Source organism: Microcebus murinus, chromosome 2 (assembly GCF_040939455.1).
Source record: "Microcebus murinus isolate Inina chromosome 2, M.murinus_Inina_mat1.0, whole genome shotgun sequence".
Classification (NCBI taxonomy): domain Eukaryota; kingdom Metazoa; phylum Chordata; class Mammalia; order Primates; family Cheirogaleidae; genus Microcebus; species Microcebus murinus.
In genome coordinates this window covers 115,546,832-115,618,920 of record NC_134105.1, presented here as the reverse complement: position 1 = coordinate 115,618,920, position 72,089 = coordinate 115,546,832, and the positions used below count along the sequence as shown (strand labels likewise).

At 44.4% G+C, this 72,089-nt stretch overlaps 1 protein-coding gene across 1 annotated transcript; it reads left to right on the top strand.

Annotated features, from left to right (window-relative positions):
• The first annotated feature begins 21,160 nt into the window (after window positions 1-21,160).
• On the top strand, window positions 21,161-51,751 carry DPT (dermatopontin). Its single transcript, XM_012783892.3, has 4 exons — window positions 21,161-21,530; window positions 34,658-34,783; window positions 46,587-46,694; window positions 50,670-51,751. The coding sequence occupies exons 1-4, from the start codon at window positions 21,226-21,228 to the stop codon at window positions 50,734-50,736; spliced, it is 606 nt and encodes a 201-aa protein (XP_012639346.1). The 5' UTR covers window positions 21,161-21,225; the 3' UTR covers window positions 50,737-51,751.
• The last annotated feature ends 20,338 nt before the right edge of the window (window positions 51,752-72,089 follow it).

Genomic DNA, 72,089 nt, shown 5'->3' with positions numbered 1-72,089 from the left:
CTCCGAAAGTGTCCAGAAAGCCAAGCTGCTTCCCTGGGGGATGAGGGGTGACGAGGGCAGCCCCAGCTGGTTTGGAATAACCAGCACAAGCCAGACCTGCCTTTATTGCTCTGCAGGAAGGAAGAGGGGCTGGGTTCTGGTTCACTGGCTGGTAAAAGGCAGTTTCCACCAGGCGAGCTTAGAAGAAAGAGGCAGTAAGTACGGGAACTGCTGGAGGTGAGCTACCCGCCCAGGGCACTGGAGAGCCAACCCTATGTTGCCCAGAAAGCAGCAATGAGCAGGTTGGTTTCGTAGAGTACCCCGGGTCCTGGGAAGGGGTGGGAGAGAAGTAGCATACGTCTCCAGGTCACTTGCAGGCCTCAGATTTGCCTTATGTCACCCACACCTTGGAGCAGAGCATGAAGGCAGCACCACCCCCTGCCAGATTACCTCCTGCCAAGCAGCAGGCTGTCGTGGGCACAGCTCTGGGATGAGTGGGAGCTCCCCGACTCCAGACTACATGGAGCCTACCTGGCACCAGGGCCTCAGTATTTATATTCCTCAGGGGCCTTTAGCTCTCCTTTCATTTGCAGTTAATGTGGCTAACGGTTTCTCACTTGCCAGTGACCTTGACCGAGTGCCCTCTCACTGCAGAGCGCAAGCTGCATAGTGCAGGGCTTGAGAGCCCTGACTTGGAAGCACGCAGTGAGGGATGGAAAGCCGTTCCACTGTATACTAACTGAATGACTTCGAACTCCCAGAATTTCAATTTGCAAAATGGGAGTGATGTTAACACACACCTGATGCAAATGAACGAACGCATGGTGAAGTGCTACTCCAACGCCTGATGCTTGTTGGATGCTCGATAAATGTCATCAATATAATTAGTAGTAGTAATCGTTGTGTTATCAGCATGGCTGCACTGAAAAGCAAAGGGAATATAACAGAATGAAATGCACAGATTCCATAACTAGGAAGAGACATGGGATGCAGAATTTTGGAGAATGACCTTAAAGGCATTTATTCTGGACAGATGGTCATACTGTTTCTGATAAAAGTCAGCTCTAAGGGGGCCTCAGCTTTAGAACTGCATTTTAATGAGAAGGATTTTAAACTTAGTTATCATATGGCTCAGGGGTGTTGGTGATAATTTCATTCATTCCACAAATATTTTTTACTGCCTACCATGTGCAAAAGTTTTCAAAATAATATAACTGACACATTCAGGGTAGTGTGGTACATATAATTTCTCACCCACCGATTGGAATTATTCGAGGCGAGTCTGAAGAAGGCAAAGTGTGTGTGCCCTGTGCATTTGCCACCTGTCCTCTGGCATCTCCTGCTCTGGGCCCCGTCCCCACCTACTCCCCACCTCCGCCACATCTCAGCAGTGTCTTTAGTTGCTTCCTGGGCTTTCCCCTCTTCCTGATGCAAATCAAAGCTCATCTCCTCGCCCACCCTGTCTTTGGTTTACTCAATGCCCCAGTCTCAGGTGGCTGTGAGAAATTGAACTGGGAGGCCCTCTTTCATGCCATATCATTGAGTCATAATCTCATTAAAGTGTTGCCCATTCCGGAGCTATTTACGCTATAAAGTGGGGCAGCTGGGGACTCAGCACCTTGGCTCAAGGAACTAAATCTAACAGGATTTCAGACGCTGCAGTAGGAAGATGAGGTAATACAGATATTTCTGCTTCCTCCTCTGACATTTTCCCAAAAGATGGGGAGAAGGAAGAGAAGAATGGGCAGGGAGAACAATGGGCCAGATATGCAATCAGACTTTGGAAATACATAAATAAATAAGACAGCTTAAATAGGTTTTAAGCAAAAAATAATAATAATAATAAGGTGATTTGGAGAGTGCTAACATACCCAATACTTTTCACTCGGAGAGGAGATATTAGCCATGTTGTGATTCTGACAGTATCTTGACATTTCCCCCCTCTTGAAATTCCCGGTGCTTGCTGCCTCTCACCTCCCACTGACTTGCCTCCTGTTTGACCTGTTGGAGCAATCCTAAGAGGGCTCCGGTTCACTAAGTAGATGTTTTTTAAAAGGGAATTTGTGCCTCTGTTAAGTGCTTCATGCCTTAGTTTGCTTTCCTGACATTCCGAAACAGTCACATCAGGTCGAATTGTACCAATTTCACAGGTGAATATTAATTAATACTAATATTTATTATTAGTAGTATTAATTAGTATTTATTAGTATAATTAGTTATTAGTTATTACTAACTATTATTAACTAATTAGTTATTAGTTAATTAGCTATTATTAACTAATTAGTTATTATAAATAACTATTTATTAGTATAATTAGTATTTATTATTAGTATTAATAATACTAATATTTATTATATTATTAATACTAATATTTCACAGGTGAATATTAGTTCTTATCAAAATGTGATTATTTTGTTTGTTCATATTCACAGTTTGCAATCAAATATATTTTCCTGGGGAAATATCTTTGAAATCATAGCGTAAGTAGGAAGTTTAATCAATTAGGGAAATTTAGTTTTATTTACAAATATACAGAAAGGAATCTGAGGCTTATAATTCAAAATCATTTGATTAATAAAAGTTTAGGATACTATATGAATTAAAAGTGAAGGTATATCAGATTTTTCACTTTTAACCAGATGTTCTCTGGAATGTTGAATTTAAAATTGGTCTATCTGAAAGCAAAAGTAGTGCCTTGTGCTTTATCCCATTCTTGGTATTCGTTCCTCGTCATACAGTATCATGAAAGTGTTCTTTAGGGCAGGGACCCATGGTCTGTGGATAGAGTCAAGATGTTCATAAAGTGCCTGAAAATGAATGTTAAAAGTCAAATGTGTGTACTTTTTTCTGGAGAGAAAGTTTACAGTTTTCGTCAGATTCTCGCAGTTGTCTGTGATCTTCCAACTGTTAAGAACCATTGTCTTGGAGATAAGTTATACCAACCATCCCGTTGTACCAACTGGGACACCGTCTACCCTCTCCCCAGTTGGAATGGTTAAGCAACTTGCCCGGCATTCTTCCAAAATAGGGGCAGATCCTTGGCACGGGCAGAAATCTGTGGACTTTTAAGAATATAAGAATTTGAACTATCTCCACCAACACCAATACCCCCTGGATCTTTCAGGCAAATAATAGATACTACATTTAGTTTTTTAAAAAATATTGTTTTTAACATAGCTTGTAAAGGGCCCTTTAGCATGGAGGAGGAGGATTTGGAACTGTATCGGGGAAGCATTGCATTTCTGAGGTTTGCCATCACCCGATTTGGCTCTGATTTAGGACCAGGCAGCACAGGTGCTTGGATCAATACTCCCTCCCTCCTTCTCGCCCACATTTCATCCTGCTTGGTGCCTGTGGCAAGGATTTGGTCTCCTTTGCTGAAGCCCAGGAGCTGGGGAGGTACTATCTGCATTTGCTTCCTGGAAAGTACGCCAATCTCTAGCCCCGATACCTGAAACCTCATACCACGGTCATATCCAGCCGTCTGTCAGGTGTGAGGCATGTGCACAACAGTGTGTTGGACAACAACAGAGAAGGTAGAATTTCACCAATAATAGGGAAGTGGTGCAAGTAGAGGGCTGCGGAGGTGTGATTGCCTGGCCCTCCTGCCCACCTCTGTCCCTGTCTGTCAATGGGAGGCTAGTCTGCACATGCACCCACAAGTTGTAGAGTCCGTAAGAATTAGTTGTGACTGATCCGCTCATTAATATTTATTTTACATAGGCAATGTGTCAACTGCTTTGTCCTTAGCTGGGGTGATACTCAATAAGGTTGGATTTGAAAGGTTAAGTGATCTGTTAGCATTTGAATGATCTTAATTCCTTTTTCTGGCAAATCTGGGGAAAATGGCTCAATTCACTCATGCTTTCCAACAACTTGTTTAATATTGTTAACCCTAGTAGTTTGAGTCAGGCCTTTCTTTCTAACACATAAATATTTTTTCTCAATGATTTTCCTTATAAAATGAAAATTTTACTTGCATCTTGCATGATTCAATCTCTTCTTCTCACTCACAATTTCCTGATCATCTATGTCAGGGTGACTGTTAAACGTCATTTACTTCTTGCTGTTTTTCCTGTTGTTTAGTGGACGTCGTGCCCCTCTTCCTATTTATCATGTCCAGTAGGAGATTTTTTATTTTAATTCATCATTTCAGGTCAATTCAACACTGGCTTTTGAGCCTTTACCCCCCCCTTAGTGTGAGGACCTCATGGCTGAAATGAAGAGTTTTTGTCCTCAAGGAGCACAGGATTTTATATGGAAGCTTCACATAATCCACTAATTTTAACACATGGCAGCGTGACAATTTCACGTTGGAAAGAAATACACTGCAGATAATGTGCTATGGCAGCCCAGAGAGCAGTTGCAACCTCAGAGAGGAGGATGCATCGGGTTGAGCCCGTATTGCCTGTAACAGTGAAGAGGTATCGTTTACTGCTACCAAGGACTGCGCTCAGCCTCTCGTGTGCATTTTCTTGTTCCATACTCACAAGAAGCTTGCGAAGCAGACACTGTTATTATCCCTACTTTGCAATTGGGCAAACACAGGCTTAGAGTTCGAATGACTTCAACTGTCAAAGGCGGTTCTTACAGCCTCCCGAACCCCTCCCCTCACCACTCCACCATGCATAGGCTTCTTTGGCTGGGTTTGCCAACAGGCAGAGGGTGGGAAGTTTTCCAGCTGCACTTCCATGTTTGCTGGACAATCGGGGGAAATGGAGTCTGTGATGGCAGGACTGTGGAAGCCTACAAAATAGGATAGGAATGGTTCTCAACTACCAAGAGGGAGCTTCCTATGCATAATTATCACTTAATCCTCATAAAAAATCTTGAAAACTGGATGTTATTACCCCAATTTTTACAACGGAGGAGACTCAGAGAGGCTAAGTTTGCTTGCTCGAGGCATCAAAGGATGTTAAAAAACAGAGATTTGATAGAAAGTCCTGAGGATTTCTCTCCCACCTCTCAAATCCATTAAAGAGGGAAAAGGAGATTCCGCAAACCCAGCCAGAGACTTACGAGGTTTTTATCCATAACTATACCTTTGCTTCCTTCCTTTCTCCAACCCAGGACCATCGTGCAAATTAAAAATTTTTGAAAAATCTTAGATCGCTTCCATCAAACTGCCTTCCTATTGTCAGTTGGAATATTAGCCATCGGATCGCAAGTGGGCCAAGAGATAGAAATGAGAGTAGAATAATTCTCACCATGACTTCCCAGGATGAGTAGTACTTTCCACATTTGACAAATAAAAGACCTTAGCCAAAGTCAGATAGCGATTAAGGGGCAGAAGGAATGAGAGGATCATTGGGTAATATTGACAGGGCTTACCGATACATAAGACACACTGTCTTCAGATATTTGCCCCAGCTTTCTCTGGACCATTCTTCTAAAGGATTCAGAATCAAAATCTGTAGATGAGTCTCCTTTCTCAGAATTTAGATTCAGGGTTTTCTACTCCTTGTAGGATTTGAGGAGCTTTGTATTCAACTTGCCATACACGCTAACAAGTGCCCCTTTACCAATCTCTAATGAAGTATCCTCAGAACAACCCCATCTTTACCCCTACTCTACTTTAAAGGCCATTTTAGCTGATGAGGATCATTTTTACAAAACGGTAGGAGAATTCCCATGATTCCATGGCCCTGGGGAGACTCTACAAAAATGTGCTTCCATCTTTCTCCCCCCAAAGTGAAAATTGCGTGTTTCCTAGCTGGCCATAGTGTATAAATGCCCATGCATCTGCTGGGTGGCCTGACAGGGCTGGTAATTTATAGAGCAGCTCTCTATAATGACAAGTGCTCAGAAGAAGCAACTGACGACCACGAATGTCAAAGTGTTACTCAGAGGTGAAGTGCTGTCATTAAACTATGTGGATGGTCTAAAACATCTCAGGGTTTAAAATTCTATAATAGCAACAATGAATATTTATTGAGCATCTATTACGGCCAGATACCCTGCTAGAAATGAGATTTAAGAATGAATAGCATAACATCTCTACTTCCAATGACCTTACAAACTAGAAGAAGCTTCTAGGAAATAAAACAGGCAAAAAAAAAAAATTGGGGGAAGTGGCGTAATATAAATACTTGACACAGGAGGACCTAGGAGGACACAATGCAGCTGGGAGGGGCAGGCAAGGCTTCCCAGGGGAGGCACCATCCAAGCTGAAGTCTGCGGGGTGAACTGGGGTGAGGCCAGTGCAGGGGGAACAGGGCATAGAGAGTGTGTTCTGTGCTGTGGGAAGATCAGGCAAAGGCCAGGAAGTAAGAATGATCATGGTATTTTTAGGGACCTAAAAGTAATTTGTGTGGCTGAATCACACAGCCCCGGGGAAGAAGCAGGGGAGCACCATGATAGCACAGCTCCTAATCTTCCTCAGTAACTGATCCTTTTCTGCAACCAGTAATTTAATGGTGTCTTCGAGGTTTCAGAGATGGAAGCTTTGTTAATGCTAACGGAATGTTAGAGACGGAAAGGGCCTTTCATCTAATCCAATCCTCTTACTTAACAAATGGGGAGACTGGAGCTCAGAGAGGTTTGGTGACTTACCCAGGATGCCCAGCAGCTTTACTAAGTACTTTTGCTTTAATAAATGCACAAGTATGTTACCTTCCTGGATGGGAAGAACACATACTGTCAATGAGAGTACTTTTTCCAGAACCAGGTATAGCATTCCTATAACACAAGGTAAAGTGGCAATGGCATTACTTATAAACGGTCAAACAAGCCATTCCAGAAATCAGTGACACTTAGTATTTGAGTTATTCAGGGTACTTGTGTAGTGCACAGTCCATTCTAGACAGAATGGTAGAATGGAAGAGATATAAAACATTCCCCTTAACACATGAGGTGCTTGCATATGTTACAGTCTACTTTTCATGAGTATGACTATATTGTAAGAATAGGCTTTCAGAGGAAATGCTCTTATCCTTAATATCGTTCATCAATTTGACAGGTGGCCAGCAAGCTAATTTAAAGGTAAGCCTTGAGATGAAAGGAAATCAGCAAAGCACTGCCAGCTATCCCCGACTCAGAGCCTCCCATCCTAGCCCCTAGAAATACTTAACTGCGTTAGTTAGCTCTTCTTCCTCCCGACTGCGATAGTAATTAATGCTTACATAATGTCTTCTAGCCCGGGAGCTCTAAGGGATTTACTAACATTACAGTGCTCGGTTTGCTTGATTTCTTTCTGATTAGCCCTGGGAAAATGTCAGTTCTCGTTGCTCGGGAAAATTACTGCCCCTCTCAGTTTAAGGCCCCCACAGCCTGATTCATCGTTCTCAGGCCAAGAGAGGGAGCTGCCTACTCCGGAGGGGCAAACTGAGACAGGAGCAAGGCAGGGACTCTGTGGGGCACCTAGGACGCTGTGCGGCCGAGATGGCAGTGTTTGCAGAAGGCTCTGACTACCCAGGTCAACACTGTGAAAGTGCCCCAAGTTTAAGCAGCCTCATGCACCAGCCTGCCTGCTGTCTCTGTATACTTTAAGTATTGTAGTTTGCAATCGTGAGCTTCCTATAAGCCAACTTTGAAGTTTCATGGGTGTCACACTAAGGATCGTGTGTGCGTGCACATGCATTTGTACGTTTAGCTCCTAGTTAACAGGACAAGTCCGTGGACAAAGGGTGCACAGTACGGGATACCTCCTTTCAGAACTATGCAGTCTCACTTGTGGGATGTCCAAACCGAGAAAATAGATTACTTCTATAGGAAAATTAGCATTTTATACTCCACTCCCTTAGCACTTTTCCATCATTTGGATAAGCATCTAGTTTTGGAGCTAAACTCAGACTGCCTCATAACTATAGGGAAGGGGGATGAGATGGTAAATTTCGAAGGGAGAATTCCTGGGTTCAAATCCCAGGTACTCCGCTACCTGGCTGTGTGACCTCGGGTAGTTAGTTAACCTTTTGCTATCAAACAGTTTTCTCATTTCTAAAGTGTGTATGATCCCATCTCAAAGGGGTGTCGTGGAGGTTGAATGTGATAATGAACATAAAGAGCTCAGTACGGGTCCAGCACTTACCCCGCAGACAGCATCTTCTGCTGTATCCATAAGGGGGCTGCTGCTCCTCCAGTTGCTCACAGAGTTAAGCCAAGTAACTCTTGGCCTTTGTAAAAAGGAGCAGGATTTTTTTTCTCTGTTACGGTAATCAGGATTTTTTTTTTTTAAAAAAAAAGACTTATAAACTGAGGCTTGGCAAAAATAATGTTTATTCTCTCAGGCCCATTTCCACTAATAACTGCCCCCCTACACAAACACACACACACACACACACACACACACACACACACACTGCTTTTGTATTGCTTTATCTTCTCCTGATCTCTTTCAAGCAAGATATTTATATGATTATTATAATAGATTGCTCCTAAAGGATTAGGGTTTAATGGAGAACTCTTATTAGCGTTTGGTATCAAAACCAAAATCTCCTTATGCTACATAACAGTTAGCATTATTTGCCAGTTACTATGTGCCTGAGACTTTTACATATGTTGACTTAATTTAATTTCTCACAACAATCATATGAGGTAGAAACTGTTAATTCTCCTATTTTTCAGAGGGGGAAACAGAGGCATTAATTAATTTGCTTGGGTTATACCACCCTGTCTTCCCAGGGGCCGCTGACGGTCGGAGCCTATGCAAGGACTAAAGCGTGAGGCTGCATTTGGGAGGTGCAAACCCAGGAGAAAGTGAGGTGAGGACAGAGGACAGAGCACACAGGGTGGCTGGGAATCTGACTCTCTGGAATGCAAAGAGAAAGCGTGCCTCCGAGCAGGGCATGGAGGGAAGAAAAGAGACATTTATCGGCCCACTTCTCTCCAGCTCTCATTCCCGTTTGGTCGAGGTTCCCTCTTCTCCTCCCCAGGGGCTCACTGCCCCTCACTGCCAGGCTCGCTGTGTGGCCCTCAGCTCAGCAGCTGCTCAGGAAGGCGACTCTGTGATGCCCCATCCATGTGAAAATGCTGGGGGGCAACTCGGTGCTGGTGGGGTGCTGTCACAGACAGAAGGAAGGTGGTTGAGAGCAACTGGCTGGCAAGGACTCTGCGGGATACACTCAGGTGTAACTAGGATGATGTATCACCCCAATGCTAGAACCCCTTCAAACCTGACCATTAGTTTTGTAGGGATGTTGTAACAAATCACCACAAACCCGGTGGTCTGAAACAACATAAATTTACTTTCTCGCCATTCTGGAGACTAGAAGTCCAAAACCAAGATGTCCTCAGGCCCACGCTTGCTCCAAAGGCTCTGGGCAAGAATGTTTCCTTGCCTCTTCCTGGCTCCTGGAAATCCTCGGAGTTGGCTCATGGATGCATCCCTCCAGTCTCTGCCTCCCTCTTCATTGCATCCTCTCCTCCGTGTCCTCTCCTCTTATGAAGGGGACCAGTCATTGGCCCACGAGCCCACCCTAAATCCCGGATGATTTCCTCTTGAGGATTCTTAACTCATTACATCTGCAAAGATCTTTATTCCAAATAAGGTCACATTCTGAGTTTCTGGGTGAACAGAAATTTTGTGAGGACACTTTTTAACCCACCACACCAGGCCTTAGAAAGCCATCAGTGCTATTGGCTATAGTGAAATAAACAGATTAAGTGTGCCCTAGCTTGAGAGAGAACAATGACAATTTGGTGCCTCTGTGAGACATCAGGTCAAAAGTCTTAAAATCAAAGTATCTCAGGATGTATTAATAATTGATAAAGTCAATAGCCACTAAGGATTGTGAATTATATAGTGCACTTACTTTGGGATGTCCAACTGAAATGAGCTGTCTGATCTAGCCATTCTGTCACAAAAATAGAAACATTGATGTGGAAGCCATCTAAGTAGGTTACAGACATCTGTATATACACATACACACACATATGTAAATACAGAATGATAGAGGAAGAATATAAGTTTTATGTGACACTGCTTATGATATTATTATATCTTTATATTATATATTTATATTATACATATGTTGCTGAAAAGACCGGAAGTTCTTTGCATTTCTGTGCAATTGGAGGCTTTTCTTTTGATTGAAGCTATCGGTTGCTTTGGTTTACAAAGCATGACACTTTTTGCAGTTTTGCCTCTTTACTCCATGAATTATATTTTTTTTCCCTAAAGCCATCTCATTTGACATGTTGCCACACAGTGTGCTATTTGTTATTGCTCTTTTTCTCTGTAATGTCACCAGCCAGAAGGCCACATCACTTCAAGTCTTGCTTCAGTGACTAATGAAAGCATTTTTTAGGGGAAAGGGTATAAATTGAGAAAGGAGAAGTGGAGAGTGCCTTAACTTCACTGATGTGGGTCTGGTTCAACTTATCCAAGCAAGAAAACCATTAATTCAGCATCAGCACGCCAGTCCCTGAGTTGGGCTCTGGGGATACAGTGGTAAGCCCAGTGGGTGTGCCCCTGTTTTCCGAGGGCCTGTCGTCTAGCTTACCAGACAGCAGCTGCTCTCATATGCTGGGATCATCTGCCAATCAATAATAAGTCATAAAAACCATACTCTCTGAGCTACTTCTTGCTCTGAATTTCATGTCTTGGGAGGCATCAGATAAACAGAATTCACCTCTTGCTCCTGAAGATAGGTATTAATGGGGTCATCTGGTCCAGTCTCCTAGTTACAGTCAACAGACATCTGACGGATATTTATTAAATGTCCACAATGTACCAGACACAGTACTATACCCTGAAGAAGCAATAGCATGCACGAGACTGGGCCTCCTGGAACTTACAGAGTATTGTGGGGAGTCAGATGGTATCAAATAATTACGCAAATAAATGTCGAACTGCAGTTGTGCTAAGGACTGTGAAGGAGGTCTGTGCAGCACTGTGAGAGTGTCAGATGGGGGATTTCCTGAGTCATGGAGGTCAGGAAGACTTCCCTGGGACCAAGACTGAAGCTGAGATCTAGCCCAGAAGGGTTTCAGGGGCAGGGAGGCGGGAAGAGTATTTCCAGGCAGAAGCATCGGCAAGTTCATTGTGGACTCCTGTTTTCCAGGTCTTCTCTCCAGACCTACATCTGTCTGTGAATGGGGACCAAAAATCTGCATTTTATTTTTTCGAACTTCCTGAGTGACTCTGATGCAACCCTGAGAAATTGCTCATTTTGAGAGCACAAGCTCTGTATTCTAACAGACTTCCAAACAGACCCTCTCCACCAGCTGGGTGACCCTGGGCAAGTTTCTCTCTAAGTATCAGTTTGACCTCATTTATAAAATTGGGATGACGTGTCTTTCAAGGAATATGAGGATGTCATTCAATATAATGAGCATAAAAGAGTGTGCCACAGTGAGACGCACTGATGTGAGCATGCAGATTGGTGACATCCCACTTCCCTTTGCTCGGGAAGATGTCCAGGAACAAGGAATTGCGTGGCCTGGTGGGATGCCTGGCACTCACACAGGGACAAATCAGAGGGACTCTTGATGTATCTGCAATGCAAGATTTACCTTTGACTTCCCGAAGGGAAAAGTTTGTAAGGTGTTTGGGCAGAGTAGTATGAGAATTGGGGGTAAAGAAACAGTGGTTGGAAGTGGGGCTGGCTTCACACTGAAGAAGGAAGCAGACGGCTGCTTCCCAACATCTCACGGCTGGGGAGGACATTCTTCTCCCCATGAGCAGCTAAGGACCATGAACAACTGGAGACAGATGTCCATTGCTGGGGACAGTCGCATTGTTTAGGATCTTCCTTGTATCAAATCCATCCAGTTATCCCATATGTCAGTCAGGTCCTGGCAAGAAACAGGTGCACATTCAAAGGTGGTGACTGGAGAGAATTTATAAAGGAATTATGCACAAAGGTATGAACAGGGTCAATGGTGAACACCCCAAGCCAGCTACAGCCATCGACCACTGTGACTTCACCCCACTAGTCGTGAGGTGGCAGGGTAAGGGAGTGAGGTTACTGGAACCCAGCAGAAGCATTCACCTTGGCAGGGGGGTGAGCCAACAAAAGCATGGGGAGACACATGGCCATGTCCAGCTGGGGCCTGGTAGGCAGGGCGCCAGGGAAATTAATATTTTGACCCCTCTCCTGTCATCCTTCTACATTCTGCTAGAGCCTCCCATTGGCCAAGCCCAATCAGTAGCCAGAGAACAAGTACATAAAGAGCACATTAGGACGGTACATAAAGCCTCCCAGGGCACAGTGTGGGAGAGAGAAAAGATCCAAAAAGTAAATGGAGAATATATAGCACGTCACCTTGCAAAATAACATCTCATTGTTTCTGATACGGGTCTCTGTTCAAAGCACTCTACATTTACGTGTATTGCCTCTTTAATTTTCATGGTAAATTAAGAATAAAGTATATGCATGTCTATATGAGCACATGTACACGTGCGTGCACACACACACACACACACACACACACACACACACACACACACAACTACCCTGCCAGGCTTTAGCAGCACAGCAGAAAGGCTGCAGCCTCTATTACTGCTTCTGTTTCAGCAAAGCCAACCCGCTGCCATAAAAAGGTGAATTATTTTGGTGGCTATTAATATTGCAGCATTTAAAGAAGCTGCGGTGAGAAAATAGGACCAAGCGTGCAGTGTGCTCAGCTCCAGGCCGTTGACAGGGCGGGAGGGAGGCTGACCTGCTGCCTTTGCTGCGGTTCTCAGTTCTGCCCTGTCACTGTCTGCGTGGGCGGCATGTGGCGGGAGAAAGGAGGTGGCCTCCCTGAAAGCAGATTAGAGCACACAGCCCTCAGCACAGCCCAGAGCAGGAGTCCTCAAACTATGGCCCACAGGAGGACATTTATCCGGCCCGCAAGGTGTTTTTGCCACCGCTGCCTGTCCTGCTTAGCAGCCAACTCGTCCCGGGCCCACAGTGCGCATGTGTAGAATGTGCCCCACACTCTCCAACGGCCCTCCAACGGTCTGAGGGACAGTGAACTGGCCCCCTGTCTAAAAAGTTTGAGGAACCCTGGCCCAGAGCCACAGAGCCAGGAGAGAGCTTGTACTGTGACCAACAGCCGGGTGTTGGCAACGGAGACCTGCCTGGCTCTGCCTCATACTCGGGGAAGAATACAAAATCAGCAACATCCTCAGGAAATAAACGCGCACCTTAGCCTGTGGTTCTAGACTTTGGTATGCATAAAAGCCAGGCGGAAGGGCTTGATAAAAAGGCAGATTCCAGGGCCCCGCCTCCAAGTGGGGCTGATGGGGGACTGGGACTCTGTCCTTAGCACGTGCCTCCGTGATTGTGACGTAAGCCATCTGTGGACCTCAAATGTATGGGTACTTCTGCATGGGCCTGTGTTTCCAGAGCTGGGAGGGACAACAGGCTGATTAGGCGGCCAAGTCTCTGAAGCTGATGGAAAGTGATGTGTGTACAATGCCCAAAGGCGGTGCTGGTGTGTAGCTCCAGGTCCGGGAGCAAGAATGAGAATCTTAGTTAAAGTGCCGGCCAGGAGTGATCAGAGGAAACAGCAAACAGAAACGGTGCTGGAGGACAGTCCCCACCCAGATGACAGAAATACTGCCTTCTCTGGGGGGAAAGTTGCTTTCAGGGAGGCTCCTCCTCCTGCTGAAGCCACGCCCCGCCACCTGGCCTTCAGGGTGGCCAGAGGGAAGGGGCTGGTTAACCCCTGCGAACTGGCAAAGCAGGCTACGACCCCCACCTTGCTTCCTTCCCTAAAGGGCATGTTCACCGAGTCTCTTGATGCCAGGTCCTCTGAGAAATCTGACAAGGCTCCTTGGGATTGGCTGTCAGAGCAATGTGGAGTGCTTTCAGATCCTTGACTTGGAACTGGGTGACATAGGCTTATATCCAAGGCCTGGCATCCAGTATTTCTGTAACTTTGGACGCCATTCTACCTCTCAAAGCCTCCATTTCCAAATCGGTGAGATGGAAATAATGAAGCCAGCTTCACTACCTTCACCCATGCGAAGACGAACTGAGATCTGGGGAAGCCCTGCAAACGGAAAAGAATAAAATATTTATCCAGTGCCTACAATCTGCAGATCCTGTGGTTTATATACATCATGCACAACGCTGCACCAATTAAAGTTGCTTTTATTTATTTCATAAACTTCAGGTTTAAGAACTCAAAAAGCCAATTTTCGAATTAGGAAATTTGGCTTGAAATGATATCGCTTAAGTGCTTTTCTGATTAAATTGCTGTCGTACTTTTCCCTCATTTGTATCCAGATCTCCCCAGTGGGACCTTTTTTTTTTTAGCCTGTTCTCCAGCAGGCCATGTGCTCCAGGTTGTAATAGGTATTCTGATCTCTGCTGCTCCACTCAGGAGCGCATAATGTATTTACTAGAGCAACATTTCCAGCGGCCTACACTTACGTCTCTGAGCTTCATTCATCCTCCTAGGTCCCAGAACACTAATTAGGCACTTAGACCCACAGGCTTCCTTCCGTGAGCGTCTCAGAGCTAACTTGGCTTAGCACCACCGCCCCGCCTCCCACCCAAAACGCAGCCCTGGTTCCCAGGCTTGCAACGGCCTCCTTCTCCGCCTGCCTGCGGCTCCTGAGCATCCTGAATCCTCCTCCCATGCTCTGCCTATAGTGCTCAGCCCTGTTAACCTGACACTTCTACCTGGAAACTCACTCTCAGGGACCTCTGCAGTCTACTACATGGAGCTCCGGAGAGTGGAGAAACCACATCCTCCCGGCTTTGCTCCGGGGGCCATCTCCGCGAGAACACTGCTCTGCCCTGCAGAGCCCTGGGGTCACTCATTACACCGATTGGCCCGACCGTCCCTTCAGCTTCAGTTTCTAGGGTTTCTCTAAGCTCATGATGACAACCTACATTTGTATCAAGATTCCCAGTTTACAAAGGCTTTGCAGGACTATTATTTAATATGGTTCTCATAACAATCTTATGGTGAGTGGCAAGTACCATCCCCCATTTTACAGATGATGAAACAGAGGCCACGGGTTTTGTCTAATTCAGTGGTTCTCAACCAGAGATGACTCTGCCCCCCCAGGAGATATTAGGCAACATCTGGAACATGCTTGATTGTCGTGATCGAGGGAACAAGATGTTATTGGCATCAAGCAGACAGAGGCCAGGGATGTGGTCAATGACCTACAATCTACAGGACGGCCTCCACAGCAAAACGTCAGCAAAACATTGACCCAGAACATCAGTACTGTGGTGGTAGGGTTAAGAAACCCCAGTCTAAGGTCACTTAGCTTAGTTGTATGACCAGGATTCTAACCCAGATATTTGGATTCGAGCGGTCCCTGTTCTTCTCGGAGCCACCTGCCACTGCTGGGAGATCCTGCCATGGCCGTCAAATCCCCTTTGTACACTAGCTGTGAAAATTGGGGCAAGCCACCCATGATCTCTGAACTTCGTTTTTCCTAATCCGTAAAATGGTTATCCTAGAACGGTTAGAAAATTAATTGGCCTATCACATGTAAAGCACGTGCAAAAGAGTTCTAGCACACAGTAGATACACCTTATTCTGCCCCTCCCAATCTTCTCTCTTTCCTCAACTTGGACTCTCTTTCTCCTGCTGCCTCCAATATGAGCACAATTAACCTCACTGGTGGCCCTTGGGCTAACCCCAAACAGCCAACAGTGGGTTCCATGAAAGCAATGGATTATGCAAAGGGTGACAAGCTTGAGGGAAGGGAGGATAGCCTGGGCATGTTGAGTCTATTCAAGACCTTTCTCAGCTAAACTATGAAACCGGTAAATATTCCTTTTGGAGAGAGACCATGAATAGTTCAGCAGACACTTGCTGTGAAGTTCATGAGAGTGTGTACATGAAGACCCTGTATTTTGGCCACATAGAGCTGCAGCCAAATCCTGATTATACACAAGAGTTAAAAGAGAAAAAAGGCAGTGTTCAAAACTGGAATCCCCCAATAACTCCCAGTCAATATTCTAGGTTAAGCATCCATTCATCTGGGGGTACCAGCCTGACTCAAGCACTAAGACAAACCTCGCCCTCTGCTCTCGCGGAAGCTCTCCCCAGAGCCCCAAGTCATGTCCAAAATGCTCCAGTGCATGCAGGTCTGTCCAGGGTAACCCCCAGGGGCCACACCACTCCCTCTCAATATACAAAAGGAGCCACCCCAATCCTGAAAGTGCAAAAGTAGCTCTGAGGAATGAGTTGATTCTAGGGTCATTCTGGGGGCTCTCCATTGAGACTGAGCAGAGCAGTAGATTCAGAATCATTCAAGAAGGAATTATGTGTCTGAGAAAGCTACCTGTTAGGAGTGGATCCACATCCCAAAAAGTGTCACCCCAGTGGCTGTGGGTTTCCACACCTTTCAGAAGAATCCAGACTGACTAACAAGTGTTGGTGAAGATGTGGAGAAGGTATTAGAACCCTCGTACACTGCAGCAGGAGTGTAAGATGGCACAGATGCTTGGCAAACAGCCGGCTTTTCCTCAAAAAGTTAAATATGGTCACCATAGAGCCCATCAATTTAACTCCTGGGTATATATACCCAAGAGAAATGAAATCACATGTCCACACAAAAAATTGTGCGTGGATGTTCATAGCAACATTGTTCATAATAGCCAAAAGGTAGAAACAATCCAAAAGTCCATTGGTTTATGATTCTATAAATAAAATGTGGTCGAGCTATACTGTCAAATAGTATTAGGCAATATAAAGGAATAAAGTATGAATACATGCTAAAACACAGATGAACATTGAAAACATTATGCTAAGTGAAAGAAGCCAGTCACAAAAGACCACACAGTGAATGATTGCATTCATATGAAATGTCCAGAATAGACAAGTCCTTGGAGACAGAAAATAAATTAATTGTTGCCTAGGGGTAAAGAGTTGAAGGGAAATGAAAAGTGATGGCAAATGTGCTTGAGGTTTCTTGTTGGGCGATTCAAATGTTCTAAATTGATTGTGGTGATGGTTGTATAACCCTGTGAATATACTAATTTAAGGTACATATTGACTATATACCTTAAATGGTGAACTGTATGGTATGTGAATTATATATAGCTCAATAAAGCTGAAGAAGAAGGAGGAAGAGGAGGAGGAGAAGGAGAGAGAAAGAGAAAGAATAAAGGGAGGAAGAAAAAGAAGGATCATCCAGGTTTTTGAATGCCCTTTGCCAGAGTCTCTCCAAAATATCTCACGTCCATTATCTAGTAGGAGGTGGCTTACAGTGTGGGTTCCAGAGTCAACGTTAGTGAGTTGAGTCACATAGGCTTCAGGGACATTATATCACTCCTTAATAAGTGACTCCTGGACTTCGGGTAGAATGTTCTGAACTATCCTCTATATAGTAATTCTGACTTTGCATCAGGTCACCTGGAGCAGCCGACCTCAGGCTTTTTGGCACCAGGGACTGGTTTCATAGAAGACAATTTTTCCACGGAGCTCAGGCGGTGATGGGAGCGATGGGGAGTGGCTGTAACTTCTGGTGAAGCTTCGTCAGCTCCAGCCGCTCATCTCCCGCTGTGTAGCCTGGTTCCTGACAGGCCATGGCCGCTACCGGTCCTCAGCACAGGGGTTGGGGGCCACAGGCCCGGAGGACTTGCTAGAGAACATACATTCCTAGGCCTCACCCCAGAGTGTCTGATTCAGTGGGGCTGAGTGGGGCCAGAGGATTTGCCTTTCTCACAAGTTCCCAGGTGACGCTGATGCTTCTGGTCCTAGAACTACACTCTGAAAACTACTAATCTAATATTTAGTTCCTGAAAATTCCCAGGGCCTGTTGAGCAGACTTCCCAAATACCAGTAGAAATTCATAATTACGTGTGCATGTTAATATAAAAAACTTTATAAGTGAATTATCTGGTAATTATTTCTGAATGTTAATATAGAATTAGTAGCTGCAGTTTTGATGAAATGGTGGAAGGAATTGCAGAACAGGAATCAGAAGACCTAGGGTCATATGCTTCCAGCTCTAGGAATTTGGGCCAAAATGTTCTCTAACCAATGTCCTCATCTGTGAAAAATGAATTCCACTAATGCTCCACTAATATAAAGTTGTGAGGAAGACACATGGTAACCTAGTGTAAAACACACAGTAAACTGTAATTGCATTAAATGTATGGTCTTTTTTTTTTTTTTTTTTTTTTGAGAGAGAGTCTCACACTATTGCTTGGGTTAGAGTTCAGTGACATCATCATAGCTCACAGCAACCTCAAACTCCTGAGCTCAAGCAATCCTCCTGTCTTAGCCTCCTGAATAGCTGGAACTATAGGCATGCATCACCACATCCAGCTAATTTTTCTATTTTTAGTAGAGATGGGGTCTCACTCTTGCTCAGGCTAGTCTCAAACTCCTGACCTCAAGTGATCCTCCTGCCTCGGCCTCCCAGACTGCTAGGATTACAGGAGTGAGCCACTGCGCCTGGCCAACGTTAAATGTATGTTCTTAAAGCCTGCTCATGGAAACCATTATCTGCGAGGCCACCCACAACTCTCCCAAAGGCCTTAGCAGTCAGTTTCTGGGATCCCCTGAGACGCTGCATGTGTTAGGTTGCTTTCAGCTCTAAGTAACAGGAATCTGCACCCAAACTGACCTACAGCATAAACATGTTTACTTTTGCACATTAAAGGGAGTGCAGCTGTGGTAGCTCTAGCTGTAAGATGAGCAAGGTCTGCAGAGAATAGGGATCAGGCATGCCCTGGAAATTGTTGGGAAATCAATGTATAATAAAGTTGAATGCTTACAATAATCTGCATTGTCTCTTGGAGCTCTCTAAGGTTTAAAAGTACTCATAAGTCATGTCCAGAATGCAAGATGCAACTCATGAGCATCAGGATGATAAACTGAAAAAAAACCCTCTAGTGGATTGGTGCTCAACCCGTCTGCATGTGAGCATCCTCTGGGAGGAGATTTTCAGGACACCGTCATCTGAGCCCTGCTCAGAAACTTCCGATCCTATTGGTCCAGGAATCGCTCAGATGCAGGTGGTTTCCAAAAGATTCTCAGGGTATCAAGCAGAGTCCTACAGATGGTATATTTTAAAAACAAAGAAAGAAACAAAAGCTTCCCAGGTAATTCTTAAGTGCCGACAAGGTAGGGAACAATTGCTCCAGCATATAATAAATCACAGAGATCACTCTAAGCCAGGAGGACTTTAGCTGCCAGCACTGGGCAATTACTTAGGGACAGAAGTGGTGGGAGAATTCAATGCTAAGAACAAAACTGAGACTCGCATAGCTGTTCGGCCCAGAGCTCTTCTTCTGGCTTCAGTAAACATGATCATCAGAGCAAATTGCATGCCCAGCACACACACACACACACACACACACACACACACACACACACACACACACACACACACACACACAGTTGCTTTATGCCCATATGTGACTTTGTTTCTTCCTCTATTCTACCTTGATGTTTAATCTAGACTTAATGCCATCTGGCACTATAGGTTGGGCAGAGGATGGGATTTTTAGTATGATTTTTCTCTGGCTCTACAATCCTTTGGCAAAGTGGCTTTTAAACACTGATGTGAGTAAGAATCACCTGGAAAACTTTTAAAATGTAGATACCTGGGCACCCCCCGTGAGGTTAGTAGATCTGAGATGATTTAGTAGGTCTGAGATGGAGCCAATGAGTCTACATTTTGACATGTGGACTTCAAAGATAATTGGTCTACAAGCACAATTTTAAGAAACTTTTATAAGGACAACCCTAATGAGAGATGGGAAATACTATGTGCTTAAAAGACGCCCACAGATTTCAAAAGATTTGAACAGCCAGATCACCAAATAATGCATACATGAGTAATATGAAAAGATGTTCAAAATTATTATCCATTAGGGAAATGAAAATCAAAGCCATACTGAAATATCACTACAAATGTATAAGAATGGCTTTAAAATGGAAAAAGAAATGGCAGTTTTCTGGTAGGGATACACAATGGTACCCCACTTTGGAAATCAGTTAGGCAGTTTTTTTTTTTTTTTTTTAGTTAGGCAGTTTCTTTTAAAGTTAAACCCACATTATCTTATAGTCCCATTCCTAGGAATTTACCTAAATGAAATAAAAATTTGTTCATATAAAAACATATACATAGATGTTTATATCAACTTTATTCATACTTTTACATAATTTATTATACATAGTGAATTTTCAAAAACTGGACAAAGCTTAAATGTCCTTCTTCTGATAAATATGTAAATAATCTGTGGTACATCCATACTGTGGAATATCACTCAGCAATAAAAAGGAACAAGGTACTGACACACACGACAGCATGGTTAAATCTCAAAAGCATTATGCTAACTGAAAGGAAAGCAAAGCCTGCATGTAGTATGATTTCATTTATTTGACATACTGAGCAAGGAAAAACCATAGGGACAGAAAGTAGATCAGCTGTCACCAGGGGCTGGGTGTGGGGGAGTATTTGACTACCAAGGGGCATAAGAAGAGGTTTAGGATTGATAGAGGCATTTTATGTCTTGATTATGGTACTAGTTATGTGATTAGCTAGTTATGTTAAACATTTTAAAAAGTGAATTTTATTATAAGTAAATTGTACCTCAATGTGAAAGGAACAAACACTGAAGGCTAAACAGTGTGTTCATTCAATGGATTAAACCCATTGCACTTTTGAGAGGAGAGCACAGTTTCTAAATGTGGCTGGGTCCAATTTCAACAGCTCAGGAGGATGTTTAAGTGCAGAGATAATGTCCAATTTCTCTCTCCATGGGCCCATTGTACTTCTGAATGCAACTTAAGAGTTCTCAGAGTAGCCCTGAAAATTGGTACGCCCATGCTTATACTAAAGGGTTAAGAGTTGTTGGGCTGAGATCTTAAAAAAAAAAAAAACAACAAAAAACAACAGACATCCAGGTTTACAGAAATCTAAATGACTCCATCCCTTCAGTCTATTATTTTGGTGTTTTGAAATCTCTGTGTGGATATTTGTGTGGTCCTAGAAGGCTAGTTTGGAGAATAAATACAGGGGTTTGCTAGCAGGGGCGTGTGGGACAGAAAGAAGTAAGGTGCTGAGATGAGGGGCAAATATGCAGCTAATCAGTTTTTTCCAAGTGAATGTTTCTAAAGAGGCTGAAGGCTTTTATAACCTGTCTGCAAAGTTGTTCTTTCTCCAGGGAATTGCTTCGACTTACATGTTCCTTGCATATTCCTAGAATTCCACCTTAAAACAAACTGAATGTCCTTATGGTTGATATCTCAGCACGGAAAAGTTTTGTTTAAGCAATGACACACTGCACTTGGATCCTGCTCACTCACATCTGGAAGCCACATGTCAGAGGCAGCTGTATAAAACAGCCCAGCAAACCTAGGGTGACACTTTCTGCCAAAAGCCCAGGCAGCATGGACCTCACTCTTCTGTGGGTGCTTCTGCCCCTGGTCTCCGTGGCCTGGGGCCAGTATGGCGACTACGGGTACCCGTACCAGCAGTACCATGACTACAGCGATGATGGGTGGGTGAATCTGAACCGGCAGGGCTTCAGCTACCAGTGTCCCCATGGGCAGGTGGTGGTGGCTGTGAGGAGCATCTTCAACAAGAAGGAAGGTTCTGACAGACAATGGAACTACGCCTGCATGCCCACGCCCCAGAGCCTCGGGGAACCCACGGAGTGCTGGTGGGAGGAGATCAACCGGGCTGGCATGGAATGGTAAGGGCAGCCGCTCGCTCGGGCGGGGAACGTCTCTGCCTATCCCTCCCTCTGGGGGCTGCTTGACTCTCAAGGAACATCAGCACCCAAAGCCTGGGCAGATCCTACCCCAGCCTTGCCGTTGCATGCTCCGGGTGGGGCAGGGCTGCCGCAGAGCCCACTGCATTGCAGGACAAAACTCCAGGACGGGGAGTGTCCGTGGGAGGTAGACTTCTTTGTGGTTCTGTTCCTTCCAGAGGCAGCCCTACCTACTCTCAGTTTGGGCCAGGAGCCGGTGGGGGTCTGCGCAAAGGTTACCAGACTACAGAAAGATACGTACAGAAACTGAGAGTAAGAAACTTTACAGCAGTTGAGCATGGCTGTGCCATTGTCATTGTGTAGCAATTTATTTGTACTCTTTTACAAACATATTGGTCCACACAGTTTGGGGGAAATAAGCAATTGGGCCCTCAGCACATATAGTTTGAGAAATAGTGATTTAGTGCAGTGAGTGGGGGAGAGAGGACAAAGAAATTTAAGCACCGGGAAATGAAATTAAACAGCTCTCTACTTCCCCGATTAAATGTGTTCTCACAATTATGAGTACTAAGGTCCTTCTCTCTGCCTGAATTTAAAGTGGGTTTCAGTGCTGGAAAAATCGTTTATTAAAGGCTTTTAGAGAGAGGTGCTGTCCTCTCCTGACTGCACTCTGTCCTAGTCAACCTAGTCAATGGCATGGAATTGATCAGAGCTTGCACAGCTCTGTCGGTTGTAACTGTCGCAGAGGTCCCAGCCCCATTCCCTGGTCAGGACCCCATCCTAGTAGCCATTGAAGACGAGGCCGATTATTCACAGCAGCCTAGACGGAGCCAGAACTGTGGAGGGGGTTGGAGGAGAGGGGAGGCTGACCAGGGGAAGGCAGGCCCAGGGCGGAGCAAGCCTCGCTGGCAGGCCGCCGCATGTGCTATCTGTAGAGCGAGCAGGGAGACTGTGAGACATCCCAGCAGGCACTCGGTGTCCTGAGGCTTGGGAGTGGTCAAGCATAAGCCCCAGGGCTCACACAACCACAGACCCACGATGGTGGGAGTCCAAGAGGAAAAGACATTGCTGGGTGGGGGAGCCAAGCAAGAGAGGGGGCCGCCAAGTAATCAAAACAGCGGCCATTTATTGAGTGCGTAAGGTGAGCTGGCACCATGCTAAGCGCTCTGTGTGGATTATCTCATTGAATGCTCAAAACAAACCTACACGTCATTATATAGGTAGACAAACCGCGGCCTGGAGATCAGATGTTTCATCAGCTGGACAGCTGGGATTTGGATCTACAGTCTTTGCTCCAAAGAGTTTGTGCTTAGCCAGAGTGGTGGGCTCCCGAGAGCCTGCTGCCTGCCGCAGCGTGGGCTCCCACCCTGGACCAGTTTGGCTACCACAACCAACGAGGGGCTCAGCTCGCCCCTGCAAAGGATGGGGAGAGGACTCACACAGGCAGCTGCAGCTGGGGGAACCGGGCCGTGGTGGCTGCTTGGGCAGCCATTAAGTGACCGTCCTCATCCGCCCCCACTGCCTCTGGCAAAGAGACTTAATTATCCAAAACCGCTTCTGCCAGATGGCTGACTCAGAGACCAGGCTCACCTTGAGCATGGTCTACAGTGACTCCCTGCAGCCAGGCCCATTGCCTGGCAGGTAGCATTAGAAATGACCTAGTTACAACCGGTGCTTAAGTCCTCCCATCTCAGGGGGGCCATCTCGTGGGTGAAGCCCCTTTCTAACACCCCCTTTTAGAGCCACAGTAAAATAGCACTCTGCAAATCCTCAAACACTAGAGGAAGAGCCCTGGGCTTTGATTCAGGCGGCCTGGGGCTGGGTCCTGGTTCTAATGACAATGTGTGGTGTGACTTTGGCCAAGGCACTCAACCCTCCAGGCTGCTACCCCGTTTGGGAAATGAGCGTGTGGTCAGACAGCTCCACAGAGTGGCGGCTCACCCCTGAAAGTGCACTTGGCTTTTTCTTGCATTCTGTTCATCTTTGCGTCCCGCCCTGCTAGGGAGGGAAGCCAGAGGATGCTCAGTTTTAAACTTGCCAGCTTGTGCCTGGTTTGTCATGAACTCCCAGACTATTTGAAGAAAAGCAAAAGAGGAAGGAGATGAAACAACACGATAGTGTTTGGTCCACGGGAGTCAAGTGAAAAGCTGACAGGTGGGGTAGCTCTTCCGCCTCCTCTCCCCCTGCATTGGTGAACATGCGGGGTCCAGTGATTTTTTCCCTTTCCTTCCACCCTCTGTTGCCTCCTTCTTCCCCACCGCTAATCACAGGGTTGAAAACGCACAGACCTGCAATCAGCTTCTGTGCAGTAGTCCTCCACTGCCCCAGGACTGACACCAATTACCCCAGATGCACTTTTTAAGTGATTGTGACTTTGAGTTCAGACTCCAGTCCCAGTGAAAAATCTGGAAGGAAAGAAATTGCTCACAGGCTGGGAAGCGATTACATCCTACCGTTGGCTGCAGGCTCTTAATCTGTTCTGGGGGAAGACTTGTTGATAGTTTTGTGCAATTTGGCTGCCTTGTACAACCAAATTAGCTTTCAGGTTTATTTTAAAAGAGGGGAGGAGCGTCGGACACAGACCTGACAACGGCACATAGGATCTGCTAAAGAAACTTGCTAATCGGGGCATGGTCTTTAAAAGGTGCTGCTGTCATAGCTGAGTGTGGCTCGTGGAGCTGCGTCTCACGGGTTCTCCTTGGAAACGACCTCTCCGGGTGCCAGATTGTGAAGCATGGGCGCTGGCCTCTGCCACTAACAATGGCCAGGAGGATTTCCCTGGGGCCCTGGGAGTGGCATTTTGCCATCTCTGGGCTTGCCCAGGTTGTTCCCGGGGAGCCTGCTCTAACCTGGGTTGGCACAGGCTGCAGGACACCGGGTCCCGCGTGGAACAAGATGAAGCTGGAATTTCCCAGGGAGGCTGGCTGTCGCGTGGTGGGAAGAGCTCGGAGCCTGGGATCAGGAAACCTGGGTCCCCAGCTCCCACTCGTATCATGGCCTAGCGCTGTGGCATTCGGCTCCTCCTTCTGGCAAAAAAGAAAGGTGTGACACCCACCTCACAAGCTGTCAGAGGGTGTTGCTGCGACGCTTACAGGAGAAAGTGTAGGTCGGAGAACTCCAAAGCAAATCTAAACCTAGTCCAAACGCGGGCACCCCACGGCGGGCAGTGGAGGTTCAGGGAGTCTGGAGCGGACGTGGCTTTTGTTGGGCAAGCCAGCCTGACTCGGAGTTGGAAGTCAGAGGAAAAGCGCTCTGTGTATTGGCCCCTGCTTTTTCACCCTGGGCTTCAAAGAATCTCAAGGAGACATTTTTCAGTGGCGGTTTGTGTTAGAACTCAATTTATGGATTCACCCATGACGAGCCCCACGGTGGGGAAGAGGAGGAAGGAAAACTATGCCACAGGGCTAAGCTAGCATCAAGGACAATTTGAAGCTGGACGGGTTGGTGGGGAACTCAGTTTTCCATCATCTGACTATTTCCAGACTCTACCCAAGACCAGGGCTCTGCATAGCACAGAGCCGCCATCCCCGTTCACGGTCCTGAGCGTTCAGCCTGCACAGCGCCCGCCTGCTCAGAGAGGCTTTCCGGGACCACCTCCTCCAACCCACGCCTCCCACCCCTGCTCCCTCGGCCTGCCTCGCTCCCTACAGTGCACTTGTTGCCTCCTGATCTGTGTTTGGTTGTTGTTTGTCTCCCTCACCAAAATACGAGCTTCAGGAACACAGGGCCTTTGTCCCATTGGCCACTGTTCCCCCAGTGCCTAGAATACCGCTGGCACATAGGAGGCCCCGAGTAAATATGTAGTGGAAGACTGAATCAGACTAGCTGGTGCCAATCCCAGCCAGTGTCCCCACCGCCCGCGATAAAGAAGCCGACAGATTTTCCCACGGGGCAAACTGTTTTGCTTGCACCTTTAATTCTCAATATTCCAGCGTCTGTCATGTGTGTTTGGGGTTCAACTTTATTGTTTGCATCTCATTTTGGTTTGTTGCATTTACCATGATCTTTTTAGATTTCCCTAAGGATCTCTAAAACATGCATAGTGGGGGTGGTATGCACTTTGTTACTGCAGAATCAAGTCTTTATTAGGTTTCCATTCTCCCAATAATCTTAATGTTTCAATATATGTAAAAAATAGAATAGTGAAATTTTTATTTCAAAAACCATAAGGACTAAATGCTACACATTAGCCTATCTTTGGTTTGGATCCTGGGACAGGAAAAGGACATTTGTGAGAAAACTGATAATATCCAAATAAAGCCTGTAATTTAGTGCTGTACCAATGTCACTGTGCTGAACAATATCACAATGTTCATAAACATGCCTGAGTTATGAAAGATAACATTAGGGGAAGCTGGGTGAAGGGTATCTAAGAATTTATGTATTATGATTACCACTCTTCTGTAAATATAAAATTACTTCAAAACAAAAAGATCAAAAACCAAACATAAGAATGCAGGGAATACAGAGCATAACACAATCCAAGAATCTCAGCACTAGATGGGCCTCAGGTATAATCTAAGGCAGGGGGCCTCAAACTTTTTAAACAGGGGGCCATTCACTGCCCCTCAGACCGTTGGAGGGCCGTTGGAGAGTGCGGCGCACATTCCACACATGCGCACTGTGGGCCCGGGACGAGTCGGCTGCTAAGCAGGACAGGCAGCGGTGGCAAAAACACCCGGTGGGGCAGCACATGGTCTGCAGGCTGTAGTTTGAGGATGCCTGATCTAGAGCAAGCTTCTTACATCATGGTTTAGGGATTAAGGCCAAGGGAGTGGAGCAATTAAGTAAGTGAAAGAAATTATTATATTAAATATAGGTTCTATGATACAACCTTAATTCATGTGATTTATAGTTTATAATATATTTATTTACAAACACGTTATACATTTATACATTCGGGTCCTCATTCATTCACTACCTAATGCTTATTATCTCAAACTTTACCAGACTCCTGGAACGTGGAGATGACTAACATACAATCTGTGCCCTCCGGTTACTCATGGTCTAATCTTATGTGATCATCACTACGATATTGAGAGGCAGGTGTTAATGGTTATCTCTGTCTTACATGAGGAGACTTGCCCACGCGTTGCCAGTGGAAGGCAGGGGCAGAAGCCGAGCCAGCCAGCTTGATGCCACAATGCTGCAGGAGATCTGAAAAGCTGGGGATATTTTTGTTCCTGGATAAAGCTGCAGTGAGCGCTGACCTAAAGAAGATATCAAATCCATGTAGGAATGACTTCTGAAGGCAGAGTGTGGGAGGACAGGGTTATGGCAGATCTAGGATTCTAGCCAACTTTCCATCTAGGTCACTCTCCTAAGTGCTAGGAATCAATTGTCTGGGGGAACTTGCACTTTGCAAAAATGGCTGTTGGCTGTTCTTGTAAGGATGGCAAGAGTTCACTCCTCATAGGGGATTCACTTCCAACTGGGTACCTGCCGGATACAATCTTTGTAATCAATAAGAGAGTCCCACAGAGTTAGGATATCTTCGTGTGTGTGTGTGTGTGTGTGTGTGTGTGTGTGTGTTTCTTTGAGGTCTCTTGATGTAATGGAAAGTTTATGAACTTTAGAGTCAGACAGAACAATTCTCAAAATGCATTCCCACTACTACCTTTACACAAGTCATCTGAGCTCTCAAATCTTCAGTTTCTACATCTATAAAAACAACTCCTTAGAACTGTTGTGAGAATTAAATGAAATAATACATGTACATCACTTGCTGTGTGTCCTCAGGAATTACTTTGTTTTTCTAAGCCTGTGTTTCTTTAGATATATAAGAGTGATGGTGGGAATCTGGTTATTTGAGCCTGTTTCATAGCGTTGTGTTTTTTTGTTTTTTTCGTTTTTTATTTCAGCATATTATGGGTGTATAAATGTTAAGGTTACATATATTGCTCATGCCCCCCCCTTTGAGTCAGAGCTTCAAGCGTGACTATCCCCCAAACGTTGCACATCTCACTCATTATGTTTGTATATACCCACCCCCTCCTTCCCCCTCCCACCTGCCCGATACCCAATAAATGTTATTCCTATATGTCCACTTAGGTGTTGATCTGTTAATACCAATTTGCTGGTGAGTGCATGTGGTGCTTGTTTTTCCATTCTTGAGGTACTTCACTTAGTCTAATGGGTTCCAGCTCTATCCAGGGAAATACAAGAGGTGCTATATCACCACTGCGTTATGTTTTGATGATTAAAATGATTAAGGCATGTACAGAGTTAAGCCCGATGCCTGGCACAGGGGAAGTCCTTGATAAAAGTTGTTTGTCATCACTTTATCATGACTACTCTGTGGAAGCCGAGACTCCCAGAGATAAATATCACACAGTTGGTCAATTACAAAGGTGGAGTTAAAATCCAAATTGCTAGACTACAGAGACTCTCATATGTACTATTTTGTTTTAGAATACATAATTTGATTACAATCTATAAGTAAAATATTACATATACATTATGAGTGTCTTAAATATTTATCACATTTTAATAGACACCGAGGCAGCATTCAATCTCTTGGTTAACAATACTTTTTTTAACAAATATTGTAATAATTTATATTCATGAGCTTACATCGAATTTGCCTTGATGCTAACACAGCTCATGCAATCCCTGGAATTGCTGTCAGCACATAGATACATCTCAAAAGATAATCCGGATCTTCTCAGAGGCCTTTGGGGTAACCTCTATTGTCTGCATTTTTCCAAAATAGGTCAAGAATTTGCATTTTGGAGAGGTGTTCTCCTTCTGTCCTGTGCTAGGTTTTTCTATCCAGAGAAGCCATTTAGCAGGTCATTTCTGCTTCACCCTCTTAAAACCCTGTAGAGAGACTAGCAGACACATAACGGGCATGGAGAAAAGAGCAAGACCCTGACCCAGATACAGGCAGGAAGAGAGCAGACTGCGTGCAACTCAGCACTATTTAAAGAGACTGTTCATACCCCACCCCTCTGGCAGGAGGATGAGTAGCAAGTGGTGCGGTGTTCACCTTCAAAGACCTTGCGTTGTCTCGCACAAGGTTACTCTGTGATAGCGCGTGTTAGATGAGATGTGCGATGGTGACATCAACGTGTCACAGGAAGAAGAATCAGCATGAGTTGCAATTGTCAAGGAAGGCAGACTTCTTGGAGGGGAGGCTCAATATTGTCTTTTGTTCTCTGATGCTGCTTCCTGAGGCTCATCTCACTTTCCCCTTGGAGAACTAAACCCTGGCAATTCCTAACGTCCTAACGTAGGCTCCATTGTTTACAGAAAGTGGATTTCGGAGACTAGGATGTAGCTTGTCTTTATATTAAATACAGATATTTATGATCATAGTAATGAGAACTACTCTGTCTCCTGCCTTTTAATGATACACTTTGTGCGAGGCACTTGACAAAGAGCATCTCTTTACTCTTCAAGTAATGCTGTCAGGTTAGGAGTTGCCACCTCATTTTACAGAAGTAGCTATAAACATCAGCAGGAAGGGTGAGGTGGGCCATGAGGCCTTGTGCTTGGGCTTAAGAGAGATATCCAGAACTTAAACACTCCTTTTTCTGGACAGACGCCCCCAGAGTGGGATTGCCTCTGCCCCTTGCCTCTTCACTGCCCTGCCATCCCTGCCCACTCTTCTATGTCTCTTCCCCGGTGTCTTTGGTCCCAACCTACTTCTTCTACCCAGTATCTGCACTGTCATCATGTTTGCTGCTCAGTTCCAGCCCTCTGAAAAGGATTCTGGACCAAGTACAGCACCTAGCATAGATTCTAATGAATATTTGTTGAAAGACTTAATGGACATTCTAAAATTCTGTGGACCATATTGCAAATGCTTGATAGCAACTCAAAAAAATTATTCTGAGGAAAACAGAATTAACAAAAATCAATGCTTATGCCTGCAACCGTAGCACTCTAGAAGGCTGAGGTGGGAGGATCACTTGAGCTCAGGAGTTTGAGACCAGCCTGAACAAGGGCAAGAACTCATCTCTACTAAAATCAGAAAAAAAAAAAAAAAATTAGCCTGGCAACTAAAAGTAGAAAAAATTAGCTGGGTGTCGTGGTGCATGCCTACTATAGGATTGCTTCAGCAATTTGAGGAGTTTGAGGTTGCTGTGAGCCAGGCTGATACCACGGCACCCTAGCCTGGGTGACAGAGTGAGACTGTGTAAAAAAAAAAAAGAAAAGAAAAGAAAAAGTCAATGCTTTATTCTAAAAGAATGAAAATCTTGGTACAATGTAAGGCCTCATCCATGTTTGGATGTTTGGGGAAGGGTAGTAAATTTAGGGAATAAGGAGGCTCTGCCACATGGAGTTAGCCGCCACTCTGGACTATGGGCAAAAGCTCTCTTGGTTCATCTGCAGTGGAGCTGGAGACTGATAAGAGCCCCTGAAATACAACTGTGTGTTTGTGGAGCTGGGAAGAAAAAGACCTGCACAGCCAGCCCATCTAGTATGCATTTGATGGAATCTGGGGAGCCCTTGACAGAGATGGCTCTGCTTCCCTTTACTCTGGTCTACACCTGACTCAATCCCAACTCGCTCAGAGTTTGGACTTTCTGTAAGTTCGGACTGAGACCAGCAGGGACCAGAAGGGGAGACTAAAACTCCATAAAGTTCACAGACAGAACCAGGCACTCACACGCCCTCCAGTCCTGGCCTCCGTCATCCTGCCTGTCCGGCAGCTTTGGACTTGATGAATAGACCACAGGGAGGAAGCCCGGCTGGAGCACTGATCAGAGCTGAAGGACAGTCTCAAGGAGACTTCTGTGCTCCCCAAGAGCTCATGGACATAAGCTTTGGCCCCAACTGAATCTGAGTTTGAGTCCCGGCTCTTCCTGGTACTACCTTGGCCGAGAGTGTTGCAGGCGTCCTTTCACTGAATCCGCACCAATCCTCAGGACCTAGGCAAGGCTGCACAAAGCATGTTAAGGTCAGGGCTAAGACTCGAACTCGTGTCTGCCAATTCTTCAGCCCGGGCTCTTTCCCCTGTGTCCTGTTGTTTCTGTGTTTTGCCGTGGCAGATACAGGAGAAGGGTTTCTGTATTTGCTTCCAGAGTGCTGGCCCTGAGACAAACCCTTTCCAGAAAGGAAACTTTCACAGAAAAGATTCATAACTGTTGTTATCAGAGGAGGGGTAACTGCCTTGTGATTTTTCCTTCTAGAAAGTTTCTAGTGTCAAGTGGAGCAGGGCCAACAATGCTCCAGTTTGTGGAATTGAAATTGAGCCTCAGCCTTCAAAGAGAGAGTGAGAAAAAAGTATGTCTCCTCAGATGGAAAGGAGAGGGTCTCTGGAGCAGGGCGCTGGCACCTCATGTTCTAAGGGAAGGTTCCCGCAGTGTCTGTACTGATGTCTCAGCCGGGGTCATGCTGCCCTGGGCCAACACTCTGTTCCGTAGACCATTGAGGAGTGACAGCCAGCCGCTGCAAAGTGAGTCAGAGCCTCGGGCACGGCTTTGGACCACTAACCATCCCTTTTTAACTTGTATTTGAGTGACTTTAGCAATGCAGGTTCTTCTAGCTCCCTTTCAGAGGCTGCCTCTCTGCTCTCTTGCCTGGCTCCTGCGGCTGTCGCCAATTTAACGAGACTCAGGTGAGTCTCGTTAAACAAGAAGCTTTTTAAAAAGGTGATGGAAAAGGAGAGAAATTGAGGAGAGGAATGCCCAAAGATATGTTCGTTTTTCACTCTCCTCATGGAGCGGCCATGTTCCTGAGGGGGAAGGTGGACGTGGGCAGACGGATCGCTGACCCGAGTCCCGTGGAAACTACGTGGAGGGAGTTTCAGGGCCCCTTGTGGATTGGAGCGACGGGCTCTGAGAAGTCCATTCTGCCTCTGAGAATGGGGGTAGCTGGGCGGTCGCTGGTGTGTGCGTTCCCCCGTTACACGTTTGCTGGACAGCAGTGCCAGCCCTGTGGGGGACACGAAATGGAGATTAAGTGACCATCTTCCCTCAAGGACTTCACCACCTACCAGGGGTGCTGAGACGCGCTAGACTCTACCTGTGCTACAAGGCGGGGGGCCGAGATACCCGACCTCAGCGAGCTTTGCTTTAGGGAGGCGGCAGGTCAGGGGGTGCACAGGAATGTCCTTTCACTGGCTGGAGACAGGGGAGCCTCGGGGCAGCTTTCACAAAACATGCTCACAGTCACTGCATAGACTGAATCAGGCGTCCTCAAACTATGGCCCCTGGGCCACATGTGGGTGTTTCTGTCCCTTTGTTTTTTTACTTCGAAATAAGATACGTGCAGTGTGCATAGGAATTTGTTCATAGTTTTTTTAAAAACTGTAGTCAGGCCCTCCAACGGTCTGAGGGACAGTGAACTGGCCCCCTGTTTAAAAAGTTTGAGGACCCCTAGACTAAATGAAAGGATAAGGACAGCAACAAGCAATCTGTTAGGCATTAAAAGACTATCCTAAGAATTTTATGTGTGTCGTCTTGTTTGGTCTTTACAATATCTTTAATAAGTATGTGCTATTATTAGGCCCATTGTGTAGATGAAGAAACTGAGGCCATTAGAGGAGATGAAGTCTGCCCAGGGTGACAGGGCTAAGGGCAGGGGAACACCAGTCCAGTGGCATCGCCCAGGCTCTTACCCACTCTGCCATCTGCTCCCCACGGTGTAAAAGCACACCCCTACGAAGATCCAGTTCTGGAAGGAATGATTTCACCCTACCAAACTCCCAAGCAGGCTCGCTCTACCAAAAGGCGAAGGCGATCGAATCAAAGCTGGGAGAAAAGGGTGATGTTTGGTTATCTAACTTTCACCGTATGTCCTTAGGCTCTGAGCCTGTAGGGTCCAAATAATCTTCACAGGGCAGCCTTATCTGAGGTGGCGTATGAGAAAGTGACACACACACTTCCCACCCGGGCCGTGGGGCCGGCAGCCTGGCTGAGAGCCGGCGGGGAATTCTCGGAACTTGGATGGCCTTCAGAGCTGGTACTCCACGACACAGGCCAGCTTATCTTCCTGCATTTATTTTTGCTTAGGGGGACTCACCACCATGGGAACTCTGTCCCTTGCTGGGAGCAGAGTGTTCAAGACAAACCAAAACAGTGGAACAACAGCTCCAAGGAAACCACAGCCCCGCCCAGTTCGGAAAGGGCTCCATTTTAGAGGAGGGAAGCATTGTATGCTGCAAAGAGAGAAAGACATAGTGAGCACTAGCTTGTTGCTCCTTCTGTCTTTGGACACATGTAGGCTTTGCTTATGTTCTTAGAGCTTCATAGTGAAATTACCTCTCACCCACCATGCTAGAAATTAGGATAGAATAGACCAGCCTGGAAGATCAGCCCCCAAAGCTACCTTTCCGCCATGACCCTAGTGCATTGCGGTTATGTGTGCCAGGGGCATTTACAAAGTGGCAGCCCTCACCTCCTGATGGGATGTGAGCAATGGTAGAGCAAAGAAGGCTACAGGATCAAAGGGCCAAAGACCTCAGTTTACATCTTCATTCGCATTGCTAATCTCTCATAGCTGAGTTCCATAGTCTGACAGAACTTCTTACAAGCTCTGGGAACAGGGAATTCAAGCTAACTTGCATAGTTAACCAAGCCGAGCCCATCTCTCACTTCTTCTCTCCACACAATAGCAAAGTGAGTGATACAGAAGCGTGGTAGCTATAAGCTGTTGAATAAATGAATCATAAATAAATAAATGCATATTTGAATAATATGTGCATGAATTATGAATAATCACTGGATAAAAAGGACAGATGATTTCCAATCAGAGACACACAACATATTTAATATCTAGTTTTCTCAGAACCACAAGTTCATCTTCAGCAATGTAAAAGAATTAATGAAATCCAGTTGCTGTGGTGTTATGGTTTGTGTGTCAGCAAGGTCTCTCTTACCAGTCAGAACAGGGCCCTTATTCTTAATTTATTCACTACATTTTCTAGACACTTATCTTTTCTTGGGAAACAGGGTTGTATTCCAGCAGCCGTCAGGCAAGGCCATAAAGACAACTGCCTGCTCCTGCCACTTAGGAGAGGGGCCAAGTCGATGTGGGGTGGGTGGGGAATGCAGAGAAACAGAGGTAGCTAGAGACCTGTTTTGGAAGGGCTAGTGGAAGATCTCATTCCGCATAAGGTGAGAATCCACCGTGGTCAGGTAAAAAACAGCATCTTCATCATCCAAGCAAACGACAGCACGCCTGGAGGGACTGTGGGGTTGGGGCAGGAACGGGAGACAGCAGCGCTGGAGCTGGAACAGAGGAAGATTTGGTTGTTTGGTTCTAAACCAACGCTGAGCGAGGCAGGTGCTGTGATGACCAGCAACGGCACAGGCAGAACGAAAGAGTAAAAATTATTTCTGGTCTGTGAACTAGAGTGGAGCAGTTATTGTATTTGAAGAATAACACTAAGCAGCTAGGAAAGGAAAGGGACCTTAGAGTGAGTCTGAAGAGTTCAACTGGCCTGTTGCAACTCTATAAGAAGGGCCACCAGGGCTGGGACCCTTGGTAGGCAGTGGGAATAGAATTCCGAGCAAAACATGCCCCGATCATGTGGAGCTTAGGTCCAGGGGGTGGTAGGAAGATTCCTAGATAAGTAGTGAGAGCCTGGGATGTGGGCCCAGCTCTCCCACTGGCTTGTCCTGGGCAAATCATGGCACCCCAGAGGGCTTTGCACTCTGCGGAGGGGCAGGGCCAATGGTCTTCCTGTGCTCCACAAGGGCTCCGCTCCTAAGCAGAAGAAATGTCCATTCAAAGTTCACCAATTTATTGTGTTTCTCTTTATCTTCTGTTTATCTGAAATTCAAGTAAAATGAATTACATCATCTTTTATTTAAAATGGCATGAATAGTACAATCCTGCATTAGTAAAATTCTAGGTGAAAAATTCTATGTGCATCCATTTATTCATTCTTCCGTCTAACTGCGTATTCATAGAGGTATATCAGGAGCAGTGTTCCCCAAATTTCCTTCAGTTGAAAGATTCTAGGCCATTTGGATTTTAAGGGTGAGCATATGTCATTTCTACAAATACAACAAAGACTTTATTATTTGCATAAAAATGGAATAATTGTTAGGCATTTAGGTCAGTGAGAGCGTGTAACTGGCAGGCAGGGTCTTGGGAAGGGGTCCGTTTCTGTGTCATTGTCCTTCGGTTCCCAGGATTTGTTCTCTTCTCCGCAGGTACCAGACGTGCTCCAACAACGGGCTGGTGGCGGGGTTCCAGAGCCGCTACTTCGAGTCCGTGCTGGATCGGGAGTGGCAATTTTACTGCTGTCGCTACAGCAAGAGGTGCCCGTATTCCTGCTGGTGAGTCTGGCAGCCAAACCCAAACCCTCATGACTCCTGGGGCTGGCGGGGAGCCTAGGGGTGTCCTGGTCCATGTTGCTTGCTTCAGGTGACCCGAGCTGTCACAGACCAGCCTGGCGTGCAGCAGCTAGCCTATGCAAGAGAATGAATGGATGACTGAGTTATAAGAATGTTCACACTGAGAAGGCTCTTATAGATTATCCAACCCAATGCTCTCGGACCATTCTTTGGGCAGAAAAGGAAACAGAGCAATAGAGTAGGCAGCGACTAACTGGCCCGAAGTCACCCATCTATTTCGTAGGGGGGCCAGTTTCTGACCGGGGGCCCACTGACTCCTGTCTCCGTGCTCTTTCCCTTGGAGGAATGAATAAATGCTAACTTCTCTTCACATCCAAGCCTGCCGGACCTATTTGAGAATCTGTTTTCCTGCAGTCCCTCTTTGCGGGAAACCAACCGTGTCATAGGTCGGACTCTGGAATATAGTTATAGACAGAAGAAAAGGTGTTGCTGTTTTCTGGATCAACGTAGAATTCCAGCCTGTGATCATTTGTTCCTTTCCCTCTCCCAGGGCTGATGCCAAATATCTCCTGACCTAGCCTTCCAATCGACCAGGAGAGTGTGTATATGTTTATTTATCCTGATAACTAACATTGGGTGTTGATAACACAGCGTGTCCCAGGTTTTTTGTTCTGCCAACAAGCCAGGCATTCCTGCGTCGGGCAAAGGGATCCAGAAGTGTCATCATTTGAAGGCTGGCTCCCTCCAGTGATTTCTCTCTCTGCAGTTTGGTGCTTGGAAGGACAGCCTTGCAGGCCACGCTCTCCCTCTGCAATCAGCATCCCTCCACAGATGCCCAAGTGGCGCACGACGTCTCTCGGGACAGACAGGCCCAAACGCGTGACACTTTTCTTTTTAAAGCAATGCCTGGTAGTAAATTCAGAGCTCAACGTCAGCTGGTATCTGGAGCTGTGTGGTGGAACAGGGGCCTCCTCCAGCTCTTTAAAACTGCTTCTATGAGGCAGATCTTACTATACCGCAGCAGGTGAGCAGCACTGGCTGTGGTTCATGAGACAACTGTGATCGTTCTCGAACTGAAGACCTAAAAGGTCTCATGTGGTGGAGGAGGTGGAAGGAATGCTGGTGCAGGCAACGTGAAACTGGAGTTCCAGTCCCTGTGGGGGCCCCTCCTCGCTCCCCTCCCCTCCCCCGTTCCCGTCCCCCCTCCCTGCTGTAACCCTGTGGCTCTAGCAAGTGACTTTACTTCTCTGAGGAAACTGAAGTGCGTCACTTCGGTGATGGCCTCCTTGGCCGAGTCTCCAAGGTTTTTAAAAATCTACTGAAAACTGTAGACCTTGTCTTCACAGGATAACATGCACTTAAGCTTGTTTATACAAAAGTCTGCAGGAAATCCAGAAGTCCTCGAAGTCCCCAAAGGCCATCCACGGACACACCGCCAAGAACCCCTGGATCACAAGTTGAAACTCCCGGGACTAGAAGATCTTTGAGGTTGTTTTGAGCCCTAAAAATTGTCTTCACTCCAAAGGCGCTTTTGCAAAAGGCAATCCAGATGCCAGAACTGTTGTCGAAGGGAGGATGCAGGTTCTGGGGCAAAGTGGGCCCCAGTGAGAGGGGGAGTAGGTAGGAGCCTGCCCCCTGTGATTGGGCCTCCCCAGTCTGCCCTTCCCAGTCTACTCAGAGAAGGGCATTTCCACAGTGAAACCAGCCTCCCTTTCTTGCAAGGCATTAAAAGCCAGTTAACATGTGAATAAGTCATCTTAAAGAACAAGCGAAAACTAGTACTCAGTCAGTGAATCCATTTGCCACATTAGCAAGACTTGCCCTAGGTCAGGCTGTGAAGGAACACGTAAGGGCTGGGTGCACTGGGCGGCCCAGAGGAGGGTGTCCACGGGCAGGAGAAGGGGTGGACAGGAGAGGAGGCAGCTGCGTGGGCTGCAGGAGGGAGGGTGGGGATGCTGGGCCCACCGGAGTTGTGTGGCCTGTCCCCTGCAATAGTTGCCTCTGTCACAGTACTTGTGTGCCGTTGCTCCTCTCTGGGCTATGAGCATCTAGGGGATACGGGACTCACTCATCTTTGGACCCCCAGTGCCTAGCAGAGTGCTCAGAGCATAGCCGTCTCCTCAACAACTGTTGCATGAATGCTCAGATGAATGATTCCGGAGCGTGTGCAGAATAAAGTGAAGTGGGCCAGAAAACATAATTTTTTCATTAAAAATTTTAATCTCTCCCCAGCCTCACCCCTCTGTCTATAATGTAAGCTCTATGCAAGCAGAGATCTTTGTGCTGGTATATGTCAAGCCCTTTAAATAATGCTGGGCATACAGCAGGCACTCGCTAGCATTTGATGAATGAATGAATGCGTGAATGAATGCATAACTTCAGCCTGCTTCCTAGTTTTGCTGTGAAGACTAAATGAGATAATATATGCCTGCCATTGCCACTGGCTGATCACACAGGGCTGGCCTGCCTTGAAGCTGACTCCCCTCACCCTCCCGGCTGCAGAGCCAGCCGGCCTCCTTCCCAACTAACAGGCCTTGCAAAGGCAGGCTTTGCCCGGGGTCAACCCAGCCAGGGGTCAGATTGCCTGTGGGCAGCAGAACTTAAGACCAGAATTTGCTATGCTGAGGAATGAGACGTCCGACCGCTTGGACAGTCTGTTGGGGGTTTGCTGACTCATTCTTCCCCAGAAAAGGAGGAGTGAACAGGGCAGCAACGTTCCTTCCTCACTGCAGCGAGGCCCGAGGTCTCTGCCAAGACGGGTGGGGGAGGCTGCCGCGCCGGGCTGCGCTGTCATGGCTGCCACAGGGCTCCTGGCCACACGGACACGGAGTGGGCTCAGGGCTAAGGCTTTGGGTGATCAGGCAGACAAGAAACTGAGGCTCACCGGGTTTAGGAAAGTTGTCAAACAGCAGAGGTAGGGGTGGAATAAAGGGGGAAACATCTAAATCTTCCCAGAATTCCCATATTCCATGGATTTCTGTGATCTATGTCTACACTCTGGGCATTGCTGTTTGAAGCCTATCCTGTTTATTTAGATGCTGAGACCTGAAAAAGACAGGATATTTGTGTCTCAAATTGCACTGTAATTCTAATGATGTCCCAGACTTCCAGTGGTCACCTGGGAGCTGGTTCCAGGCTGCTCCTGCTTCCACACAAATGCTAAGTACCCTTACTCTCATGCACTTTAGAAATGACTTCTCAAGTCATTTGATGCAACTCACCAGCTTAAGATGCTAAGAATTTAATGCTTATGGAGATATACAGGTAGGAATAAAGTCCCAAGGTCCAAGACTGACAACTAGAGATGAGCGAGTTTTCTTGAATTGCTGAAGACATTCAGCTCCGGTGGCAAAATTATGCCAAGCCTTGGTTGCAATGGCCTTCCCACCCCCACTCACACCCCCGCCTGCTCACTCCTCACCTTTCCTCACCCCATCCCACCACCCAGACATGTTGCCATTGGTCAGTGGAACCAAAGGGTGGGGGGAGAAGAGGAGAGAATTACTCAGAAAGACGTGGCAAGTCAACTCTAAAGCAAGTCCTGCTAAGGTATGCTGGCTCTATTTCTTATAGCATGGTGTTAGAGCTGAGAGCTACCACGGTTGCTGAAAGAATTGGTACTTTTTCAAAGAAAATCTTGGAGAAGCAGCATAATAAGTTCGCAGTACGCACCATGGTTCATAGTGTATGACTCACTATCCCACTGGTATGTCTAGACGTTTTAGTGGCATCTTTAAATTGCCTGAGTCATGACATTATATTATACAGCTTTCTAAATTGAATGAAGCCTCTGGAGTGTAGATCAGGCCTTATTTCTTTATCATCTCAAGCCTGGCACAAAGTAGACCCTTAATAAATGTGTCAAATGAATAACCAAATGTTGCAGGCCCCTAGGAACAGTAACAATGGTGACACCTGACATTGACATGATGTTGATTTACAGTTGACGAAGACTTCTTTCTTGCCTTTGTCTATTTTATTTGATCCTTTTAACAGCCCTACAGAGTGAAGTGAGAACTATTTTCCCACACCTTCCCACAGTGAAATACTGATAAGCTTCCTATTTGAAAGCTTCCCTTACATCACCTTAACTCGCTTAAATTACCTCCCAGGAAACTGGACACGTGTGGGTGGGGACGGCATTTTTCCCTTCCCACCTTGAAAGATATTCTGCAGCAAGGAGCCTGACACTGTTCTGGACTAGCTAAGTGAGCATCTATCTAGCGGCTCTGTGCTTGCAAGCGTTTAGGGATTCAGAAATGTCAAAGCTCTGGGCTGGAAAAAACAAATCATCTAAGCAACTCCCAAAAGAGTGTGGGATTTATTTGTTTGGTGGAAACCAAGGTGCTGCTTCCATTTCAGTTTGTGCAATTTTTTTTTGGTACATTATAGTTTGTGCAGTTTCTTGTTGTGTATTACAGCGTCACTGAACTCTGGCAAGAAAGTGAATTCCTGATAGATGCGGACATGTCGTTACAAAACAACTGTCCCCACTGGATTGGATGACTATCTAAATTTCACACGTGTTTATTTACATATGAGAATTCAAATTGCTAGTCCAGTGGTCTGCAAACCACAAACACATGTCACCGAAGTAGCCACAACCCTTCAGAGACCGTTTGTAATAATTCCCTCCTATCCAAACAGCTCGCCAGATGCCTGCCTCGCACCGGACCGTCTCCCGTCCGCGCAGAGTCTGTGTGTCCCGGGAACTGATGGCTTTGAATTGAGCAACTGTTGCCTTTTCTAAATAATTCTTCTGAAGATGCATGGCCTTTCAACATGTTCATTAGATAATATATTTTGACCACAAACATAAAGAACCAACTTAGATGCCCTTTGTTTTCTTCCCCTCTGAGATCCTATGATGCTCAGACTTTGCCTTCCCCACTGCCTACCTCCCCAGCCCTGTGCTCAAGTCATAAGAAGAGAGTGGTTTTTCTTAATTTTTGGACAGCTTTAGTTAACAACAACAATATCAGTTAGTGAGAATGTTCTTCACCTCTTGCCAAACACCCAGTCTAAGCTAATCTTTAACTCCTATCCTCATCTTTCAGATTTCGATACAAAGTGGGGAATGTTTGCATGACCACTCCCCATGATGCTGTTTTGTCAGGGGCAGGAATGACCTCACAGGCCCCTGCATTACTGGGTCTGACCCACACCATCCCGCCTGGACAACCTCCTCCAGCACAGCTCCCAGAGGCCTGGCGAGAAGGGCAGCTTCCAGGCTGGTTCCTCTGAGCAAGCTGGAAACAGTTATTATAGAGACGGAGGCGCCCATGTTTTCAGAAAGTAGGACTACAGGTTACATTTTAAAGGATCTTGCATTGGCTTTAGATGCCTCTGAGCCCTGCCAATAATCATTGCCTTGCATTGCACGATGCACAAAGCACTCATTTTGGCAAACAGCAGCCCCTCCAAGCTTGAGCAAAATTAATTGTCCCTTTCATCAACTGGAGTGGCTGTTGTAATTACTGTGCCACATTTATAATGTAGACATGTACAGCAGGCCCTCCGTACCGCAGGGTCCTCATCCAAGGATTCAACCAACTGTGGATAGAAAATATTTGGGGAAAAAATACAACAAGAAGAAAATACAAATAAAAAACAATACAGAATACCAACTATTTATATAACATTTGCATTGTATTCAGCATTATAAGTTATCTAGAGATGAGGTAAAGCATACGAGAGACTGTGTGCAAGTTACATGCACATACTATGCCATTTGTTCTAAGGGACTCGAGCATCTGCAGATTTGGGTATCCACGGGGGTCCTGGAGCCAATACTTTATGGGTACTCTTGGACAACTATATTTACTGCCTGCGTATAGGCGATAACTCCCTCCCTGTGCTCAAACTTCAAAAGCAGAAATTTCAGTGATATGGCTGGTTATCTGACTGCTAATTAACCCAAGGCCAGGCCCTTCTAGCTACTTAGAACAAAATAAACCTCTCAATTACAGACCAAATCTGTTGCTTCATTCAGTCTAGTCTGCTTCCCTCTACTGGATTCCAGAGGCAATCATTCATTCCTCCGTTCATTCATTCATTTAATCAGTCAGTCCATGAATATGAATGGATATAAAATAAGTATTAATGCAATTCATAGACTTTGGTTGAGTTTCCAATAATGTTGATGATGATGATATTTATTTCTTGACACCTACCACACCCTCATGCGATAGCTCGTTTAATCCTCCCACACAGAAGTTATGATACTATTATACAGGTGAGGGAAAACTTGAGGTGCAGCTGTGACTTCTTTCAAAGTTCCCAACTTGATTCAGACAAGTCTATCTGCCCCTGAATCCCATGCTCTTTGCACAGTACTGAGCTGTCTCTCAATCTAGATGAGGAAATAAGACTCATATAGGTGAAGCATTAGATAGCAGTACAGTAGGCACCCAGCAGCAAAAACAGAAAAGAAAGCCGTCTTAGTTGGTGGGAGCTGTTGAAGTTGGAGTCACCCCACTGATACGCAGGCCCAAGGGGGCCACCAAGTAACGTAGCTGGTGAAAGTCAACAGGAGTCAAAACACATGTGTTTGCTGACCAGCCCTGGGCTGGCAGGGTGAGCCAGAGACTCAGTTCCAAGATAACAATTTGGAAAATACCCAGGGACTTTCCTCTTCTAATTTAAGCACTGATATCCCTGAAACTGTTGTTCTCAGATGTTGTGGTGCATATCTGAAGTGTTTGGAATATAAACCCCTGAAATGGCACAAGGGGACAGAATTGAATGTTTGCCTTCTTTCTCACACCCCTCAGGGCCCCAGGGGTCAGGCCATCTGTGCAGAGAAGGGCACATGGGTGACCACAGAGCTCCCTCTTGGATATTCCCCAGCTCTTTGGGGAAGAAGCCGGGGTGGCTGTTCCTTTGTAGCTGCCTTTCTTTCTTTTAGACATAACTGCATTTGGGTTTATTTTTTTCTGCCTTTGCAAAACTAATTCAAACAGGGTTTGATGCAGCACCTGTTAAGGATGTCAGAGCATCGACCAAGTAATCTAATCTGAAATCTTCTCATTTCTTGTAGCATACCTGGAAAAACGTTATGCAAAAAGAATGATCATGAACAGACCAGGTTTATTTAAAAAAAAAACTTTTCAACGATTTGTCTATAAGAAAGGGATATTTTCTTTTTGGCTAAATATAGAATGTAAGACAACCTCAACCTATCAACTCTGCAAATGTTGAGTTTCTCCTTCATGCCCACTTCTGAACCAGATCATAAAAAGCATATTCGGGCCAGGCACGGTGGCTCATGCCTGTAGTCCTAGCACTCTGGGAGGCTGAGGCGGGTGGATCGCTCAAGGTCAGGAGTTCGAGACCAGCCTGAGCAAGAGTGAGACCCTGTCTCTACTCTAAATAGAAAGAAATTAATTGGCCAACTAATATATATAGAAAAAATTAGCTGGGCATGGTGGCGCATGCCTGTAGTCCCAGCCACTCGGGAGGCTGAGGCAGGAGGATTGCTTGAGACCAGGAGTTTGAGGTTGCTGTGAGCTAGGCTGACGCCATGGCACTCACTCTATCCTGGGCAACAAAGTGAGACTCTGTCTCAAAAAAAAAAAAAAAAAAAGCATATTCGATGCCACGTACCAACCATTTCTCAAAGACCTCACTATTGTCACCATCATTGTGAATGAGAGGTTATGCAGCATTCTCTTATTCTAATCAAATGCTAAATATGTAATGCTGACATGTCATTGTACATTAGAACAGGGTATTTAAAATAAGGTGATAATTAGGTGGAGAAAATGAGAGGAAAGCAGAATTAGATATTGGACAACCAGAAGCTTCTCTAAAATGTTGTTTGAGCATGAGCTGATCTCTAAAGAACGGTTTGTTTGGAACACATTCTAACGTGCTTGGAACGCATTCTTATTCTTATCTTGAAAAAAGCTGAAGTCTGGCTTCCTCGGGTACTCTATTCTGGCCTGTTAACATAAACGCTGGGGTTTTCTTCCAGCTGTTGTGGTAGGGAGTCTGTGGCATGTGCTTTCCTAGTGACTCCACACAGTGAGATAAGGTGATGCTTGCCGACTTGGGGCTATGAGACGAAGCCACATTGGTCCACGTGCACACCAGTAGGAGCAAAAGTCCTGAAAGTGGAGCCTCTGGCATGACACCAAATCATCCAGTTGTCCTAATTGCCTGCAGTGAGACAGATGTCACAAATCCATCTCATTGCTATGAAGTTTTACTTTGTGTCCAAATGCTTAGTAAGTAATAAGATGGTGGGTTTTCACAAAATCTTATACTGAGTCACTTTATGTTGAGAAATAGATTCAAACCCTTTTCTTGAGCTATTAAAAACCTAGTCTGTTCTGAACCAAACCTCTGACAAGGAGTAAAATCGGCCACCTTATGTGACTAAATCGTATCTCTACTCCACTTCTTAAAGTGGATGGAAGAGCATAGGTCTGGGCTCAGCTCTGTGCCGTGTCTGTCCTTGAAGCAAAAAAGCACGACATCTCTCAGGTCGGTCCATGGTACTGCATGGGTCAGCAAATGTTCCTTGACTCCAGTTGGACCTGCTGATTGTCACAGTGCTTTAAGAATCTTAGATGAGCAAACTCTATGTCAATCTTAAAAATCCCTTTAGTTTGAACTGCTTTTCTTCAGATAATCACTAAGATATTATTTAGCTTCTTTCCATCTCACTCAACCTCAGCTGACACAAGAAGTTGTACAAGTGGCTTTATGTCATCAAGTTTTTACTTAGCTTTGGAACAACTCTCTGTCTCTCATCTCGACAGCTGAAAAGGTATTGTGAAGTGAGAAATTGTACCCCAGTAGTGATTCATCCAAAAGTGATAGGAGAAATGAATATGCACACATGTAGAGTAGATTTTTGAAAGAGGACAAGAAGGCTCCCTATAGAGGCACTTTAAAAATAGACTCATGTCAACAAATTGAATAAAGGTGCCTTCTTTCCCTGCCCTCCCTTTCGACTTGCCAAGCTGTTGCCTTGTTTGATTGTTTTGATTGGTCTAGGAATGTGTGGCAATGCTCAGTATGAAGTGCGTTTTGCCAGAAAGGCTGCTTGAAGTGACCCAGTAACTCACAAGGAAGCTGGAAACTCACTGAACTCCCCCCACCTGCCCTCACAAAGCCTGGTGCCACAGCTTGGGAAGCCCTGCTCATTCTGCCTCCTTGTAGCCTCTTTTAATTTTCTGACAAGTCCCTATCCCCTACCTCAGTGTCTGCTTCTGAAAGTTCAAATTATTTTTTCTCTCTGAGGAGCTGTTACTGGGGCTGTCATTTATTAGGACATTTTTTGTGAGTGTGTGTGTGTGTGTGTGTGAGATGTATGTCATCAAGAACTAAATGCAGCCACCTCTTTCTGGTTCTCAATTACTGAATCCTGGGCCATGATGACACAGCAGTTCTCGCTATGGTTGGTGTTCCGGCGATTCATTTTCGACCACTGATCAGGCCATTTCTCCCTCTGTATTTTAGTTTCCCAAAGTAGGGGAGATTTCCATCAATATCCAACCTCTTTCCCTAGCCCCCTTAACCCAGGGTTCTGTAAGATAGTTTCTCAAGGTTCTATAACTTGATCTCATGGTTTTATAACAAAAATAAAACCAAACAACAACAACCAAAAATCCACCAAAACAAAACCTGGCTTGGACCAAGATAAACGTCCCCAATGGGCAGGCATCTCACCTGTTCCAGGACTCTTTAAAAACTCATCGGATAGCAGTCCCCCCCAAACAGGCTTCCCAGACAAAGTATCCAAGTGGGCTGGGGGCTGTGTCTGAAAACTACCAAAAACAAAGTAATAGTTAAAGAAAGCACTGGATAACTTTTTCCTTCTTTGAAGCTTAGACATTCTTAATTTTTTTAAATGTAAACTTCGCTTTCCCACTCTATTCCAAATGTATTTAACTATCCAAGTATCCTGAAGGCAGATCAGATTAGTCAGTAGAAACTTAAAAAATAAAAATGTAGCCTGACCATTTCCAAATACGATAGTTTTGGTGATTTGGATTTAGCCTAAAGCAGTATTGCTATATGTGGACTCTGCCTTAGCAGAAATAAAAACATTTGGTAATTAGCTTTTACACATTGTATCCAAAGAGTACTTCAAAAGTTCTAGAAAATATTTTGTATTCCCTGAAATAAGGCAAACATGCCCCTCCTCAATCCCTTGCAATCCTAATTTGCATTATTCCTGTTCTCAAAAATTTCTCTTTCTTTCGGTAAACTTCAGACCTTGGTAGAAGGACTGAAATTCAGTCCTTGTTAGAATCCTCATGGATCACAAACCATTAGGATCCAAGTGAAACCATATTAGGTTCATTTATGAGACATTTACTTAAATTTTTATTAGAAAGAGGAAGTCCTGCTTCTGTGTCTCTTTAGCAGCACAAAATAGATTTCTGAAAGAGCAGAGCCTTGTTTCCTTCAAGAACACCCTTAAGCCAAAATACACGCAACCCACTCAAGGTTGGGCTGGGTATTCTGATAGAACCTAATTATGTCTTAAGAGAACATAAGTCAGAACAAAGGTGAGTGAATAATGTGAAAAAAGGGATGATCATGAACCAAGAGAGTGGTCTAACCATTGATCTTTCTGCATCTCAGCACTGAGATCCTCTGAGCAGCCCTTGCTGTTTATAAATCAATCTTTTCAAGATTTCATGACAATCTTGAAGTCTTAAGAGAAACATCACCAGTCTGCAGAGGGGAAGATCTTTCTAACATCAATATACAATGACCTATAAACCCAAAGCAGACAAAATTACTGACACTCACTAACTAGTTGTTAACCAAGTCACCTGAGGGTGCAGATGAAGAGTTTGCAGGGCCTGTTTCACGGTGAAAGGATCATTTTGATCCTGAAGATCGCTGGTGGCAAAGCCCTTATAAACAGGGTGGAATTCTAGATTTATTCTAGAGTGGACCACAATGGACCTACTCACATGGAGACCTAGAGAGGATTGACTCAATCTTGGAGAGAAAGAACGAAAAAGAGGAGGAAGAGGAAGAAACAAAATTATATCCTAATGATTCAACACCTACCATGTATCAGTACGTCACACATACTTTTATTACTCCCAGTGACAAACCTATAAGGTGGCTTTCATTCTTCTATAGAAGAAACCAAGATTAAGTGACTCTCCTCAGGCCATTCATTTATTCAGCAAATATTTATTATGTATCAGGAACTGTTTTAGGTGCTAGTAAACAGTGTAAAAAGAGGGAAAAACTCTGTTTTAATTAAATATTTTTTAGACCTTTTAAAATTATGACTCCCAACAAGAAATGTGTATTAAACTATTACACATTATTTACTCCTTATAAATACATGTACATATACATTTGAAACAAAATGTTTACACATAAACTTATGCTCTACTATTTTCTTTTCTATTTTATTCTTCCTTTTAAAAACCTGAGTATAACCAATTAAATTGATTTTATAATTTGTTGATGCTTCATAACCCAAAGTTTGAAAACATTGTCTTAGTGGAGCTGAATAAGATGGGACTACTATTGATATTAGTCAGTATCAAGAACTCTGACATTATTCTCATAACTCCAAAGCCTGGAATTATCTGTATCTTTTTAGGGAAGATTTTCATCTGTGGAAGGAGAACTATCTGACTCTACGCAGGCTAGAATGGTTTGGTGGAGGCCATATAACTCCAATTTGGATCTCCCAAGATGTTCAACCTCCATCTCTTCTTCATAGCATGTCTTCTGTTTGCTCCCAGCAATAACAATGTGTTTTATTTTTTTCCTCTAACTCTTTGTTCTTCCCACATAGGCTGACAACAGAATATCCAGGCCACTATGGTGAGGAAATGGACATGGTTTCCTACAACTATGATTACTATATGCGAGGAGCAACAACCACTTTCTCTGCAGTGGAAAGGTGAGAAGGACAACCCCGTGTCCCCATGGGCTAGGGGTTATAGGAGCGAGGGTCTAACGCCATGCAAGGATTATGTCTGCAAGAATTTTGATCTGGGATTTTCCCTATTTTAGTTTCCTACTTTGTCAAGGATTACCTGAGGGTTTGGCTGGACAACAGGAGGCAGTGGGAAGGGGGCTGGTCCTAGGAACTCACCTCCTGGAGCAGCTCACCCTTGGAGATGAGGGTGGAAGCCAGCCTGCTCCAGAACAGACAGTCCTAAGCTCGGTGTTTCTTGATGTTCTGAGCTCTTCCCCTCACTTAATATCACAGAGCCACCTTTCCTCACCAAAGATCAGGAGGAGAGGGCAAATATGTTTGGAGGTGTGTGCACTGTCAAGATGGACCGTCTTTAATTTTGTACCTCTATATGTCCCCACTTTGAGTTGTAGAAAGGGAGAGAAAAGAAGGGGGGGGATTGGAAAGAAGGAACACACAAACCCTACTCAATCTGTTTGGGCTGCTACAACACAGCACCTTAGACTGGGTAGTTTATGAACAATAGAAATTTATTGTTCACAGTTCTGGAGGTGGGAAAATCCAAGAGCAAGGCACCAGCAGACTCAGTGTCTAGTGAGGGCTTGTTGCTGCTTCAAAGATGGTGCTTTATTGCTGGGTCCTCCCATAGGTGATGGGGCAAGGCAGCTCCCTTCAACCTCTTTTATAAGGGCTCTCAACCCATGCATGAGGACAGAGTCCTCATAACTTAATCACTTCCCAAAAGGTCCCACCTCTTAACACTATTCTATTGGGTATTAGGTTCCAACATATAAATTTTGGGGGGACCACAACACTCAGACCATAAAATCTACAAACCATACTTAGAAATGAAATAGGAGTAATAACACCTCAATAAAGCTGGGGAAAAAAATTAATGAAAGAAGATAATTTAAAGAACCTAAAGAAAAAAAAATACAGAATTAACTTTTTTTGTCACCTTTCTCTCATGATCAGCTTCCCAACCCTATCTCAAATGCATCAAAATAAAACAAAACAATGAGAAGAAAACAAGAATGCTTCCCCCATTAATACAGATAAAAGTGTGGGTAAAGAAGTGTTAAAGATTGATTTGACTTACTTTTAGTCACGTGATAATCACTTTACACAGAAATGAGTTCCTGAAAAGATATCAATAAATTATTTGCAAACCAAATAAAACTTGGGTTAGCTCATTACATAGTGTACTATTATGAATCTGAGTGTGACTTATCTTTGTGTATAACCATGTTTTCAAATGAAATTGCATCTTACTTAATTAACATTAAAGTATTTAATATGGCCTAGAATTAAAAACAAACAAAGAAACAAACCAAAAAAACCCATGAAGTAGCTCCAGAAAGGCACAATATATGTTATTGGTTCATGTACAAAAGTCCTAATGTTTACCCATAAGAGAATTCCTCTGTTCTCATACATTACTTATTTTTATTTTAGATACATTTTTAACTAGCTTAGTTAACTATTTTCTAGAAGTAGCAAATTAGAAAGGAAACAGAGAATATAGTACTTAGAATAAAACTCATTTCACCAGTGAGAAGAAATAGCTGAATGACATGACATGCCCAACAAATATATTGAAGAAAAAGAAAGACCCATGAACTCAAAGAACATGGAAGCCTGGTGTCATTTAGCAGCAGTGTGTACCCCAAAGTGCAGAACAGAGTAACAATATAACAGGGGGCTCAATATTCCTAATGGTAACTCCAGGTCGACAAGAAAGTTAGTTCTCTATTTCCTGTTTAAGAAGGCAGGAAAGAATGTAGTAAAGAAAAAATGCCTTCCAAAACTATTTTGAAATAAATATATTTTGAACAGTTAAGATGCCTAATTCCTGTTGGCTTGGTTATGGGGCATTACCCAGAATCATGAAAACCAAAGATATTATGTCATTGCATTGGTCTAAAATTAATATCCTCCCCCAAAGTAAAATAAAATAAATATACCCATGCAATTTTGCTGCTGCCACTAAAAATCAGTGGCTTAAAGATCCACGATCTGACTTTCTTCAGTTCTGCTGAAAAATGCTGAGGTCCCCACCTTGGAGAAATATTGTTAGTGCAGGACTCGCTGGGCAAGGGCTTTCCCTCCATGTGCAGATCACACTGGTTTCTTCCTGGAAATGGAGTTTCTCAGCCTGCACACTATTGACATCTGGGACCAGATAATTCTTTGTTGTAGGGGTCTGTCCTGTACATTCTAGATGGTCAGCCTACCCACTAGATGCCACTAGCACCCCACTGCCAGTCATGACAACCACAAATGTTTACAGACATTGCCAAATATCTCCTGGGGAGTAAATTTGTACCTGGTTAAAAACCACTGTCCTGGAGGGAAACCAGAGACTGAACCTGGTTGAATCCCTTGGACCTCATAGGACCAAGTTTAAATTTCGCTCAGTATCAACTAACAGCTTTTTAGAAGAGTAGTATGAACCCCTGGCCTTAAGATCTTGTGTATCTGTGCTTGTGGGTACACAGATAGATAAGAATTGACTGCAGTAATTAAATTCATTTGGTAAAGCTGCATGCTACCAATCTGCCAATCTCCATCTAAAACGAGCTATGTCCTCTGTTGACAATCATAGGAACAAATACCAATAGTTGATCACGTGGCCCTCAAAGAGTTGTGTTGGGGGACTCTACTCCCAGTTGTTCTAAACAAACAACCTGGAACACCCGACTCGGAATTAGAATGGCTGCCAGAGGTGGTGTGAGCAGAATACGCCCTACCTCCCAGGACTGACAGCAGCCAGGCCACTTTCCAGTTCAGAAGCTGGATGGAGGCTTTGTGAGTCGTGGTGTTTAGGATAAACTGAATTGGAAAGGGGCCTTGCAGACTGAAAAGGGAGACAGATAATTCTAAGGTTCTACTGTGCTTTGGAAGGATTAGCATGATCCAACATGGAACAACTCTTAATTTTTTCCCTTTATTGGGACCATGGGAAGGGGATGACAGCCATGTCCTCTGCTGGGGTTCAGGGTCCCTAGTTACGGAGACAGTGTGGTATAAGAGAAAGGCCAAGATTTGAGTCCAATAAACTTGGAATCTGAAATGGTCACCTGCCACCTATCATTTGTATTGTCATAAAGCAAGCCACTTATTTCTCTGAGCCTAAAACACAGAATTATTGTGAGGATTAAAAGAGAAAACATTTAAAGCATCTAGCACAATGCCACGTATGTGGGAGGTGTCAATTAATAGTAGTACCAATTATCATTATCATTGTTACATGACATTAGGCCACAGGAGTGTCATGCAGTGTGTGTGTGTGGGGGGGGGGGGGGGGGCTCCATACATTTTTTTGTTACATGGACGAACAGAAAACATAACATTGCCCTTAGCAGAGAACATTCCTTGAAAGACGTCCACATGATATTTTTCAAAATCAAGCAATTCTATGTACTCTCATGCCCACCCCAACCACTTAAATAAGTAGGCAACTGCATTTCTGGTATGCCAGGGTGGCAAGACCTTTTCTTTTTCACTTTAAGGGGTCTCAGAGTTGTTTCTCCTCACTTCATTTCTCTGTGACGAGTACTCAGTAAAAGAAAGAATCAGTAAGAAAATCGGTGGACTTTTTAGAAGCAGATTCTTTACAATAAAATGGAGATGGTGTTAAACGAATGCTTTTATTCCAAGCTGTTAACCCTTGGGGTCCTTGGGGCGCCTTTGGGAGACGGCAGGGTGAGCTGGGCCCGTGGTGCACAGGAGCCTCCGCGTGCAGGGACCCAGTTAGTCCCCTTCCAGGCGTGGCCTGGCCTCGCAGATGCGCAGGTTCTCTGGAGATGTCACAGAGACGTCCCCCGAGAGCACAGTGAGGTCACCGGTCCCTGCAGTCCCCAGATCCTCCCAATGTTCCTTGCTTTTTCCCAGCAGGGATTCTTCCCGCGGGGTCTTTCCTCACTGACGCTGGTTCTCTGACTCTCCCCCTCGCAGGGATCGCCAGTGGAAGTTCATAATGTGCCGCATGACTGACTACGACTGCGAATTCGCAAACGTCTAGATTCCGGGCGGAGGGAAAGGAGCCCGGGGAGCCGAGCGCGCCCACGCGCGTCCGCGTCGGCTGGCACCCGCGCGGCCGTCTCCGCCGCGCTCTTTCCTTCTCCCCGAGCTGGAAGCTGCAGCGCCAGCTTCCTGGGCCTTTCTGACTCCTATCACACTTATAATAAAACCCACAAGTAAACAGCGTTTCTCACTTTCCACACGTTCCATAGCAACCGTTTTATAGGACCGACGATGGCGGCCATCGCACGCCAGGGGCACAGCGCGCATGCGCACAGCCCGGCTCGGGAGCGCCGCCTCCGCCCGGCGGCGGCTTGCACTGCACCGCGGCCTCGCGCTCCGCGTGGAGGAGGGCCGGGTGGAGGGGAGGGGCCCTGGAGGCTCCCTACAGCTAGGTCTGGTGCCACACAGGGTCCTCACCCAGGGCAGGCCTCCTGCCCAGGGGGGACGCGCTTCCACTCTCCCGCTCCAGGGGAGCCCTTAGAAGTCCAAGTGCAGAGCTCCCACTCCAGGAGTGAGGGGACTGGGAGGTGAAAGTGGGGAGGCGTGCTGGAAGGATTTCCTGAAGTAGAAGACGAATGTCAGCGTACCCAGAAATGACAATGAGGGCAGGGGCCAGGAGAACCCGTGAGAGTCAGTCTCAAGCAAGACAAAAAGCAAGGAGGGAGAGAAAGGCCAGAGAATGGGACTCAGATTGGGAACTCGGGGCCATGGTAGTGGCCAGGTTGCTTTGGGAAATGGGAAAAAGTGGTTTGAGTCACTGGCACCTAGAGGCAGGCTCAGGATTTCCTCAGGCTGGCATGAGCCCCTGGGCCAGGGGGAGCTACTGGCAAACTCCTCAGTCTTGGTCCTGACTTTCTGGGTGGGAAAGGCTGCCCTGGGGACCACTTCCCTTCTGCGTGCAGCTCAGAGGTGTCTTCTGCAGAAGTGCCACTATCTTTCCTCCTCTGGTGATGTCTCTGTCCCCAGCCCTTTGTACTCTTCATCAATAAAGGAATAAAAATATTAACATGCACTACGCTGCAGATGTTTTGGGTCAGTTTTTGTTCTCTACCCTTCCCCTTTCCTATGATTCATTCATCCATTCTGAAAGTGCAGCTTAGCATGATGAATTGTGCTAAGCAGCATGCCAGGTACCAGGGACACAATGATGATAATGACAGAATGAGGTTGGGGCATCAGATCATTAAAATGTAAAGTGCTGAGTGCTTAAGGATTGAACAAAGGATGGAGCCACATGCCTTTGCCTCTGAGTCTTGCCTATATTTCCTCCGCATCCTTCAACCCTCTTTGCCCCAACTTGTCATAACTTGTCCTGTGGTTTTTAACCACAGGAAGCCCCTATTTTCTTTATCCACACAGTTTGCCTTTTCTGTTCTGTTCTGTGTTGCCCTTCCCTCATCCCCTCTCCCGGGGTTCCCAGGAGAGGAGCCAGCCAGGGAATCACAGGGGTCATCTGCCTTGTTGTACACCCCAACCTACGTGGTCAGGATGGTGACTCTCAGCTGCCAGGCACTGCGTTTCCTGCTGCAAGACTCCAGCACCGTGATGGGGAAGGACGTCCTCCTTTGCCTTAACTCTAAAACATTTTTTCACATTATAGTTTTGTTCTATTTCTTCCATTTCATTGTTTCTGTCTCTCTAGCAATGTTCATTTGCAGTAAGAAGCTTCTTGGTGTTATTTTTCACAAAGGGGGCCATTAATATTTTAGCGACTGCAGTGCTGGCTCAGCTGTGAGGGAGCACAGCTGGGAGGGAGATAGGCCATGCTGAAGGGCTGCCTTGGCACCCAGGAAGGAAACACAGGGCTGGGGAGAGGATTTGGGGCTGGGAGAGAGAGACCTGCAGCTGGGAGGAGCCATCCAGAAAACAGCAAGAGAACATGAGTCAAGGAAAAAAAAAAACAAAAAAAAAAAACAAAACTGGAAAGTGGAAAGCAATCCAAGAAGAAGTACCTGTGCCAAACGGAATAAACAGAGAAGTTTTTACCAAAAGAAAAACCATTCTTTGCATATAGGCCAAGGACAACGACAGGACAGATATTGTCAACCCAGTTTGAATCTGAATGGTTTATACTCTGTATTATACATCATTCAGTAAGAAATGAGTGACTGAGTGAGGACGAAATCCCAGATTTTCTGAGGGCAAGTTCTCACTCTCTGTTCTCTTGTTACTCCGATCTCTCTCCTAACTTGCCCCACAGTCTTGGATAAGTCACCTCTCCTTCCTAGGCCTACTGTCCAAAATGAGGGCATTTATCTAGGGCACCATTGTGAGTTTTTGCAATTCTAGAATTCCATGAACTCTGTCATCTGCCCCGAATTGTTTATGAAGGGATTTGCTAAGGCATTTTCTTTCGGGGAAGAAGCCTGGAACTATTAATAGTAGGAACCGAGACATAGGTCCTACCCCAAGCTCTGACAGAGGGTGGCTGTCCCCAAGTCCCCAAGCCACCCTTCTCTCATCTGCCCAGTGTAGGCAGGAATCCCTTTCCCGACACCTTCACAAGATGGTGGTCACGTAAAATGAGATGAGGGGAAGAAGAGAGAGACACGATTTCTGCCTCACAAGGCCTACAGCCTAACGGTGAGGTGAGAAAACAGAGATGACAGTGAGTGAAGGAACGTTCCCTGAGAAAGCTGAGTCTTTGCTTGGCCTTGAAGGATGAGTGAGACTTCTACAGTGAGTGGAAAAGACTGTGTGCTCTGGATTCGGAGGGCACAAATCCCGGCTCTGTCACTTTCCAGGTTCATGACGTTGGCCAGATCACCTTTCCTGAGACTCTCTTTCCTTATCTGTAGAAATAATAGTACTACCTACACCATGAGCTTGTTATAAGGATTAAGTGAGATCATATAGTATCTTGCACACAGTTAAGTATCCAATAAATGTAGTAAGAGAGGGGGAATAGTGTTAGTATACATTAGAAATAAAGTTCCTTATGTAAGCTGGATTTTAGTGTAGGTCACTGATAGGAAAAGTTCATAAAATAGGCAAGACTTAAGTTTGGCTCTCATTCCTTCATTTATCCATTTGTTCAGTCACTGAATTAATAAAATTTTACATGCTTAATATATACTATTGCTGTACTGGACACAGTGTCTGCATTCATGACGATTATAAACTAAAGGAGTCAGATAAGCAAACAAGCTATTGAGTACAGTTTAGTAAGTCAAGGACAGATGGCATTTCCACAGAGGGTGGTGAGGGATGGGGGTGGAAAAAGAGACAGTGGCATTTCAGGCAATGGAAATAGTATTATGGAAGGCATAAAATAATACATGGGCTTAAGGAAGTTTCCCAAGGAAATGTTGGCCTCACCAAAAGAGTCTGGGAAGCCCAACATGCAGTCACAATGCCCCAGGGGAGAAATTGGCATCTCTCACCAGCACCATAAGGCATTTCATTATTTGTGCATATTAACTGTAATTTATAGTGTCTCTCTGGAACTCAGACGGCCTGGGGAAGTCCTCGCTGCATCCTGGCTCTTCATCTGCACGTCTTTTTGCTCGACAGCATGGACCCAGACATGAAACCCAACACTTTCATAAGTTCCTTCAGAAGAATGCATTCTCACAAAGGCTTTACTGAATGTACAAAATTAAAAAAAATAAAAATAAAACCACCTTAAAATTAGCTGGTCCCACGTCCGGCTCCAAGCCTACTTGGGCGTCTTCTCTTATTTTTTTTTTTTTTTTTTTTTTGAGACAGAGTCTTACTTTGTTGCCTAGGCTAGAGTGAGTGCCGTGGCGTCAGCCTAGCTCACAGCAACCTCAATCTCCTGGGCTTGAGTGATCCTTCTGCCTCAGCCTCCCGAGTAGCTGGGACTACAGGCATGCGCCACCATGCCCGGCTAATTTTTTTTTTTTTGTATATATTAGTTGGCCAGTTAGTTTCTTTCTATTTATAGTAGAGACGGGGTCTCGCTCTTGCTCAGGCTGGTTTCGAACTCCCGACCTCGAGCGATCCGCCCGCCTCGGCCTCCCAGAGTGCTAGGATTACAGGCGTGAGCCACCGCGCCCGGCCGTCTTCTCTTATTAATCAGAGAAAATGGTGTTCAACACCCTCCATGCCCAACTCAGATGTGTCCACCGTGGTGGCTAACAGAACAAAGGTCATATAGTCAATAGCACCCACTCTCCTTATAAAGTCTCAATCAAATTTAATTAAACCACTTCTGTTTATTTCTGTTTAATTAAATCGCATTCTTAAGGAGTGGCTCCTGAACTGGTCACCATCCTGGGACCCGGAGTCAGTGAGGCGAGGTAAGTGGCACCTTCACAGAATGGTGCCTGGACCTATGACCCACTGACTTATTGAGTCTCTGTTATTCAATTTATTCCTTTGTAAAGCAAGAATGAGAAAATATTGCTACCTCGAAAGTCATTGTGAGAAATAATAATGATATATTTACACATAGCTCAGATTTTCATGGTGCTTACAAACTTTCATAGCATGGACTATCCCTAGAAACTGAAAACCAACCAAAACTCTCCAGTAATTTTAGTGCCTTGATAAGCACTTGAATCTACCATCATGTGACCTCCTTCTTCTCCTCACCCTACCCACCCATAAGGAGCCCAGTTATTGATGTGAAGGAATGACTTTCTGTATCAGTGGAAAATGATGAATAGAAATATTCCCAAATGAAAAGTATGATAGTCTGTGGATTATAACATTACTGTTTATTTCTTTGTTCTTCTTTCCATTTTTCTACTTTCCCTCACCTCATAAAAACAATGATCATTTACTGTGTTTATAATCAAAAAATAAAAGTAAAATTATGGAACAAAAACAGTCACTGGCTGCCAAGCAGTTGAGCCCTAGGATGGGGTTCCAGCTGAAAGGTGACTACGTGGTTACTTCATGGACAGAAAGAGATTATAAAGCCAGACCCTTTCATCTAACCAGCTGCCTTAATGGGTTATAATGTAATATGCAGAATTACCTGCTCTTTCCAACATCTGTCACTGTCCCCAGAGACAATGGAACAGATGTTCAGCCTGTCATATGGCCAATAGGAAACTAACATTCACCACAGCAGCGGGAAATCTTCTCCCCACCTCTTCTATTCACTGAGGTCCTATGTCAGGGCCAAACACAGACTTGGCTTCCCCAGAAAAGCTTCCTGAGCCTTCCAAGACCAGTAGCTGTGTCAGCATTCTGTGTCTTCCTTTCCATATCCCTGAGGACAGGAGTCCTGACTCTCTTGTTCATTGGTAGATTTCCCATGCCCAGCTAGATGGCATCACACATAGCATCCAAAACACGTATTTTGAAATTCATCTGGATTTCGGGTTGGCTTTCAGTTTTTATTGGGAAGGTCCATCAGAGCTCTAAGCAACCAATAATTGAAAAGGCATTTTGAAAATTATGAAGTTCTGTTAAGAGGCCAGGTATTATGGCGGTGCTGTGGTTTTGGTGGGGGTTAATGCCATCTCTTACTCCCTTTATCCAGCATCAGCAGGTAATCATTAGTTTCATCCTTTTAAGAGCTATTCACTAACGCTGGGTGAATTGGAAAGCACAGCAGCCATAATGGTCACTCACACACTTAGAAAGTGTACGTCACCATCCTAGGTAACTATGAACTATCTTAAAATGAACACCTGAGCTGCCAGCACAGTACCAGGCACTTGGTGGACCCAAGATGAAGCCTCATTGGCTAACTCCTGAATAGACAAGGGGACAGAGAGGTGAAGGGGGCTCAGGTTGGTAAATAGGAGGAAGCTAGTGTAAATTTGGATGCTGTTTCAGTCTTAGACCCACATGTGGGCAGGGTTTTTTGACTGATCTATCCCCTGCACCTAGCATAGGGACTGGCCCATAGTAGACATTCAAAAAATACCTGATGAAAAATTAAAAGTATAGCCCTAAGACAAATCTTACAGATTCACATAATCATACAGATTATGATGTCATGAATATAAACTTTAGAAGTCTTTTTCTTGTTACTTCCATTGAGAGCTTACTTGTGAGATGAGCTTGTCGTTAGATGGACCAAAGAAGTAAGGCTGCTTTCCCAGCGTTAGCTGGTTTCCTTTTCCTGTGGCTGCCTGGCGGGCGTTCATAGGCCATGCTGGTGTCTGGCATCTTCCTCCTCTGTGACTAGTGGATTGCAGCTGACTTGGATGTCTCCGTGGGCCTCTTTTGTTGGCAGACCCAAAGATGAGCTCATTAGCCATTACACCATGGAAAGATGTTCTGGCGAGTCAAACATGCTCTGGATCACATCTGCCTGTTTCCCACCGCGACACTACATGTCATGCAGATTGGGCCTGCCAGGGGGCTTCCAGGAGAAAGGAATTGAAAATCTCTTGTGCAGTTTGAGTTGGAGAAGAACTTCACTCCATAGAAATTCACAGTGAAGGCAGGTTCTTAGTTCTCTCCATGCATAGGAAAGCCTTGAGAAAATTCTCTCGCCATCTCTGAAAAGGAGTAGAAAAAAAGTGGAAAGAGGCAAACAAGTGTATTGTGTTGGGCAGGGAGACAAGGCTCAGCCCATCCTGGAGTGGCACATGGCTTGTTCTGAATGGATAACCTCACGTGGCTGTGCTTTTGTACACATGATGTTGACTGTTACTACAATAAGGTGTTATTAATCATGTACTTTGTTCTTGGCACAAACTCAAGGAGGCCAAGAAGCATAAAACCCCTCTTGGTCAGGTGTGGTGGCTATAATCCTAGCACTCTGGGAGGCCAAAGCAGGTGGATCACTCAAGGTCAGGAGTTCAAAATCAGCCTGAGGAAGGACAAGACCCCGTCTCTACTAAAAATAGAAAGAAATTAATTGGTCAACTAAAAATATGTAGAAAAAATTATCTGGGCATGGTGGCGCATGCCTGTAGTCGCAGCTCCTTGGGAGGCTGAGGCAGAAGAATTGCTTGAGCCCAGGAGTTTGAGGTTGCTGTGAGCTAGGCTGATGCCACAGCACTCTAGCCCAGCAACAAAGTGAGACTCTGTCTCAAAAAAAAAACCCCTCTTTTCTCAGAGATATTTTTTCTTCTAGATAAGGTGGCAAGAACTAAAACCTGGAAGGATTAATAATGAGTAAAAGCAAGCTACTTACTACAGTCAAGCACACAGTGAGCGACACACACAGGAAATCGTATGCTGTGTCAGAGGTGGGAGAATCACTATGGGCTGAGAAATAGAAGATATTCCAACAGGTAAAAGGAGAGGCTTCATGCCAGTAGCAGAGACTGCCTGAGCAAACCTAGGGGAGTGAGGATGGTCCTCAAGGAACTGAGAAAAGCCCTGGGGCTCGTGAATCCAATTCTCAGGGTGGAGCCCACTGAAGTAAATGACTTGCTCAAGGACACCCATGAGTAGGTGACAGGGATAAACCAAGAATTCAAGACTTTGGGGTCTCAGCATGGTGATACACTCTGGCAGGTCCCTATCCAATGGTTTAGTGAAGTGGAGGGAGAAGGAGAGAATGTGCATTGTAAGCTCTTGGACCTCATGCCCAAACAGGCTTTCCTAGGATGCTTGCAGGTACTCTATATAAGCATGCTCACTGCCATTTTATACATGACTTCAAAGGTCTCTGGAATAGTAGGGAACTTGCCCAAGGTCACCGAGCTGGTGCAAGCGGACTTTGGACCCAAGACTAGCTGTTCACAAAGCCCAGTCATGTCTGCTGTATCAACTTGGAATCAAGGGTTTCCATTGGGAGTAAGAGGAGATAACATTTTTAAACTATGTTATTCATAGTTCAGTAGTTTAATAATGTATAACATGAAGAAATGATTCACAGGTTTATTCCAATATTTTGAATACTGCCCCTGGATAGAGAGATGGCATCGTAAGGTAGTCTGGAGATGGTATTGAAGGTCTAAGAAGCCAGATTAGTGGTCTGAAACAACAATGTTGCTATTCTACTTTTTTATCTTCATGTAGACCTCACCCATTGCAATAAAATCAGACACAGTTTCAACATCTCCTGCAGTTACAATAACTCTTGTTGTCTGCCTTTTAAAATGACTCTTAAATAACAAACCCTCTATAAACTCAATCTAACCCAAACAAGCAGGATTACTCTGACAACTGAGACAGTAATTGCCTTTGCTCGATCCCTCAGAGGCCTCCCAGGTCCTGCTCTCCATGAGAGCCACAGTCTTGTTTATCTTTGCTGTGTGCTCTGGGAATCTTTCTGCCTAGAGAACCAGCACATTCAATAAGTGCCACTGTCCTCTTCCGTCGATTAAACCCCAGGATACTAGATCCCTTAGCAGAAATGTGCTGGGCTATCAGAGTTCTAAACCATCTTGTCTCACAGTGCTTTTTCAACATTACCTTAGTGTGCAGGTTACCTGCATCCTAACCCTAACTGGTCACTGGAATTTGGTAGTTATAATATATTCTAGACACATTAATTGTTTTTCAGTAGCTTTAATTCCCAGTAAAGGAATTTGGACACCTAATCTTACTTAATGCAAGGAAATGAAATAATGTGGTCTATTAGACATGGTAAACACCTCACTTGCTAAAAGAAAAGCAGAAAGGTAAGCACATTTACCGCAGTGGCAACCTTAAGGCCCTTCCACAGGAAGAGAGCTGCCTCTGCATCATTGTGCCTTTGGTCCTCATTAGCCTCCGTGCCTTCAGAGCAGGTCTCCATCTCCTGGACATCCAGGTCTTTGGTTCCCCTGTAGCTCTAAATATATGTGCCAAATAAAAATAGTGACAATAATTAATGATTTTGGTGCATACTCTGAGGCAGGCCCTTTACTCAGCCCTTAGGTGCACCTCACTTGAATACTCAGAGTAGACCTACAAGGTGGCCGTCATTATCCTCATTTTCCAAATGAGAAAACTGAGACTCAGAGAGATTGACTTACTTTCTCAGGGACACACATCCTACACACTGGAACAGAATTCAGACTCAGGCCTGGATGCGCCCAGAGCCTGAATATTCTGGTGCATTCTATACTACCCTGAGGCCCCAGTATAGACTGTGTGCTATGCTGCCTTCTATGGGCAATGTCATGGACGGCTAATGTCACCACCCAGGGCTCAACCAGCATGAGCCCAAATCAACTTAACATCAAAGTTCATTTGAAACCTTGGGACTAGTCATCCCTTTCCTCGTACACATGGTTCATCACTGTCTTCTCAACACCTAGCAGAGGACCTAGAACATTGCTGATGTTTAATAATACATATTTCCTTACTATAAATAAATGAACAAATAAAGTCAATAAGTAGGTCAACAAAATATAAATATGTATGTAAAGTATATAAATAAATAAAATATAAACAAATGCACAGAATAAACTCAGCAAGTGAATATCTGCTGAACAAACGACTGGCTTACTCAGTTGATTATTCTTTGTTAATCCTTTAAGCCGCAGCCCCTTTGCTCATCTATTTGTCCCCACATTCTCTATGCATATTCTTTCAATGCATATTCCTTCCCTGTTGTTCTCATCCTCACATCCCCAAACATTTATACCGTCTGTGCCCACAGAACTTCTATCCTGTGGCTCAAAGGAAAAAGTACGAAACCGTCTTTTCACAGCCTCCTGCGTCACCTCCTCACCCTGCCGGAACCCAGGCTTTGCCGGAACCCAGGCTTTGCCGGAACCCAGGCTTTGCCGGAACCCAGGCTTTGCCGGAACCCAGGCTTTGCCGGAACCCAGGCTTTGCCGGAACCCAGGCTTTGCCGGAACCTAGGCTTTGCGGTAGTGCTGAGCGCGCAGTGCGCCTGCGCGGACTCTGACACCCGCAGAATCACTAGTTAGGCTTTTCGCCTCCTGAGTAGTTTGTAGGTTTGAGCTCTTTTACCTGTTCTCCAACGACTGCCCCATTCCAGATCCTTATGCTTGCTCCCCTGTCCCCTTAGCACCAGTCTTTCTTCAGGAAATCCAGCCCCCCCCCCCGCAAAAAAATCCCTGCTTACAATTTTGCATGTGTGGTCCCTAAACTCTTTCCAAGCACGTTCCCTTCAATGGCATAGCACCCTTCACACCCCACGCCCGCCTCCTGCCATGCCAGGCTCCAGGCACGCAGAATTAGTCAATCAGTCACGTTTCCCTGAAGGGATCATGTCCCTTTATGCTTCTGTGACTTTCCTTACACTGTTTCCCGGGCCTGGATGCCTCGATTCCTGCACCCTCCTTCCCTGGCTGATGCCCAGTGCTGTACTTTCTGGTTCCCAGGGTAAACAAATAGTCCCTCACTGGTGCTGCTGTATACCTGATCATACCTACTTCACAGCACTTGTCACACTTCTGCATTTTCCTGTTTCGACAGTGACTAACTGTTCTCTTTGTACCTTTGTACCCAGTCCCAGCATATAGTAAGTATTTATTAACTATTAACTATACAAATATTTAAAAAGTGAAGGAAGTTCCTTTCAACACCTGAAAGTCCATAGGTCCATGGAAAATAACTGCAAATAGAACTTGTATTTTTCCCCAGATTATTGCAGCAGCTTTCCATCTAGTCTCCCTGTCTCCACTCTCGCTGTCTCCTTCAAATCCCACTGACACACGGCTGCCATAGCGATCTAACATGGAAATCTTTGGCTCTAAGGCACACACTTTCCATGATACTCATAGTACGTGGGTTTAAGTTCAACTACTCGACAAGGCATTAATGTCCTCCATGAAGTAGTGTTGTCTGCCTCTCGTCTCCTCACTCCCTGCCTGCCTTCCTTGATCCCTCCCAGGCTGGGGTAGGAGCCTTCATGGGGGATCCCACAATACTGTGTACAGAGCACTATCATTGCCTTTGCCACGATGCTTTAGGGTAACTATTTAAAATTATGTTCCCATCTCCGGAGAGTAAATTCCTTGAAGATAAGGATTATGTTGTATTTATCTCTGAAATCCTGTTAGCTAGCACAGTTCCTAACTCATAGCAGTTGCTCATTAATAGGTATTAAATTAATGGTATCTAATAATAGACACAATAGTGAGTTCGCATAAAAATACTATAATGCGTTGCAAAGGAAAAGCACTTTTGGACACAGATTAGGCCTTCCAGGAGACTCTAAGTTCAATGTATCCCAGAATGCCAGAGGACTTACATTTCTCACTAAAGTTTTCAACTGAGTACAATGTTTCACGAATACTCTTTGGTACAAATCAAAGTCCAATGATGTCAGAAAAGACTCACTGAAAATAAAAATGCAAATACTCTTCATAAAATACAGCTAATTTTATCAAGCATGAAGTTTTTAACACGCATTTTCAAAACTAATGTTACATTAGTTTTAACATTAACATCATTGCATTTATTGAGTGATTACACAGCAGCTGATTGTATTCCATCCGTGTGTCTCTCATTGCTGGCCACCACCTGATGCCACCTGTCATCAGGCAAGATTCCAGCCAATTGGTCAGCAGTATTTGTTAAAAACATCCTCTAGGGATAGCACCATATTGGTTGCAGGAGGGAATAGTGAGACAACAGGTTTCTGACACCCAAGTAGCTCACAATTTGTTTAGTGAGAACAAAGAGACACCCAAGAGCAAAGATAATCTATAAATACAAAGCTGCCCCCAGTGGAATGTGGTCTGCACATGATTATTGTCAGTGAACACAAACACAACTAACTACTGTGTAGTTGTCCCACACTCCTGTGTGGTAGGTATAATTGCTTCCATTTTACAAATGAGAAAGTAGGCACTCAAAGATTGTGACCTGCCCAAGTTTATGTAGCAATATGAGACTTGAACTCAAATCTTGACTCCCAAACCCAAGCTCTTTCCAGTACCACACAAGAGGCAAGTGTCAAATTTTGCAGAAAAGTATTATTAGGCCTTCCAAGTTCCCTCCAGCATGGGATTTTATAGACTAGCTCTGTTAAAGTAGATTTGGTTACATGTATTGGGACTAGGTAATCTACGTGTCTTCTAATCTGAAAAGCACATCATCCTCTCTAGTCTGTATTTACAGACACCATCAATTCAGCCACAATTCAGCTGTTATGGATGAATTGTTTCGTCAAACAACCAATCAGGACAATGAAGAAACAAACAATGTATCTGACTTATTTGACTAAACGATTTAAGCACAATGGTTAAACCGATTAAGAGTGAAAGAAAGCCTTAGCCAAGTTCAATATTATGTCATTCCTTCAGTGTTATCATATTTAATATGATGCATTCCTGCTTATAACCAGCACCATGCATCATTAAAACTGCACTTTAGATATTAGAGTTTCTAATAAAATTTATTTTGATGACAACTATTCATTAGTCTCTTCTGGCTTCCTTCATATCTTCATATTCTTACAAAATTTTTAAAATTTATATTTATTTTATTATATTAATTTATGTTTATTATATTAATTAATTTATATTAAATGATCACATGTATTATTATTGCTGTGATTTGAGCATCACACACATTGAGTGTCCACAGAATTCTCCACTTTCCTATGACACTGTAAGTGCGTCAAACTATTCGTCTGAATCACTATGAAGGGAATCTTTGAAGGCCTTTTGGAAATGTTGGAGGCAAATTTTCAACTTTCATTCAACTCCCATATGGTCATTCTTTTCCCAAGAGTGAATCTTGAAAAGCTAGGGACTGTCACTTTCTTCCTCAAAGTGCTGTTAATGAGAACCGTTTTGAGGCATCACAAGAAAGACTTCCTAAGTGCAGCACAGGGTATTAGCTTCAGCCTTGCCCGCAGACTGTGGGTTGAGCTACTGAAAGACCCACCCTGCACGTGCCAGCTGCACTCTACCTACACCTGACTTCCAAGTCTGGGCATTTCGTGTAATCGCTAAATTCCTAGGCAAATATTTTTTCTGAAGGACATTTCAACTTAAAACACAAACTGTCTGCCCCTAACTAGGATCTTATAGAAACATAATTCAGCAAAGAAAACCAAGAAAGAAAGTTTTTTTACCATGAAAGCTCTCACTTCTAGGGGCAAAAGGACTGATGTGGGCACCCAGAGAGACTGAGCCAAGGGAAAGCTCAGCCCTCAACTGAGCCCCTCCTCAGCTGGGGCCAGAAAAGCATGACGATGTCATTGAAGAGAAACAAAAAGACAGAATCCAAAATTTAGGTCTCATCACAAGGATCCCCATCTTCCTAGAAAAAGGTGGGAATGTGAGTAAATGTATAAGGAACCACTTTCATTGCAGATGACTGTAAGATTGGATAAGGGAATTCAAATTCTAAGTGCTCTGATGGACAAGCTTGCTCAAGAGGAGAAAGTCTCAGAGTGACCCACAAATACAATGAAATACTCAGGCACGTGATTTTGTCACATAAATCAGGTAAAAATGTTCTACTAACAAATTACATTTCCTGTTTTCTAGTATCCATATCTCTTTTTTTAAATGAGCATTTTTGAGTATGTAACGTGCAAGTTTCTATACTAACGTCCTTACATATATTGTCTACTTTGACACAACCACCCAATGAGCGAAGTATTTTTATATACCCATTTTACAGATTACAAAATTAGAGCTAGAGAGCAGTGGACTAACATGCCCATGTAAGTGGTAGAGTTAGGGTTCCAAGAGGCATATTTTCAATCACCTTAATAAGTATTTCATACTGTTTTACTTTCACCAGCTAATCGATCATCCAGGTGTTGAAGGGTTGCAAAACATATATGGGAGGCCGGGTGCGGTGGCTCACGCCTATAATCCTAGCTCTCTGGGAGGCCGAGGCGGGCGGATTGCTCAAGGTCAGGAGTTCAAAACCATCCTGAGCAAGAGCGAGACCCCGTCTCTACTATAAATAGAAAGAAATTAATTGGCCAACTGATATGTATATAAAAAAATTAGCCGGGCATGGTGGCGCATGCCTGTAGTCCCAGCTACTCGGGAGGCTGAGGCAGAAGGATCTCTCGAGCCCAGGAGATTGAGGTTGCTGTGAGCTAGGCTGACGCCACGGCACTCACTCTAGCCTGGACAACAAAGTGAGACTCTGTCTCAAAAAAAAAACAAAAAACAAAAAACAAAAAACAAAAAAAAAAACATATATGGGAGAAACAGCTGAAATGAGATGTCAATCTACTCTTTAATTTTGTTTCTTCTGTGGATTGGAATATAACCTCCATCATTCTAGTTTAATGGCAAGAAACTTCAGCACTAAACATTTCAGTTGCGGAGCACGCAATGTGGTCTGTAGGAGCTTGGTTTGAAATTTGCTAAGCAAATTAAAAACTTGGAGAGAGACAGAAGCAAGCATCCTTGCCTATTGCTGAGAGTGTTCCTGGCAGCAAATTAATTAACTTTCTCTACCATTTTTGCGGTGCCCAGGGCAGAGATCCCAGACACCACCAAGCAAAGGACTGTTGGGCTTTGTGAGATCCAGTCACCATTAAAGACGGCTGGGTAAAATATGGTTTTAACAATCACAACTTCTTTTAAACATTGCCCTGAGTTCCAGCTGGCAGCTCTGGATATTTCTGCCTCTGTTCTCACCACTAAACTGAAAATCTTCCAGTGTCAAAGGAAAACCACTCGGCCCTCCCACGGCAGCCTCTCCCTCCTCCTAAAAGCTGTGTGCAGGCTGTAGTGCCCGAGCAGCGCACCTAATGGAGAAAAGGGAGGCCATAGCATGTGAGGCTTGCTAGACAAAGTCTTTTCTTTCTATTTGATCAGATTTTGTTTCTCACCTCCAGGGGTCCCTTTATGTTCCAGAAATGTGTCCATAGGCCACTGCACAATTCAGTGAAGATGAAATATCATCCAAGAAATGCATAGACTTTTTTGTCATTGCTTTGTTTCTGTAGAATTGTTTAAAACTCTGCAGAAACTTTTGAGTTTTGCTAGTGAGCACATTTATAAGGGAACGACACAGAAAAATGAAGAAATTCAGACAGTAGGTCATTAAGGCAAAGTCTTCTTCCCCCAAGACAAGATACCTCCAATACAGTAGAGCTACTGAATTTTTAAAAATCCTAAAAGAAAATTAACATCCTCAGAAGTCTTCATGTAGGCTTTTTGTTTGTTTGTTTTTCTGTAAGCAAGGCCTTTTATTAGAGGCGGCCCTAGAAAAATGGGCCTATGGGGCAAAATGTAGCCCCTCACTCAGCTGGATAGAAGATTCCAGTGGTCCCACGCGGCCTGTAGATTGTGCTCCTGCAGTAGGGAGAAGGCTAATTAGTGGAGAAGGGTGAGTAATCATCACAGGCAAAAATAAGCAAAAATAGAGGAAGAAAAAGATGAAAGGATATGATAAACATGTCTAACAGCAGCGTAGGTGAACTATGCCCAAGTTGAAATAGCTGACCAGGTGGTCGCCAATACACTCCATCCTGGCTCTGGCCCTGTGTGGAGGAAGAGGATTTGGAATTCATCAAATTCATCAGTAATGAAGTAAGGGAAGCTCATTTCTAGAGACAAGCAATGAGGAGCTCTTGTTGTAGGCAGACCTTTGAGAAGTAAAGAATTCCTTAAAAGGTGCAATGAACAATAAAGATGATTCTCAGAGATCCAGCCAGAGCCTCTTACACTCAGTGACACTTCAGAGAGCTGGTTTTGTAGAACCTTCCCGTCTTCCCAGTTGACCTCAAAATGCTCCAGTTGGAGCATTTTGTAGCGAGCTCTGGCTCAGAAAGACAAGCGCCTTCCTTTGCATGTGTCCAAATGGACGGAAGGGGCCAGGATCGGATTATTCAAGTCTCACACTCATTTCTGCCTAGTTTCAAGTGAACAACAATAATACGCCTCTTTGTCTAGGTTGTCTGGCTAATTGCCTCAATTTTTCCTTTCTGTTTTGATGTTGTCTATCAAACAGTGCTTTTTACTTTTGCCCCTAAAATGAAGGTCCAGCTTAAAGTGTGCTAGGGGAGGCGCGTGGGAGGGGAACAGAGGAAAACAGTGCAGAGAGAAAGATATTCCTTGGGAAACCCACTGCAGATCTTGGTGAGCAGAGATAGTTATTGCAAATTTAGAAGTGGGGCGAGGGGGCGTCTGACAATGTATATTTGTGCCTGGTAACAGCAGCAATCCTTTTGGAATACGAAGATCAACCACTGCAGTTTGCCTGGGGTCACCACAGTTTTAGCATTAAAATTTTCATCTCTCCGGAATTGTTCCCTGGGATTCAGAAAGTCCTGATAGCAATGTGTATGGTAGGTTAGAGTAAAAGAACAAAACCCATACAGTGGTCCAAAAAAAATAGGGGCTGAAAGCAGCACTACTCTTAGTGTCAAATAAATACGACACAGATTATCTGCCCTCTGTAGTGGCCGTTGCTGTTTGTTTGTTTGTTTGTTTGTTTGTTTGTTTGTTTGTTTCCCATGACTACTGGTGTTGGCAACCATCATTCACAGTTCGCAATATGCAATGAATCATTCATCATTGCATTACTGCAAGTGATAAGGCTTAACTGTGCAACTTAAGTGCAATGTAATTGTGAACATTAACAGTTCATTTTTGTATTTATTTCAGAATATTAGGGGGGTACAAATGTTTTAGGTCACATGGATTATTTTTATGATGCTTGAGCCCTGGCGATAGATGTGTCTGTCACCCAAATGGTGTTCATAGTACCCATTGGGTTGGTTTATTCCCCTATCCTTCCCCCTCTCCCTGGTTGCTTTCTGCTGAGTTTTACTTCCCTCTGTGCTACATACTCAGCCATAAAGGAAGAAAACGATGAGTTAATACCTTTTACAACAATCTGGATGGAACAATCCATTTTGTTATTTTGCCTGTGGATTAGCTGCAGTGCTTTGTATTTAGACACTGCTAGCATAGTTTTGTAACATCATGACTATTGTGATCATGTTTTCTAAGAGCTCAGATAACGAATAAAAGAACAATTGAAATATCTGCAGCAGCATGACTCGGACATCTCCAAAAAAGAAGGATAAATGACTGTGTTATTTTAATGGCAGGACACATGCAACTGGATTAGGGAGGTAAGTGACCAAAACAGAGCACACATCACAATGTGGAGGAAAGAATTTGGTTTGGGCTTGATGAAGAGGCAATTATGATGAAAGCACTCACTTGGAAACTGAATCTCACAAGTCCCAAATGAGCCAGGCAAGTATTTCTAATTCAATCACAAGTTTTTTTTTCTCCTAAAAGGACACCAATGCTCAGTTGAAAATAGTGGCTGCTAAATGAGCTTGGGCATACCACACGAATAAACAGACGCTGCCATCTTTCCCCTGATTTCCCTGTTTCCCAACCCAGGGGTGACAACTAAGATGCCTGTTGGTGAATCGAAGAGGAAATTTTGAGGACAGACGTGCTGGCCCCTTGCAGTATAGAGTTGATTCTGTCAGACCTTACCAATGACCGTGCTTTCTAGTGTTTACCAAGTGATACAGTAAGTCAATGCAGCAAGAAAATGTTTCTCTTAGTTCTTCTGCATTTTTATTTGAAAAATGGGGTTTTCAATCTTCTTGAGTTTTTTGAAGATTTTAATGAAGCCACAGCAAACATACAAAAGATTCTTGATATCTTGTCCAAATACAAACTAGACTTTGCTCATCTATCTACATTTTTGGCAGACAGTTGAATGTAAATTTTGGAAAATTCCATACAGTCATACACTTCTTGCCAAAGAAAATGAAAAAAATCTTACCTGCTAAATGTCCTGCACACTTTGTACACAACACTGTTAAAAGTGTGTGAGATTCGCTTACATGTGAAATGGAGGCTTTCGTAATGAAAAATTTTTGGCCAGTTCACTCTTCTCAAAATGCAGAAGCACTTAATGAGATATTTTATTTTATAAAAGTAGAAGTAGATAGCCTCCATAGATGTGTTTCTAAAAGATGGGCCAGAGAAAAATGTTTTATGGAAGCCCAATATTTTAACATTTTTGTTATGGTCTCCTTTGAGCAGATGATGTGGATGCAGTTGTTTAAAAAATATGCCCAAAAAATCTTTGCTACTCTTCCTTTCAAGAAATGGAGAATAACTGCCCTCCCCTTGAGTATGGTCTGGACTCACTTCTAGTAAATAAAATATGGCAGGTTATATGAAGAGTGTGACTTTCACCTCAGGTGCTCTGTCTTGCTTTTTCCCTCTTGGATCACTCATGCTGGAGGGAGCCAGCTGCCATGCTGTCAGGTTTCTCAGGCTGATTATAAAGAGGTCCACGTGGTGAGAAACTTGCCAGCCACCTCCTGAGTGAGCTTGAACGTGAGCTTTGAGATGACTGCAGCCCTGACTGACAACTGGACTGCTACCTTATGAGAGACCCTGAGCCAGAGGCACCCAGCTAAGCTGTGCCAGGTTCCTGACCCACAGAAACTGTGGGACAATACATAGTCATTGTTTTAAGCCACGGAGTTGAGAGTAATTTGTTACATAATGATAAAGAACTAATGCATGGGCTTCTTTCTCTAAGTCTTCCTGCCACAACTTACACACTTGCTAGCATTTGCAGCCCACCCTTGCCCTCTTCCCTCTTGTCACACAGAACAGATGTGCCACTTGTCTAAGGCTAATTATCCCAACAAAACTCTGCACCCATCTCCTTCTGCCTCCTCAGAGACCTCACTCTACCAATTAGTTCTTACCTTTGTCCCAAATTGTTTCTATTGTTTCTATTGTCACAACACTGGAAGGCTGTTCAAAACTTTCCCATAGTGAACCCCTCCTCAACTGACATTTCCCTCTAGCCACTTCTCTATTATATCTCTTACTCTTCAAAGTTGAACTCCTTAAAATACTTAATCTTCATTTCCTCAACTTCCATTTACAAACATCATACCTCCTCTATATGAGAGAAATCAGGTTAATCTTGCCTGAACTCCATAAACTCAACTCGGGTGGCTTACCATGCATCTTCCACTGGATGCCCTACATTTACCTCAAAGTCAAAACATTAAAAGCTGAGATCATTTTCCTTCACAAACCTGATTTTCCTCCTGTTTCTCTCTATCTCAGAAATGGCCCCACCATTTACAGTGTCTGAAGCCTTGTTGTCGTTCTCTCTCTGCCACCTTGTGCCTATCTGAACAATCACCAAGCTAAGCCCTATCCCCTCCTTACTATCTAGTGCCTGTGTCACTCCCAGGACTCCAGCCTCATGGAGCTACCCACAGTCCCTTGGACAAACCCTTCACCTCCTCTTGGTTCTGAGGCTTCATACCTTCCTCTCTCCATCCCACCCCTTCCCCAGCGAATTGCTAACAAGATAAGAAGCCTTCCCCAAGCAGCTGGACTGGATTGGGTGCCCTTCTCTGCATTCCCATTGCTTCTCGAAATTATCTTTGTCCTAGGACTTATCACAGTATCACAGTGTATGGACATGTGACTTTCACAAAGAGCAGGCATGCGATAAATGTTCATTTCTATTTATGAATAAACCAAACACAAATTTGTACAAATAAGCAGTATAAGGTTATGAATTCGTTTTCTGCCATTTTAATAAGAAATATTCTTTCCTTCAGTTTCAAATAATATGTTCCTCATTTCCTCCTGAGAACCTCACCAGAAACACCTTATTATATTTCTCCCAATAGTTTCTTTAAGGCAATCTAGGCTTTTTCTACCATGATTTTTGAAATTCTTCCAGCCTCTACCCATTATCCAATCCCAAAGCCAGTGCCACATTTTTGGGTATTTTAGATATTTAAGTATTTTAGTGGGATATAGCTGCATCCCACTTCCCAGTATCAAAACAAGCAAACATATAAACAAACAACAAACAAACAAAATGTACCAGTCAGAGTTCTGTAAGAAAAACAAAACTGATAGCATATTGGATTGAGAGAAAGGGAAAAGGGAGAGGGAGAAATTTATTTTTAAAAAGTTGGTTTAGGTGGATGTAGGGACTGGCAAGTCCAAAATTTATAGGGTAGCCCAGCAGGCTGGAAACCCTCAGCAGGAACTGACACTGAAGAATTTCTTCTACTTCATAGAAATCTCATTTTTTCATTTAAGTCCTTTCAAACTGATTGGATGAGACCCACCCAGATTATTGAGAATAATCTTTACTTAAAGTCAACTTACTGTAGATATTAACTATATCTTCATAACAACATATATTAATTTTTAATTAAATAACTTGATATTATTACACTATTAGTCAGGGTTCTTCAGAGAAACAGAACCAATAGGATATATGGAGACATAAGAGGACACTTACTATAGAAATTGGCTCTTGCAGTCATGAGGCTGAGAAGTCCCATGATCACTACAAGCTGGAGAACCAGGGAAGTCAATAGTATAATTCAGTCCAAGTCCCAAGGCCTGAGAATTGGGACCCTGATATGTAATAAGTCTTGGTGTTGAGTCTAAAAGCCCCAAAACCTGGGGTGCTAATGTCCAAGAGCAGGAGAAGATGGCTGTCTCAGCTCAAGCAGAGAGAGTGAATTCACTCCTCCTCTGCCTTTTTGTTCTATTCAGGCTCTCAATGAATTGGATGATGTTCACCTACATTGGTGAGAGAAATCTTTACTCAGTCTACTGATTCAAACACTAATCACTTCTGGAGAAACTCTCACAGACACACCTACAAATAATGTTTTACCAGCTTATCTGGGCATCTCTTAGCCCAGTCAAGTTGACACATAAAACTAACCATCACAATAACCTAGGCAATTGGCACATAAAACTGATCACCACAAGATATGTCATTGATGAAATACGAAGTAACATAAAGAATTTAGTTCTCCCTGACTTGTACAGTACATTATATGATATCATAAAGATATTGACTCCCCAAATTAATTTATTTGATCAGTAAATCTAACAGAAGACATACTTACATAGAGTCATGCATAGACGTACACATTTTATGATTTTGTTCATAAAAAAATAGTGAACCCCCCAAAATTATCATGTATATTATTGTTATCACTTTGCACTGCTTCCTGTAACTAGTAAATTAAAAGAAGTAGGATGAAGGGAAGGCTCATCTTTTTTTTTTTTTTTTGAGAGTATCCAGAAACAGTAGGAAGGCTCATTTTTGCCCCTCAGTTCTGTGAAATGAAACCCATCCTGGAAGTTTTATCCTTTGTGTTACTGCCCAGATACTACAGCTGACACATTCCTTTAAGTTCAAATGACTACCACATAAAAGGAACATGTCTGTATTTCTCAAATTATGGTCAGAAGTAATAAATTATAAAAAAATTATATTCACTAATGCACTATCTTAGGACATTTTCTGTATTTCTTTGGGAAGAAGGCTTACGCAATTGGGCTGATGTTTGCATGTACCTTTATTAAGGTGGTTTTACCTAAGAGTTTTCCTATTAATTCTCTGATTTTAATTTGGTTATCAGGCCAATTTAAAATATATGGGCTATGTACACGCTTCAATATGTTTAAATAAGCATCATAAAACGTTACATAGAAAAGGATCTTGGAAAAGTTAGGGAGAGTCACTTTTCACACAGGGTAAGTTAGCTAACTACCTTTGTTTATACACATCCACCCACACATACACACATAAAAC

Coding starts and splice junctions, on each gene's coding strand:
- DPT (XM_012783892.3), top strand. CDS start 21,226: ATGGACCTCACTCTTCTGTGGGTGCTTCTGCCCCTGGTCTCCGTGGCC. Junction 21,531..34,657: donor AACCGGGCTGGCATGGAATG/GTAAGGGCAGCC, acceptor TCTTCTCCGCAG/GTACCAGACGTGCTCCAACA. Junction 46,695..50,669: donor ACTTTCTCTGCAGTGGAAAG/GTGAGAAGGACA, acceptor TCCCCCTCGCAG/GGATCGCCAGTGGAAGTTCA.